Source organism: Girardinichthys multiradiatus, chromosome 22, assembly GCF_021462225.1.
Source record: "Girardinichthys multiradiatus isolate DD_20200921_A chromosome 22, DD_fGirMul_XY1, whole genome shotgun sequence".
Classification (NCBI taxonomy): domain Eukaryota; kingdom Metazoa; phylum Chordata; class Actinopteri; order Cyprinodontiformes; family Goodeidae; genus Girardinichthys; species Girardinichthys multiradiatus.
This window is the reverse complement of record NC_061814.1, coordinates 43909408-43981496: the sequence shown is the minus strand read 5'-3', so window position 1 is coordinate 43981496 and position 72089 is coordinate 43909408. Positions and strand designations below refer to the sequence as shown.

Here is a 72089-nt window from a genome sequence, read left to right as displayed (position 1 = left end):
ATGACAGTTGCCTGTTGGAGAGAGTTTGTTCTTTCTAAAAAGAAGATAGCAATACAACTTAGGTTTTTAAAGTTGTTTTTGAATGAACCCCTATGGAATGATGTCCTTTGGACAGATGAGAGCAAAGTGAAGATGTTTGACCTTAATAGACGGCTTCATGTTTGGAGGAAACCTTGTGATGTTCTCATGTCCAGCTCAAGAGCTTCGCTTCAGTCCAACAAGAAGTTGGTGTGTTAAAAACAACTCTGATTGGTTGCCCTGCGTGATGTCACCAGAGGGAGGTGTGTATGGAAATTTATTTTGGAGAGGGTAGATTTTGTTGTGATTAAAATCATTTTTTAACAAATAAAACTCCTGACCATGACATGTTGCTGTAGGTGAAGAACTTTCTCTAAGCTGACTTTAACAGCTTCTACAGAAACATCTACCCAAAAGGTCGTGGTAAATGTTAGCAGTGGAATAGTTTTTGATCATTGCTCTAGTTACTGAATAGGCTTCATCACATTTCAATGGTTTTAGTTGGATTTTTATTTAAAATGACGGCATTATGGGAGAAGAGGAAAAACCACCCAGAAATATTACCCATAATATTTGGATTGTAGATGTCTGAAAAGCTGGAGGTTCTCCTTGGAGAAAATCTTCTGTACATCCATGTTATTTTTATCCCTGGACGGGAAGAACATCTATGAAGAAAATGTGAAGCACAGATCCAAACATAGACGAATGAAAACTGTAAAAATCATTTTTCCTGGAAAGATGTTTGAGAAATCTGAGCTGTTGATGGTTAATAAGATGAATGAGCAGATAGTTAAACTATTCTTTTTATTATACAGTTAATCCCATAAAGATTCACACACGTGACTTAGATTTATTCATCATTATTATAAGTGTGTTTCTGATTGGAGGACAACGTTTTCTTTATATTTGAACAAAACTGCCATGTCTGAAATGATTCAGAAGCTTCTCATTAATTAGTGGAAGAATCTTTCCTGACATCACAGCCGTCAAACCGTTCTTCTAACATCTGAGCAGCTTTCTACATGTTTCCACAATCTTTAAATGATTTATCCTTGTTGATAAGGATAAATAGTCTTTAGTTGGAAGGTCTCATCACCATGACCCTAATCTTTAGCTCCCTCCACAGATTCTCCATCAAACTCGGGTCAGAACTCTGACTGGGCCGCTCCAGAATCCTAATATTACTTCCTGTCAGAAAAAACCTGTCAGTCAAATTAAAAGACAACTTAAAAATGTTGGCTTTACTGTGAAAGAGCTGGCTTAAAAAAATCTGCTTAGAGGGTCCTATTATATGTCAAACTGGCTTTCCATATAACATCTGATAAGATTAAGTATGATTTGCTACATGGTTCAGGACATCAGCGTCATATTGGGCCAACATTACCCGAGGACAAAGTCCTCAGGGGCCAGAATCTGTTTGCTTTTTGAAAATAATTTGATTGTGAATTAATTTCTTTTCACCTGCTCAGAGATGAATTAAACAAACAATAGTTTAATGAAGCAAATTAGAAAAGAACAAATCTGAAAAAGGTCTCAGGTGCTTTAACATTGTGGGTCGAATGTTTTCTATTTTGTTGGTCCAGAAAATGTTTTTATTTTATTCCCAGCAGCCAAAGTTAGGAAGTCTGTTTCTAAGTGTTTGTTTCCCGCCTAAAAACCTGGTTAATAACAGAAAATAATTGGTATTATACCAAACATTTTCCTTTTATGAAGAAATAAATCTGCATCGGCTCCATTGGCCCTGCAGAGCCAAAGTTATACCTGTCCTTAACAGAGGTCAGAGGCCACACAAAATGATTCCCACTGGTCTCCGGGCAGACTTTGGACACCCCTGGTTTAGGAGGACATCAATGCAGCAGAAACTTTAAAACACAAACCAGGAGAGACGGAAACAGATTTTATTTCATTTTGGTGAGAAAACAGGAAACTAAAGCAGATGATGCATGAACTACAAATATGGCTGAAGATTAAAACCAGCAGTTATGTGTAAACAGAAAGCAAACAAACGGAAATAAAAGAGTGAAACCATGTTTACAGGATAAAATACTTCCTAAATTTAACGAGCAAAGCTCAGACACCAGGACAGAGCTCCACCCTTTAACATCAGCATTAATATCCTTTTTATAAATAAATAAAATTACATTTGGAAATATGTTTGCATTTTTAGTGTCGGTCCATTTATTTCCTGGCAACACCAAGATGATAAAAAATATCTGTGAATATAAATTTAATCGCTCACCTTTTCTTATCTGGTGTCTGTGAAGCTTAACGCCTCTTTATATGCAGCACGACTATTCTACATCATAAATCTGTTTTATAGGTTTTAGGAATTAACCAGTTTACTCATCAGAAACAGTGAAGAACCAGAACCTTCTGCTCATTTGTTGTTAAATCTACAGAACTCGGTTAGAACCAGGGGAGGCATGTCCCTCAGTCCATTCGGTCCACAGACTTCCTGTCCTTTCTCTTGGTTTGGTGAAACTTGCAACAAGACTAATGTTCAGAGAACAGATCATCTAGACAGCAAGGTTCTCGCTGACCCTATCCAGACCGTTTTCTACAGAATCAGAACCAGCCCTGGTAAGGTAAAAACGAACAGAAAACCCACCCTGGTAAATTCAGCTGGCACTCAGGGATCGTTTCTACAAACTTCAACAATCACCAACAAAAACCTCAATTAAATGAAGCTGGAGCCGTCGTCACGGTAACCGAGGTTCTAATCACGATTTCAGAACAGTTCATTTTCCAGTTTAAATTCATTTTAATGCTGACTGCAGGATCTACCTGAGCAGGTAGCCTGACTAACTAACCAGCCAACATCCATGAAGAACAAATGTCTAAAGGGGAAAACTACTACTAGACACAAACTACTAAATTTAGCAGCTATTTGTTCTGTATGTTTAGATGAAATCTATGTGTCAAAATCAAAATAACAATGAATAAATGTTTTTGATAAGATTTTTATAACAGCTATAATTAATATGATTTCATGTTTAGCAGCAGCAGGAATAATTGTTACTTTTCTTTTTAAAAGAAATCCGATCATGTTATACATTTAGTGTAAAATCATCTTGTTAATACGACATCAAACCGTTTTCATTTCACTTCCACCCAAATATAACACCAGCTGATACATGTTTTTCTAAATAATGCTTGAATGTTGCGTGTTTTATTTTCATGTCATGAAAAATCAGATTTAACTGCTGCAGAAACATAAATAAACAGCTTCCAGGAATAAAGGAATATATTGTGTTAGTTATTAACCTCCAGGCGCTACCTGGAGCCCGTAGGCCCGTAACCTCAGGGTTTAGTTGCTGCACCATAAAAATGGCAAAAGTTTTATATTTTTTTAAAGATCATGTTGTTGGTGTGAATAAATACTGACTGTGTTCATTCACACCAACAACAGTTATCATCATCAGTTACTGTTGGGATTAAAATATTTATAATTCAATGTGACTTAATAGAAAACCTTTTATGTGTTTAGCAGATATAAAACCGTATTATTTACAAGCAGTTAATTATCTGTCAGGTTTCAGCTCAGGTCTAACTATGAAAGATCAGATGATATAAAGATGAGATAATATACATGTCTGTGATCACATCTGTGCCTCAGCTGAATGTTTCAACACGTTTCCAATCATGGTCCTAAAGTATAAGGACAGAAACATTAAGAAAAATGATTCCATCAGTCATCTGATGGTCCTTTAAAGGAGCTGAACTCGTGTTGTCGTCTGCTAAATTAATACAATATTCACGTTTATAAAATATCAGCTGTTGGTGTGAATATTGACCGAAGGCGATCGAATCGTACAACTTTAACCGTTAGGACCCAACAGAACCGAACACAGAAGCTCTTGTGAACCTTACTGGGTCGTTTCCAGTCTGAATATCCAGCTGTGACCTCTGGCCAGCTTCACTGCTGGAAACACCACTCTGTGCGACCCTGTTTCTTTAAAGTCCTGAAGCTATTCACCTTCCAGCATCCAGGGGGCGCAATGAGGCTGGGGGGAGTCGGGTTGATCCCTGCTTGGATTGGTTCACACTGACCCGGTCAGATTTATTCAGGATTGTAGACAAAGAAGCTTCGAACATCTTTAGACGACAAGATGTTTGGATCCGGAAGTTCATCTGGTTGGCAGCAGGTAGACGGAGGTTTTCTGCTCAGTTTGGAGGAACATCTGCAGCAAAAACCAAACTCCTACTGACAGTTTAGAAGAACTCGGTGTGCTGAAGCCTTTTATTGTGTGGCTGAAGCTCTCACTACGTACCAGAACCAGACTGACTGGCTGATGGGCCACATCTGAACTTAAAGCTGATTGACAAAATAGCAGAATTTAACCCTAAATTTAACATTTTCTCTCAATTTCAGTTTTTATGCATTTTTTTCTCAAATTATTGCTAATTTATTGGCAGCATTTCATTTTACAGGATGGTTTATATCATGTAACTAAATGCCTTGTACGTCTGTGTGCACCAAAGCTTCAGTCAGGTATAATTAATATAAAAATAGCTGCCTGTAATTCGTTTTCAGCTTAACATCGAAGATTTAAAATGGTTTCTTTAACTGGCAGCCATTCGTGAAATATCTGAGTCAGTTTCACATTTCAGAAAAGAAAACAGCGTCCTCCTATAAATATGATCAACAATTATTTGGTAGCATTGTTAGTAGTTATGAGTTATTAACCAGACTGATGATTTTAACTCAATTCATTTATTGTTGAATTTTATAATTTACACTTTTCTACAGATTTTTACTCAAAAAAAGTAGATTTAACTGCTTTCCCATAAACTGAAATCTATTAAAAAAAATCATAATTTTAAAATATGAAAGTTTAATTTTGGCCATGTTTTTCCTGTTCTTTAAACAAGCGTTCTAGTATTTTTCTGAATACGAAACAACTGAAATAAATTTAATAGATGAATTTTAAAAAATTCTGTTTCAGTATTTATATTTGCAATAATTATTTCACCGCAGTTTGAACCCCCATTTTAAAAACACACAAAAATCTGCTGTTTTCTCATTAAGATTTCCTTTTTCAAATAAAAATAATTCAATTTTTTTTCTCTGCGATCAGAATAATAAAAACCGGGTTTAGGAAGACGGTTGATCAGTCTGAGATCTAAAACATATTTTAGGAAACATGTTGATGCAGGATTTTTCTAAATATGTTATCATGAAACTGAACATGTTAATGCAGGTTCCTGTTAGAACCACACCAGAACCTCACTCAGATGAAACCATGGAAAGAACCAGAATAATACAAAATGAAAACCACCTGATTCTGCTCAAACCCGACCCGGAAAAGCAACGAATAAATGTAAAAAAATATCTAAAAACCACAAGAAGATTTCTTTCACCTACCTCCTGAAGGATCACCATGGCAACAGGCCAACTGCGGCCATTTTTAACCTTTTTTTTTTCCTCTTCGGGTCAGTAGAACTTTTAGGAGGTTGTGTCTCCACGGCCAACGTGCTCGGGTCGGAGAGCTGCCCTGGAACCACCCGTCCTCGGGCTGCGGTTCACCGCCCTAACCCCCCGGTTCTTTGTCTGTTTCTCCACGTCCACGCAGCCGCCAACCTCTTTGTTGATGCCACAGCAGCGGCCATCTTGTCTCATTAAACTAGAGGGAAGCTACACACACTGTGAGTGTGTGTGCGTTGGTGGAGTGGCGTGCAGAAACATAATCTATTGTTTGGGTCAACTCCTTTTCATTGACAGTCCGTTGGTGGTCAGCTCCTCCCAGGTCATTACGGGCCGAGACTCTGGCAGTGAGCCACCAGCTCCACATGAGTGTGTTCATGTGCAGATCAACCTGAAGCCATCACAGATTCAGTCTGAAGCTCCTACTCTTTCATTTCTGGCCTTAATCCTTTCAGAAGGAAAACAGCAACAAAATAAGAAGTTTAGTGGAAAAACTTTTGAATTCTGTCTTTTTAAAGACAAAACTTTTATCTCTCTGCATTAGATTTTTTAGTTTGCTTTTTATGAATGAAATGTTATGATGTACCCTTCAGGATGACTTAAGTATCTTTATAACCATGCAGCAGGTCAACAGAGGGCGCACTTGCAGCAACACATCATTTAATCTGCAGATTTGAATTAAATCTTGTGAAAAACTGCATGTTTTACAAACAAAAACCTACAAATCTATTTTTTAAGTGTATATTTATTCACCTGATGCAGGTGAGACATGCAGGTGAGCGAAACATGTCAGATTTTCCTGAAAAGCTGAGTCTTGAGACTATAGGAAAACATTAACAGGTGGGTTTGGTTCCCACTGAGCTCTGATCAGTTCATAGAAAACCTCAGAGGTTTCCTGCAGGTCCTGAACCGTGTGACCTTTGGTCAGAAGCTTCCATCCATTCATCTTACGCATGAATGTCATTATTTTCACTTCTTCGTGATTTGGTTGAACCATTCTTCCCCCGGATGGAACAGTTACACAAATTGCGACCTAAAAGAAGAGTTTTTATACTTGTGTGTTTCATTGTATGCATACATTTACCTAAATCTGTAAGTTAGTGGTACTGATGTTTTTAAAACGTCTTTTAACCGGACAAGAACAAGGTCTGTTAGCTTCTCACTAGTTATGATTGGCTGCAGCTGTTACTGACCAAGGACCTGGTGTCAAGCATGGCTTTAACAGCATCATGCAGTGGGCCTGTTTTGCTGCCAGTAGTACTGATGCATCACACAAAGGAAGTAGAACGACCTCCAAAGTCCTGCAGGTTCACCTCAGATCAACAGCTGGATGGTTTAAATTTGATCAGGGTTGGGAGATCCATCAGGATATTGATCCCAAACACAGATCCTACCTAGTTCTGGTCTGGATGAAGCTGGATTTAACTGCTGGAATGGCATGAACCTCAACCCTTTTGAATATCTGTGAACTCGGTGTTCCAGTTGGACCTCAGCATGCAACATGGTTGATCTAACCTCTGTTCAAGCGTGACATCACAGAAGATGGCTGACATAACCTGGAGCAGAAGCTCCTGTATTGAGAAAAATACTTCCTGAAGTTGTTGCAGTGGTGCAAAGTACCTGAAGAGTAGCGTGAACATGAGCAAATGCATGTCAGGTCCACATGCGGAAGCCTGTCCACTCCATGGAAGGTGCTACACAACAGTTTATTGAATTCATAGATAAAATAGCAGCCCTCTGCAGGATCTAATGCAGTTTTTGTGGAGTAGGGCACCCCTGGGCTCCCCTGGGCTCCGGCCCTGCAGTGAAACATTTAGTGAGCTTGGGAAACAAAAAACTGGTTGATCAATTTTAAGGTCCAGAGGCTCTGTTGCTTTTGCAGATTCATCAGATAATTATTTGAGAGCCTTTAGCAGATTAAATCTACATGTAATTTGTTTCTTTAATTAATCCGTTTCATCATTTGAAATGAACAAGCTGCCACATCGAGATCTCTGCCATATTATCTGTATTTGTGGTTATTCTGAGCTGTTTTGTTCAGTGTCTTTCCTCCCTTCTTCACCCCCTCAGGACGCGTCAGTCATTTCTCGGCTTGTATTTCTTTTGTTTAGATAAGACTTGCTGTGTGTCATCATGACCGCCCTTCTGTTTGTGTGTTATGTCATATCTGAGAGTGTGTTAAATCTGGTGCTTTTAGCTCGTCTGCTTCGCTGCATTTCATTTCTGCCGGGCTGTGTGACCAAATAAGAGTCTGTTTGAGCAGACATGTGAATGTTTATGAGCAACTGCCTTGGTCCTCTTCATTTCATCTTTCTTCACCACAAACGTGCAGAGGGGGAGCCCACAGCATCACTCTTTTTATCAGACAGGCAGACAGAAATACAGACACATATTTAGGCCTCTAACAAACGGTCATTGTGTGAAAAGTTGTTTGAATACATTATTGAAGTGGGAGTGTCAGTCCCTTTCAGGGGCCTCGTGTAAATGTGTCCACGGTGTTTAATATCAGAGCCATGAGAGGTTAAACAAAAACTTCAGTTTCATTTTTAGGAGAAAATTTTAGAACTAAAATAAAATGGGCTGGTTTTCTCACTTCTTTCATCAAACTAATATAACTGTTTAGAAAATTAGCCCAGAATAAAACAACAATCGTAAAAAGAAAAGAATACGAAGGAGCAATGCAACAAATAACAAGTGTCCTTCAATGTTTTTGCATTGAGAAGCTTTAAAATGAGGTCATTTACTCATCTGATGGATACTTTAATCCATCAGTTCACAATCCTCTGATTAGAAAGCATATTTTCTGTGGAAATAAACACTGTGGAACAAGATAACTGCAGAATTCTAGTTTAGTTGTATTAGTCAGTCTATGATGACGAAGTAACTCAGACAGCTCTGTCTGATTTTCATGGTTTTGTTGTATTTATAGCTGGTTGATGTGGTTTTTCTCAGCCAGTGATTATGTGCTGCATTAAACTGCTTTCCTTCTCTTTGTTATTTTACTATCTATAGACTAAGTAATCATGAGCTCTGATTGAAGAGCAGGAAACTACTTCACTGTTTCCATGATGTTTGTGCAGGTTTGCTGAACAGGAACTAATAGCTTTTTCACAAACAACGGGGATTCTTTTATTGTTGGTATCATGATTCAGCATAATAACCACTGAGGTCGTCCCATCTTCTTGATTGAGCTCTTCCTCCTCACTGATTGTCATGGTTTCCAGATGCCTGATTAGCATTTCTTCCTTTCATCCTCTTCATTGATTGGTCAGTTCCCAGACAACGTAGTCTCTTACGCAGACCATGAAAGACAACTGTTTATTACATTATATTACACACATTATTTGAAAACAGGAGGTTATCTTGGTGCATGTGAATCATACGTTGATTTATTCTGTCAGCATTAAAGCTTGCTGATGTAAAGCAGTTTCTTCTCATAATTTGAGGGCAAAGTTCTTGGCGTCAGGGAGGAATGTTGCCTGAAACCAGAGACAACCTGTCAGAGCAGGCTAGGTTTTTACTTCAGTAACAGTGACAACCTGAATGGAAATGAAATTCAACAGATTCGCTAACTTTTCTCATTATTTGAAACAGCCTGTTTTATTTAAGGTTTTCTGGGCTTTTTGTGCTCAAGCAAGGCTACTGCTAGCATAGCTAGCAGCTACTGGAATTAAGAAAAAGATGTAGTCCTTAATGGAAACTTTACACAACTATGAAAAAGTATTGTTTTTTACAATTAAATGGTCCAATATAAATACTGTTAGTCTTATCATTAGTAGTCTTAGAAGAAAGTACTACATTTAGGCTAGCATTAACACTGAGGCAGCGCTAGCTGAAACAGGAATCTGGAGTGTCACAGAAACTTTACACAAAACGGCAAATAATATTTTTTCATAACCAAATATATTACCTAAAGCATTGTAAGTAATATTGATAATAAAACCTTTACACACTCTAGTGTTATCACCATGACGCAGCTAGATGCTACAGGAAGCTAAGACAGGAATAGCAGCAAAAACGTATTTTCATTAGCAGATAGGTTAACAAAAATATTGTTAGCCGTGTTGTTGCGAAGTACTTCACACAAACTATCAATAGCACTGGTTTAAAAGTAGCTTCTCCAAAAATCTTAAAAGAATATGCTCATCAGACAAGCTGCGGCAACAGCTGCACTGTATTTTTAACAAGCAAATAGGCTAACAAAAATATTGTTAGTGATGTATTTTGCAGTGTTGTAATAAAATAATACAGACAAATTAGAATTAGCACTGCAGCCTAGCTATCTGCTACACAAAGTTATGAAAATAATAGGGTCGAAAGAAACTTTACACAAGCAGTGACAAACACAGCATTTTCATAAGCTAATATGCTAACAGATATAATATTAGTAGAATTGTTGGTAAATAATTTATACAATCTAGCATTAGCACTACAGCAAAGCCAACTGATACAGGATGTTTAGAAAAAAATGCAGCAATCAATAGGTAGTTTGTACAGAGAAACTGTAGCAGCATATTTTTTCTAAGGTGGAGTTAATAAAAATATTGTTAATATGAGTTTTATAGAGAATGACAATAATAATAGTAAAAAACTTAAAACACAATATCCATTTCTTTGTTTACAATCCACTCAGTATTCACTGTTAGACTGATAAATAATAAGTGTGTTCAAGGGCAGTTCTTCTGGAAAGGAAACTGCTGAATATGTTTAGTAACATGGAGCTTTTCAGGCATCAGAGGAGAAAACAGGAAAGGGAAATTATTTATTTATCCTCTGACTCTGCATTTTCCTTTGACTCAAAAGTAAATTTTTTAAAGAGGGGAAACATTTGCAGCAAGGCTCCCTGGAGTCTCACTTTTAAGTGGGAAATGTGGAGGTTTCTCAACAACCCTGACTTTAAAATCCAATATGGCCTCCGTGCATTTAAAGTAGGGCTGCTACTAACGATTATTTTAATAATCGACTAATCTGTTGATTATTTTTACGATTAATCGGTTTTAAAGCCTGCTCCTTCCACCATGGATAGTAGTCTCATGTCATTAACTAACATGCTTAGAACAGAGTTTGTAAGTGGAATACATTGCTGGGGGGTGAGCGTCTTGTTCCACATGTATTCGTTCATTGTTGCTTGTTTGTTTCTGCATAACAAACACAAAAAGACCGAAATAATTACACGTTACTGTCATTAACAAAGCAGCGCCCACATCGGCAACAATAAATTAACATTAATTAAATTAATTAACATTAGCGTGTTTAGTTTCTTACTAGGTATATGTTTTTTTTACCGCACTGGCTCTTCCTCTCTCGCTTCAACTCCGAGATGCTTTCGTCTCAGATGTTCATGTAGAGAAGTCATGCCAGACCGTTTTTGCATTTCTTGCCGGTCGCTCGTCTTTTTACTGCATCTAGGGTAAAGTTCTCCCATACTTTCGATGTCTTTGTTCGTGTTGTTTTCTCGTTTGTCCCCCTTTTCTGACGTAACCTTTCGTGCTCCACCATCTTGCTCAGTACAAACGTGTTTGTGGCGCGTATAGGACCCTGTCCCAATACTCGCACTTCCACCCTTGTGTGGAGGTCCCAAGATGGCGGAGTGAGAGGTGTTGTTTTTGCAGGCTCTCCGCATGCAGTTAATATTTAGCCTAGATTTAATCCAATTTGTGTGCTTTAGCCCTGTTTTAAAGCGTCTTAGGCTTTTTTTTTTCTTAGTTTAATAACTTTTTGAAACTTTTTCAGCCTTTTTGTTCTTTTTGCCGTCTCGGAGTTTATCTACGGAGGCTAGCATGTCAGACCACGATTACAATCGGCTGGCTCTTCAAGAGGCTTGCGACAAAGATATTATTGAAGAAATTGAGTTGGTTGGGGTCACGTCTGATCCTTCTTGTAAAGAACAGAAAGTGAACTGGGATCACACACCTATTAAGAACAAAAGCAAGAAGAAAATGAAGCTACAGGAGCCTGAATGTAAGGAGGACACAGCTAATACCATTCTTTGTGTGATAGGAGAATTTAACACAAAGATGGATAATCAGACTATAATTTTGAAAAGCATTGAAAAACGTATCGAAGCTAATTGAGGTTAATAAGATAGCCATTTCAGAGCTTCAAGCTTCAGTTAACCTTCTCAAAAGAGAAAACACAGTGCTGAGGATTTCCTGTGAAGACCATGCTCGTTACAAGAGACGTTGGAACCTGAGGGTGACCGGACTGCCTGAGAAAGATGATGAGAACCTACAGGAATCCATGATCGGGATCCTCACTAGGATTATTCCTGTCTCAGTGGATCAGCTGCGTGATACGGTCGACACCGTTCACAGAGCCGTGATCATTCAATTCAGGATGCGAACCATGCGGGATGAGGTCTGGTGGAAATCCAAAGATGCTAATGTTTGTAAAGAAATGCACATCAGCTTCAAGGAGGACTTTTCTAAGGAGGACAAGATCACCCGGGCTAAGCTGTGGCCCCTGGTTCAGGAAGCCAGGAGGCAAACGCGCATACCTGAAAGAAGGTTTCGCCCTGATCGATAATAGAAGAGTGGTCCCTGACTAATTACACCGCCAGGTTCTTTTTACTCCCACTGGTATAGTATATATTATGTTTGTATTTGTTTAAAGGGCTATCGCATTATTCCATATAGTTGTTCCTGGCTATGTTATCTCGTTCCTGCTCACCTGAGGTTAGTTTTTGCACAACTACTGTGTTTATTTCATGTTGTCATTACTTTCACTTAATACTAGGGGTTTAAAAAATATTGTTAAACGTAAGGCTATTTTTCTTTATTGCAAGGAGCAAAAGGTAAATTGTTGTTTTCTGCAAGAAACTTATTCATCAAGTGAAGAGGCTAAATTCTGGAGACTTCAATGGGGTGATCCAATTTATTTTAGTCATGGTACGACGCATTCAGCTGGGGTTATGATTATGTTTTATAAATTCACAGGTTCTTTGTTGGAGCATATCAGTGATACAAATAGCCACTGGGTAACTGTAGTAGTGGAGATTGATGGAAATTAGATAATTTTGATGTGTGTATATGGATATAATAATAAAGCAATGAATAGTATATTTTTTGCTGACCTCAGAGTGATGATAAAACAATGGAAAATAAAATATTCCTCTGATCAGGTTATTTTAGGAGATCGATTGATCGTCTTCCCTCTCATGGGCAGCACCATAATTATAACGGTATTTTTGTAAACTTAATTTCTAATACAAATGTGACAGACTGCTGGAGAATTAAAAATCCTAATACCAGACAATACTCCTGGTTCAGTTCTTCCGGAAATGGCCAATGTTCTAGGCTAGATTACTGGTTAATCCCTGATAATCTGGTAAATAATATTTCAAGTTGTGAAATCTCAGCGGCTCCTCTAACAGATTATTGTTCAGTTACTTTGTTTCTCTCTCTGAATAAATCTAGTCTTCAAACTTTGCTTGGACGTTTCATAGTAATCTGCTGAATAATAAAACTTTCTGTTCAGAAGTTCTGTTCCTCATTAAGGATATTTCAGTAATGGATTTGTCTCCCTTAAATAAGTGGGAGTGGTTTAAATTTAATGTAAGGATAACTGCAATAAAGACAGGCAAACTTGCTGAGGAGACAGAAACAATCCCAACTTACTGGCAATATTAATTTTCTATGTTCAAAATCATTTTTATCGTATGAAGAGCTGGATGTTTTCAAATCTCAACTAGACGATGTTCTTCTGGACAAAGCAAGGGGGGCTTTCATTCGCTCCAGAGCTCGCTGGATTGAGGACGGCGAAAATAACTCTTCATATTTTTTCAGTTTAGAGAGGCAGAGACAGTCCAAAAAGAAGATTGGGAAACTAATCATTAATGGAAGACCCGGTTTTAATACATACAACAATTTGACATTTTTATAGTGATCTTTATTGTTCTAAGTATTCGGAATCCAATTGCCAGTTTTTTTTAATGAAATTCAGGAAGCTGTTGAAAAAATTAATCTTGATTTTAGAAATCTTATGGAAGATGACTTAAGAATCAGAGAGCTTGACGTAGCAATACAGCAAATGGCAAAGAGTAAATCTCCAGGCCTAGATGGGTTAACCATTGAATTTTATATTTTCTTCTGGAAAGATTTACAAAAACTATTATTTGAGGCCCTGCTGGAATGCATTTCAAACAAACGCCTCTCTCCCACCATGAAACGAGATCTGATTACTCTGATCCCCAAAGCCAACAAATATCCTTTATTACTAGACAATTGGAGACCCATCACTCTTTTATGTACAGATTACAAAGTTTTTAGCTCTTGTTTATGCCAATCGTTTAAACAGTGGATTAGGAACGATTATTAATGAGTGCCAATCAGCATTTTTAAAGGGAAGAAATATCCATCATCATACTAGACTGATTTTTGATATGATTGATTATTGTAGCTTTATTGATAGTGACAGTTTTATTTTATTCTTGGATTTCTTTAAGGCTTTTGACTCACTGGAACACTGCTTTATAATAAAAACCTTAAAATATTTTGGCTTTGGGGAGAAATTTTGTAATATAATCAGATTATTTTATAATGACATAAGTAGCTCAGTTTCCCTGGGAACAAGTATGACCTCTAGTTTCTCTATGTCAAGAGGAATCAGGCAGGGTTGATTTCACCTAAATTATTTATATTAACAACTCAAATGCTTTCCTTAATAATTATGAAAAATTCGAACTTGCATGGTATTAAAATGTTTGATAAGAAATTCAAGATAAGTCAATTTGCGGACGATACAACAGTTTTTCTCAGAGATATAACTATGGTAGACATCGCGCTAAAATCCATTTGAATGTTTTCCGGAGCGTCTGGTCTGTCTCTTAATATTAATAAATGTGAACTTCTGCCGATCCATTCCAGCTCTGTCGAGTCTGTTGCCTCCATAACAGTTAAGTCCGAAGTTAAATATCTGGGAATATTGATTTCAAAAAATATTATTAGAAGAGAGGAGGAAAACACTGGAAGATGCTTGGATGATATGAAGAGATCCTTGAACCGTTGGTTAACTAGAGATCTGACTATTTTTGGACGAACCCTTCTATCCAAAGCTGAAGGAGTGTCCAAATTAATTTATCCATGCCATTCTACTTTCATCTCTGACAAAAATATTAAGAACGCCAATTCAATAATTTTTCTATTTATTTGGAGGAACAAAACTCACTATCTACGACGATCTCATCTTATTAAAGACTATGATAAGGGAGGAATTAGAGCCTTAGATTTTGAGGCTCTGATTGGATCATTTAGAATAAATTGGCTGAAGACTTATTTGTCTCATTCCAACTCAATATGGTTTCATATCCCTAAATCTATATTTAAAATCCTTGGTGGCTTGGATTTCCTGCTCAAATGTGATTTTGAATTAACAAAGATTCCTATTTCACTGTCTAATTTTCATAAACAAGTTTTACATTTTTGGAAAATGATATTTACCCACAATTTTACCCCACATGGATCCGTAGTGTGGAATAACAGATCAATACTAATAAATAGAAAATCTATTTTTAAAACTGACTGGTATGAAAAAGGCATTCTGTTTATAACTGACTTAATGGATAGTAATGGTGTCTTGTTAAATCATAGAGATTTTACCAAGACATTTAATCTGAACTGTACTTGCAATGAGTATCTAAATGTATGCAAAGCTTTTCCTGTAGCTCTGATCCATCTCATCCATGTGACTGCCTTGAAATCTGAATTATTTAATGATTACAATAATAATATCTTGGTAACAATAAATTTGTCTTTAATTGAGAAGGCGTTCTCCAAGTATGTGAAATGGCCGATATCACCTAAGGTTAAAGAGACTCATTTCAAAATCTCTCACAATATTTACCCAGTGGCAGAATTTTTGCCCAAAAGATTTAAATTTGATTCAACTTGTTGTGCCTTTTGTGAATATCCAGAAGAATCCGTTGATCATCTCTTTTTTTCCTGTCCTTTTTCTTTTAAACTATGGAGAGACATTAAAAACTGGTTGTCCCTTAAAATCGAAGACACCCCAGAGATAAACCATCAACCACATATTATACTATGTTGATGACCTTGATTGTCAAATATCTGACATGGTAAATATTGTTTTCTTGCTTGTTAAATATCATATACACTGCTGTAAATGGAAAGGTTCTACTCCTTGTTTTGATTTTTTTCTTAATCAATTTAAACTGTATTACACATCACTGAAATATTTGAAATCCGTTTATGCAAAAAAAAAAATAACTGCCAATATCTCTACCTTTCTTTAGTTTTAAATCTAGCTCTATTTCTATTCAGTTGCTTTACTGTTTATGTGTTTGTTTTTAGTCTTAGCCCCATGTTCTGTGTTTCTTTTTATTCCTATGTTGCAACGTTCTTTGTACCTCTACAAGTTTTTGTATACTGCTTGTTTAATAAAAAAAAAACAAAATGTTTTTAAACTAAAAAAAACTTCCACTCTTGTGTCCCTTGCGGGTTCCCGTTGATGGGTTCGAGTCCGTAGTGTTTCCCAATTCTCCAGAGTGGTCCTTAGCCCCGCCCCCTTTGTGCCCCACATCCGCCCTTCGGCGAAGCCCGCATCGAAGCCGACTACTGCTCTAACGGTAGATCGCAGCGTTCGGTCACTCATTACTGCCACATATTGGCCACAAATGTAACAGATTGTGTTAAAAACAATAGACCGCATGCGGCAAAACGTGATTACAAAGCAACTAATCGATGACGAAATTAGTTGACAACTATTTTAATAATCGATTTTAATTGATGAAATCGATTAGTTGTTTCAGCTCTAATTTAAAGCCTGTTGTAACATCAAACCTCATTAAACCACTAAAAGCAGCTTAAGTACCAACAGAAGTATTTTTTACGGTGATATTAAATAAGTTAGAGTATGCGTTCTGATGAGGCTTATCTGTCAGATTAAAAGGCCTTTTAAAAATAATAACCTTTAAGCAGATATTAAACATCATTCTCAGTAAGTCACCATTTCTGTATTAAAATGTCCTTTATTGGTTTGATGTTTTCATCAGCTGGAAGCAGAAAGTCATCATTATTAACAGTAATAAAGACTTGAAAACATCAGTCTGCGTGGAATCAAAAAATTAACTTTTCAATATTATCGTAATTTATTGAAAACGACTATTAATTGAGGTTAAAATGTTTGCCACAGTTCCTCAGCATCAATAAAGAACTGGCTGATTTTGTTATGCTTTTTCCTGCTGTAGTTCCTGGTGACTTTAGATGAATGTTCAGCGAACATGCAGGCAGGAGCATGAGGTTGGATCATGAAGCAAAGGGCTCGCTGTTTTTACGTGTTTGATCATGTTTATTAGAAACAGCTTGTAATGTCCTGATAGTAAATCCCTGTGACATAGATGGTGATATTAATGCTCCAGGCTGACCGCCGACTGAAGGCAGGCTGGAAAATAATGCCCTCATCCTGCCAACAAACAATAACACATACAACAGACCAACACCATTAAATACTGCCTAAAATTATTTAAACAAAACACAAAATCAAAATGATCTTACCAAAAATATAAACAGGCTGCACTGTTGTTAGCACTGTTGCCCTGCAGCAAGAAGGTCCTGGGTGGGAATCCCAGCCTAGAGTCTTTCTGCATGAAGTTCGGTGTTCTCCCGTTGCATGCGTGGGTTCTCTTTGTGGGAGGAAGCTGGAGTACCCAGTCCAAAAACACGACTGTTAGGTTAGTTGGTTTCTCTAAAAGGCCATTAGGTATGAGTGTTTGTACATGAATGTCTGTCTGTCTGTGATGGACTGGCGACCTGTCCAGGGTGTACCTCACTTCTTGCCTAATGACCTCTGGAGATAGACACCAGGCCCCCAAGAATAAGTGGGTATAGAGGATGGATGGTTGGCGACAGGACCACAGCAGAAACAGTCATTAAATGCCCAATTAATATAATAAAATGACATGAGTTCATGGACCATGAAACTCCAGTAAACTGAACAAAGAGCGCTTGGAAAGGTAGATGACTGCACCCTGGAAAAGGTCAAAGGTCAGGAGATGTGACAGCACTACGTTAACTGTTATTATTTCACTAATATTTGAGATTACAATAGAACATTTAATATTGCTGTCACATTATCAGCCGTCTGTTTGGAGGGTGTTGGACGACATGATGGCAAAGAAAATAACTCCCACATGACCTTCCTACCCTTTAAACGCTAGAAACACAATTTGATCACCATGTAAACCAGCCTGTCACAGATTAATTTTCATAACTTTCTCTACAAGCGCTGCGGCGCTCACAAGTCATGGATACCGCACATGTGCACCACTGCTACAAAAATAACTGAACTGTGACTGAAACATTGCAGCAGTGACCCAATAATAGCGTTACTTCATGTTACACTATTCTGTGCAGACGCTGTACTCACCTGCTGTCTGATTAAGCTGGTTAATAATTATTTAACCAGTTGAGCACACTAATACAGCATAGAAAACAGTTGATCTTTTTCATAAAAAATAAGCAAAATGAAATGATGACGTCACAGTAAGTAAGAGCCCTAGGCATAACCCAGCAGGACACTGGGAATTTTACCCAATTGTTCTCCATTATAAATGGAGTTTTCACAGCAGAAGCACTTTAAAAGCCATTCTCATAATATAAAGTCACCACAGATCTTGATGTTCCACCTAATCTTCTTCATTTCTTCATGTTTAGACCAATGTAACAGGTGTTTTTATATAATCCGAGCATAAATGGCTAAGCAGGAAACCATGTGACAGCAGCTTAAGAATTTGATATAGTATTATTGATATAGTAACAATATTGTAATGCTTCAGAAAAGTAACTTTAAAATGTTTATTAAAGCTTTACCTCTAAGTGTATCTTCAGGTCATGTCTGTGAATAACAAAATGCTAATTTGAATCTTTAGGAAATGAAGAAACTGCCAGATGTTAACCTTAGCCAGAGGTGGCGTTCACTTCTGTGGGCTTGGAGGCTTCTGGGATGGTCCATCATTCAGTGGGAATGTGGACTGTGTTCACACGGATCAGTATTCTAGATCTTTCTTGGAGGAAATGGACAAAGACGCAATATTTGCTGCCTTACAAACCACATCCTCCCCAGGTATGTTCATGCATCTTTCACCAAAAACACTTTCCATAGATATGGCTGAGGAAGAAGAGGGTATGGCTGCTGGATTGGATCTGCCTGCAGCCTAGACCTGTTGGGAGAATTTAATTACCAAAAATATGATGATGACTCTCTTCTGTTGGACACCTTAAAGTGTTTACACATAAAGCTCTTCATGGATTGGTTTCCCAATGCCATAATGGCTTTTAGGTCTGAGAAGAATCTGAACTATTTCAATTAAAAATGTACTGAAACAATTTATTATGAATGTGCAGCAGCCCGAACTGTTTCTCTTCATGTTGTCTGACATGAAATAATTTGATTTAAAGTTGCAACACTGCAGTATGTCTTAAGCAATGGTATAGTCGGCATTGCATTTGAATTTTAAAGCCCACAATCCAGATATGCCTTCCTGTGGGATTTGCACCCCTGGGCCAAGCGTAAATGTGTGTTTGGAGTCCATACATGGCACTGTGCGTTGTCTTTACATTCAACATTGTGAATTTATATTGTGCATCTCCAATATTTACGTTTTTCAAATGTATTGCAGATCAAACATGTGTCTCTTGAGCTCTGACCCTGCACATAATCACGTAATCCTTCATTTCTAACACCAGGATAACTTGAAGTTGCATATAGGAGGGCTGTGCATTAAGCTGTGGCTCTTGTGTGGATTACGGCCGAGGGAAACCGTTGCGAGACAGATCCGATGTCAGCTGTGGCAGTAGAACGTGCTGCGGTTCTGCAGGGTTAGCAGATTAGAGCTGTTTTCAATCACATGGAAACCAAAGAGACAACAGAGGATAAAGATGAGAGCAGACCAGTGCAGCCAGAATGTACAGTGTTCTCAGCTGGCTTCTAGGAAACTTTAAAACTGAAGGTGATAAAGCTTTTGCAACAGTAGCTCCCCGACTCTGGAACTCTATCTCCTTGTGTATAAAGACTGCGGATTCAGGGGTGTCTTTTAAAAAACAGCTAAAAACTCATCTTTTTACGCTTGCGTTTGGTTAGTTTATTTTTGATTTTATCTTATCGTCTATTTTACATTTATAAATATATTATTACAATTGTACTTTGTATTAGTGTTGTGAAGCACTTTGTGATCTGTGTCTTGAGAGGTGCTATATAAATAAAATTGTACTTACTTACTTACTAGGAAAATAACATAATTAATCTGCAAGTAAAACTGGGAGGACACCACAGTGAAGGAGTGTGTTCATGTTTGAGATCCTGCCTAGATGGACTCAGTACAATTTTACCGTGAAAACGTGTCAAACATCACGTTTCAGTTTTTTGATCTATTTGGACAGGGATTCAGGTTCTGGATATACAGGTGCATCACAGTACATTCTTATATCTATTAAAGGTTTATTTATACTCATAGATTCATTAAACACAGAGTGATAATAAACTTTAAGCATTTATATTAATTTGCATGTTTCTGGCTTACATCTAATGACCCAAAATTATTTTTAATGCCTGTAAATCCATGTACTGCACAGTATATGCTCTCAGTACCAGGTCTGGGCTCCTTTTGCATGACTTACTGCAGTAAGCAGTTTGGGGTGGAGTCAAACCTTTGATGTGCGCCCTGCTGGTAGACGATGAAAAGCACGCTCAAACATCGTTATTCTCTTGCTACATCAATTAAGTTTCTAAAATTGTGGAAGCTTTAAATAAATCATTTAATTTCTGGATAAGAAACAATCTCACAATGTTTTTCAAGAGATTTATATTAAGAAACGAACCCAAGGAGAGATTAAAAATGTGAGATAATATTAATATTTTTCTGTTAACAGTTTATCTGCTTATAGCAACATGGGGTAGAACTATCAGTTTGCTGAGGATTTGGACCTGACTGAAAATGATCACATATTTATTACAGCACCGCAGAATAGCAACAAAAAGAGGTCAACCTAAGTAGCATACACCATCAAATCAGCCCATCTAAGGTGCTTCTTATGATGCTGATATATATTTAATATTTGTTGTTAATTATGTTATTTATGTAATCTACCAATTTAAAAATGTTCCGCTGTTGTTTTTATATAATCAACAATAATTTTAGGGCTGCATGGTTGGTAGCACTGCAGCAAGAAGCTCATGGGTGCGAATCCCTGCCTGAATACATTTAGCATGTCCTCCTCCTGCAAGTGGGTTTTCTTCAGGTACTCCGGCACAAAACATGACCGTTAGGTTGGTCGGTCTTTCTAAATTGTCCTTAACAATGAGTGTGTGCATGGCGCCGCATCCCTCCCCAACCCCTTTGCAAGGATGAGTGGATAATAGATGATGGATGAACGGACGGACGGATTTATTTAGGCCTTTCAGTTTGGAGTATGGGTGTGTCAAGCAACTTCTGCCAGCAAAGGACACAAGGACTGGATCTGATACCATACATCAGACAGGTCGCTGCCAATGATCCAGTTAAGAGAACAAGAGCAGCAGAAACCATAAAAACATCTTCTGCTTCAACTAAGCTTCAGTCCCAATCAGTGTGTTTGGATTCAACAGAATACAATTCAGTGTGATACAAGAGATGAAATCACAACAAAAGACAAGAAAATGAAATGAGAACATTTTTTACCTGACCCAACAGAAACGAAAGAACTATTTTTCACAGGAACATGCTGTTTGTTTATTCCTGTATACGTTTAAAACACCCGGCTCTTAGTAAAGAAACAATGAACCACGATGTGAAAAATCTGCCTGGCAGCAGATCTTTTCAGCCTTTCAAGGAGCTCAACAGGAAGCAGCTCGTTGCATCAGTCACTATGGAGAAATACATGCATTTCAATCAGGAGTGGATGAAGCTGACCTCAAAACTGCATGTAGGAGTATGATATTTCAAATATAATGACTTAATAAGAAAGGCAGGAATATGGTAGCGATACATCATAGAGAATGTAATGTAGTTATAACAGAAAATGTGCAAAAAGCTGTGAAAAGGTTGCTCCACAAACTACAACGTGCTTCTGGTTAAACCCCAACCTTCTTTAGATCTCCACAGTTTAAACATCTCACAGGAATTGGACATATATATGAATGAATGATCATTTTGATCCCTTTTTACAGTTAAAAAACACATTTTAAGTTTACATTTTTTTCAGATTTCTTACTGTGTCAGGTCAGACTGTGATGGGTACCAGCAGTCATGGGGCGAGCAACGGGGTACACCCTGGACAGGTCACCAGTCAATCAATGGACAACACAGAGACAACACACTGGGCAAACAACCATCAAGACACGCACTCATACCTAAGGACAATAAACTAACCATCCTGAGAGAACCCTCGCATGCAAAGTCCATGCGGAAAGAGCCCAGGCAGGGATTCGTACCCAGAACCTTGTCATTACTTGTCTGGTGAAATGTTGTGCTGCTATCCAGGTTTTGGGAGGTAAAGTAAGCAGCATCCTTCAGGCTGTAGTTTGTTTTTAAACACCAGTTATGGAGACACATTTCTGAAATCTACCTTCAAATAGAAACGATGAAGATCATTATCGGCCTAATAGGTTTGACTAAAAGCGAAGGAAAACACTGGTAATATGAGTTGGACGGCACATTAAACATTCAACAGTCTCATTGTCTGTTTGTTCCAAACAGACCATCAACCCACATCCATAGGTGACATCACTTTATGGAAATGAGGAAGAGGAGATGGAGGAAGGATGGGGGTCAAACCACTACCAGACACATGGAAACTGTGTCTGGTAGTGGTGAGGTTTTGTTTCTAGTATCCACTCATCCTACTGCAGGAATGTCATATTAATTTTTTTTAACGATTTATTTGAACAGTTGATTTTCAAGGATAGAGGTACTGAAACATTTCACAGATTTTTTTAAAACAACAATCAGGATGTTGGAAGCAGTCAGGATGCTTATATTATTTATTATTAATTAAATAAACATTTAATCGGTCACATATTGTCCTGTGAAAACCAGCCCAATATGGCGGTGGTATTAGGACAATAGGTGAAAGAGTGACTCGAGCTCTAACATCACTGAACAGCAAAACTGCATACATGGAAAAAATTCACGCAATTTCTTAAAAAATAAGAATTTATCAACAAAGAAATTTCAACTCCAAGTTAAACATATTTCTGTAAAAAATATATTTACAATACTAGAACAATTACACTAAATCTACCAAGAATAATGAAGGAATATAAAAAAAACTAATGAACTGTGTACAAATGAACAAACAAGGGAATCAATAAAAATGGTTAAAAACCATGATCTGTAAATTTATGCAATATTACCATTCAGTGTTATTTGTTTGAGAACGAAGGTTATCTCGAGGAACCTGGAAATGAGGATAGATTAGTCTTAGAACTAAGAACAATAATTGGTATAACTACAAACCACCATTCACAATGCAACATCTGATAAAACATTATTTTAAGAAAATAATATTTTAAAGAATGATTTGCGTGTTCTTTACCGTTAGCGGTTGTAGCTAACAAAATAAACTTATAGCTGGTGACCAGAATCAAACACATACCTTTCAAATACCACTAATAAAAGGGTTGAAATGCATAAGCGTGGATATTATTTATTTAATACGTTATTTTATAAAATGAAGACTGATTTGCTGAAATAAAAAACAACATTCTGGATAATAATAATTAGCTTTCGCTGTCCTTATTTAGTAAAATAATATTTAAGGAAATATTTCAACAACCTTTCTGGTTAAATGATTCTTAATGATGTTTAATTAGCTATCACATTTGGTAATGGACTACAAAAATGGCGACGAGTTGTGTGTAAACATCTGACCTTGCAGGCGCTAGTATTAGCTGTTAGCTTTATTAGTTCTAGCTAACAAAGGAAAGCTTGTAGCTTGTTCACCAGTCAAACATGTCTTTTAAAACACCAGTAATACAAGGATTAAAATGCTTTTGAGCGCTGACGGAGCGTTATGGCCGATCTGTGTTTAAAATCACCCTTTAAATAATGTTTGTCTCAACTTTAAAACACAGAACTAATAACTAGCCTCACGGCTGAATGGCCTGTTCACATATTTAGTTAGATGTCTCTTAGTGAGCTGCACCCCCGTTAACAAGCTGGTAGATTTCATTTAAGCTGGCTGGTTTCCTGGAACAGAACCGAGTATTAATAATAGTCCGCAAATTTGCAACAAGGTTGAGGTCGGCCCAGTGGAACCATTACAGATGCTCTTTTTAGCCTGCTTTATCCAGTCCAAAACCAGTTCTAACGTGTGTTTGGGGTCATTATCCTGCTGGAAAACCCAATCATGTAGGTGGAAGTAGTATTCCTTTTTCATTTTTCCATCTTCTTTTTGCAACTCCTTAGTACAGCTGGCAGCAAAATAGTCCCACAGTATGATGCTGCCACCACCATACTTGACAGTTCGTACATTGGTCTTATTGAATGCCTCACCGTGACTCCATGAAAAATACTTGTTACTGTGTCCAGAAGACTCAATCTTTATCTCATCTGATTATAAATTGTTTCTCTAGAAGGTGTTTGGCTCGTCTTTTCATGGACCTGAACCTCCTTACCAGTTGGTTTTATCTGAGGGGTATAATTAGGGTCAGATGGTTAAAATGTGAACGAAGTTGGATGTTCCAACAGGACAATGATCCCAAACATGCATCTGAACTGGTTTCGATGGATAAAGCAGGCTAACACAGCTCTGAATTAAAGACATTCCTGTGGGGGATGTAATCATCTGACTTTGATCTGTTTCCTATCAAACATGGAGGTATTTTGTACGTGCTGACCTCCAGACCAGCAGGTCTAAGCTAGAGTGACTCTTAAATGTGTAACCCTCAGGGCTGGATGTCCAGCTGCTGCTGGAGAAATATACGAGTGACCCCACTGACAGAGCGGCAAATAAAAGGCAGCCGAGGTCCAACAAAGAATGACTTCCAAATCCCCAACAAGCCAATCACCAGACAAGGACGGCACGGCTTTACGCTCAACTCAGGGTTATTCCGAAACCTTTGAACCAGAACGGATCAGAGCCAGGACCTCCATGATAATATAGCCTTCAAATGTAAGCTCTAATTCAGTGCTTTATACCATAGAGTGATAATCCCTTGGCACTGTCTTTATTGTGATGCCGAAGTCTGACAGGTTGAGTCCAGAAACATGATTCAGGATGAAGGTAAGGATGTGTTGTTTTCAGTGAACATCAGGCATTCCTAATCCAGAAGGAGGTCACGTCTCTGTCTGTTCCGGCACCAGATGGACTAATTATGGATGGATTCATGATGAAAGAGAAGGGAAAGGAAGCTGTGAGAAAGGAAGAAGATCAGATTAGAGGTGAAGCCGTAAAGAAAACAGAAATGGTTTCCAGACTGACAAGTAGACAAGGAGATGAAAGCTGAATGGACTGAAGGAGAAGATGCCAAGGAGACCATTAGTGAAGTTTGTTTGGTTAATGTAGCGTAACAAGGATCTCCTTCTCTCATTTCACTTGTTTTACTGCCTGGAACGGTAACTCATTTCACACACTTAATGTTCAGGTCACGGATTAGGAAAATTTCAGATTTATGTTGGTGGAATACAGGCGTTTAAAAAGTCTGAAATGCTCCAGTAGATATGAACAATCATATACTGTAGAGCAGCACTTCCTCTCACTGCCCAGCCGTCTCCCTGAGAAAACTCCGTAAACTTCAGGACCGTCTGGAAAACTGTCAGAGATAACCAGGGAATCTGTAGTCTTCAACATTTGAGTTTGGTTGATCTTCATAAACACCAAAACCGTCACAGATGTTCATCAAATTACATCAAGGAACTTTGTCCCACTGTTACTACAGACAGTGAACTGAGCACAGGTGTTGATTTGATTGAGTTATTTATTTTGGTTCATTTACAACATTTGGGTGGCGGACGAAGGTGGAGACCTCAGCGGCCCGATCCCGGATGCTTAGGCTGGCTCTAGGGACGTGGAATGTCACCTCGCTGGGGAGAAAGGAGTCTGAGTTTGTGCGAGAGGTCGAGAGATATCGACTAGAAATAGTCGGGCTCACCTCCACTTTTCAGTTTTTTATTTATTAAACAAGTTTGACACATCCAATAATTTAGTACTTTCGCAAGGCACTGTATGCTTATACCTAAACATACATTCACAAATTTACTTAAACACACTACATACATGTACACGCATACAGGATTACACAATAAATATGTCTACAAAGCGGTATAATCTGTTTTTGAAAGCTCTGTTAAAGTTCACCAAAGAACATAAGTTGAAATCCTCATTTAATTCATTCCATAGTTTCTCATGATAACTGAAACACATATAGATTTAACTTGACTTTTCTCTTTAGCATGATCAAAAATTACCAGACCTCTTAAATTACATTTACTCTCTGAATTCCAGAAGGAAGACTTTCGTTCAGTGCTGTATACATTATTTCCAAATTTTTTCTATATACAATATCATTACCCCCCAGTGGGCCCACCACCTGCAGGGGGAACCGTGAGGCTGTCGGGGGTGCTGGATAGTGCCCCTCCCGGGGACTCCATTATTCTGCTGGGGGACTTCAACGCCCACGTGGGGAACGACGGTGACACCTGGAGAGGCGTGATCGGGAGGAATGGCCTCCCCGATCTGAATCCGAGTGGTGTTTTGTTATTGGACTTCTGTGCTAGTCACGGATTGTCCATAACGAACACCATGTTCAAACATAAGGGTGTCCATCAGTGGACTTGGCACCAGGACACCCTAGGTAGGAGATTGATGATCGACTTTGTTGTCGTATCATCAGACCTTCGGCCGCATGTTTTGGACACTCGGGTGAAGAGAGGGGCTGAGCTGTCCACTGATCATCACCTGGTGGTGAGTTGGATCCGCTGGAGGAGGAGAAAGCCGGACAGACTTGGCAGGCCCAAGCGCATAGTGAGGGTCTGCTGGGAACGCCTGGCGGAGCCCTCGGCCAGGGATGTATTTAACTCTCACCTCCGGGAGAGCTTTGACCAGATCCCGGGGGATGTTGGAGACATAGAGTCCAAGTAGACCATGTTCTCCGCATCTATTGTCGATGCTGCTGCCCATAGCTGCGGCCGTAAGGTCTGCGGTGCCTGTCGCGGCGGCAATCCCAGAACCCGGTGGTGGACACCGGCAGTAAGGGATGCTGTTAAGCTGAAGAAGGAGTCCTATCGGCTGTGGTTGGCTTGTGGGACTCCTGAGGCGGCTGACGGGTACCGTGAGGCCAAGCGTGCTGCGGCCCGGGCTGTGGCAGAGGCAAAAACTCGGGCCTGGGAGGAGTTCGGTGAGGCCATGGAGAAGGACTACCGGTTGGCCTCGAAGCGATTCTGGCAAACCGTCCGTCGCCTCAGGAGGGGGAAGCAGTGCTTCGCCAACACTGTTTATAGTGGGGGCGGGAGACTGCTGACCTCGACTGAGGACATTATCGGGCGGTGGAAGGAGTACTTCGAGGATCTCCTCAATCCTGCCATCACGCATTCCGTGGTGGAAACAGAGGCTGGGGACCCGGGGTTGGACTCTTTCATCACCCAGGCTGAAGTCACCGAGGTGGTTAAAAAGCTCCGCAGTGGCAAGGCTTCTGGGGTGGATGAGATCTGCCCTGAGTACCTGAAGTCTCTGGATGTTGTAGGGCTGTCATGGTTGACACATCTCTTCAACATTGCGTGGCGGTCGGGGACAGTGCTTCTGGACTGGCAGACTGGGGTGGTGGTCCCCCTACATAAGAAGGGGGACCGGAGGGTGTGTTCCAACTACAGGGGGATCACACACCTCAGCCTCCCTGGTAAGGCCTACGCCAGGGTATTGGAGAGGAGAGTCCGACCGATAGTCGAACCTCGGCTTCAGGAGGAACAGTGTGGTTTTTGTCCCGGCCGTGGAACACTGGACCAGCTCTATACCCTCTACAGGGTGCTCGAGGGTTCATGGGAGTTTGCCCAACCGGTTCACATGTGTTTTGTGGGCCTGGAGAAGGTATTCGACTGTGTCCCTCGTGATGCCCTGTGGGGGGTGCTCCAGGAGTATGGAATCGGGGGCCCTTTACTAGGGGCCATCCGGTCCCTGTATGAGCGGAGCAGGAGTTTGGTCCGCATTGCCGGCACTAAGTCGGACCTGTTCCCAGTGCATGTTGGACTCCGGCAGGGCTGCCCTTTGTCACCGGTCCTGTTCATAACTTTTATGGACAGGATTTCTAGACGCAGCCAAGGGCCGGAGGGGGTCGGGTTTGGGGACCAGTGGATTTCGTCTCTTCTTTTTGCAGATTACGTGGTCCTGCTGGCCCCCTCTAACCAAGACCTACAGCATGAGCTGTGGCGGTTCGCAGCCGAGTGTGAAGCGGCTGGGATGAGGATCAGCTCCTCAAAGTCCGAGGCCATGGTTCTCGACCGGAAAAGGGTAGCTTGTCCTCTTCAGGTTGGAGGGGAGTTCTTGCCTCAAGTGGAGGAGTTTAAGTATCTCAGGGTCTTGTTCACCGTACGTACAGACAGTGAACTCAGCACAGGTATTGAACCGTCCCACCGTACGTACAGACAGTGAACTCAGCACAGGTATTGAACCGTCCCACCGTACGTACAGACAGTGAACTCAGCACAGGTATTGAACCGTCCCACCGTACGTACAGACAGTGAACTCAGCACAGGTATTGAACCGTCCCACCGTACGTACAGACAGTGAACTCAGCACAGGTATTGAACCGTCCCAATGTACGTACAGACGGTGAACTCAGCACAGGTATTGAACCGTCCCACCGTACGTACAGACGGTGAACTCAGCACAGGTATTGAACCGTCCCACCGTACGTACAGACAGTGAACTCAGCACAGGTATTGAACCGTCCCACCGTACGTACAGACGGTGAACTCAGCACAGGTATTGAACCGTCCCACCGTACGTACAGACAGTGAACTCAGCACAGGTATTGAACCGTCCCACCGTACATACAGACAGTGAACTCAGCACAGGTATTGAACCGTCCCACCGTACGTACAGACAGTGAACTCAGCACAGGTATTGAACCGTCCCACCGTACGTACAGACAGTGAACTCAGCACAGGTATTGAACCGTCCCACCGTACGTACAGACAGTGAACTCAGCACAGGTATTGAACCGTCCCACCGTACGTACAGACAGTGAACTCAGCACAGGTATTGAACCGTCCCACCGTACGTACAGACAGTGAACTCAGCACAGGTATTGAACCGTCCCACCGTACGTACAGACAGTGAACTCAGCACAGGTATTGAACCGTCCCAATGTACGTACAGACAGTGAACTCAGCACAGGTATTGAACCGTCCCACCGTACGTACAGACGGTGAACTCAGCACAGGTATTGAACCGTCCCACCGTACGTACAGACGGTGAACTCAGCACAGGTATTGAACCGTCCCACCGTACGTACAGACGGTGAACTCAGCACAGGTATTGAACCGTCCCACCGTACGTACAGACGGTGAACTCAGCACAGGTATTGAACCGTCCCACCGTACATACAGACAGTGAACTCAGCACAGGTATTGAACCGTCCCACCGTACGTACAGACAGTGAACTCAGCACAGGTATTGAACCGTCCCACCGTACGTACAGACAGTGAACTCAGCACAGGTAATGAACCGTCCCACCGTACGTACAGACAGTGAACTCAGCACAGGTATTGAACCGTCCCACCGTACGTACAGACAGTGAACTCAGCACAGGTATTGAACCGTCCCACCGTACGTACAGACAGTGAACTCAGCACAGGTATTGAACCGTCCCACCGTACGTACAGACAGTGAACTCAGCACAGGTATTGAACCGTCCCACCGTACGTACAGACAGTGAACTCAGCACAGGTATTGAACCGTCCCACCGTACGTACAGACAGTGAACTCAGCACAGGTATTGAACCGTCCCACCGTACGCACAGACAGTGAACTCAGCACAGGTATTGAACCGTCCCACTGTACGTACAGACAGTGAACTCAGCACAGGTATTGAACCGTCCCACCGTACGCACAGACAGTGAACTCAATTTGCTGACTGAGGTAATTGTGTAATCTCATGGACTGTTAATTTGACCAATTGAATAAAACATTTTCCACAGTTATGTGTTTTCTGTCTCTGTGCAGCAGTTTGAGGCTGCACAGCAACCTTGGGGCAAAGCTGGAGTAAAACCTAATTTCTCAAAGTACTAAATATTTTTTGCTCAACCCTTGGAGCTTGTAACTGTTCTCTGAGCTGGATGGGATGCAGGGGCCCAACCAGACTCCCTCCCAGCTTCCTTACAACAACAATGGTGCTGTGAGAGTGTAGCTGAATAGCAGCTGGGATGCATGCTGACAGTCGGGCCTCCAATACGACATACTGCTCTGGATTATTGTCAAAGCTGCTGACCTGTTTGCTTAACCCCCTCACCAGAATCCTGGGGAGAGGTGAAGTTAGCTGAGCGACAGATCCTTCAACTGCTTCTTCTGCTTCCTCTCATTCGTTTTCTCTGCTCCTTTAGTCCTGTCGACCCCCGCCTTGTCCTCATTTTCCACACCGTGTCATTAACTCAATTACGACACGTCATTAAGCACATCAGGAAATCAGGCTGGTAGTTTTACCCCCTCTCAGATTTATAAACCCTCATTCAGACCACTTTAAACAGCCTGAGATCTCTCTTTCAGTAACATCAGGAATGTTATTGAAAACTACTCCCAGAGAATCTACTGTCCGAGTTTCAATACAGATAGTGAACTAAACCCAGATTACAAAACTGTTATCACAAACTGAGATCCCTGCAAAAACAAGCAAACCAGTTTAAACTGTCTGCACCAACAGTGGGACACACCGACACCTGTGCTTAGTTCACTGTCTGCACTAACAGTGGGACACACCGACACCTGTGCTTAGTTCACTGTCTGCACTAACAGTGGGACACACCGACACCTGTGCTTAGTTCACTGTCTGCACCAACAGTGGGACACACCGACACCTGTGCTTAGTTCACTGTCTGCACTAACAGTGGGACACACCGACACCTGTGCTTAGTTCACTGTCTGCACCAACAGTGGGACACACCGACACCTGTGCTTAGTTCACTGTCTGCACTAACAGTGGGACACACCGACACCTGTGCTTAGTTCACTGTCTGCACCAACAGTGGGACACACCGACACCTGTGCTTAGTTCACTGTCTGCACCAACAGTGGGACACACCGACACCTGTGCTTAGTTCACTGTCTGCACCAACAGTGGGACACACCGACACCTGTGCTTAGTTCACTGTCTGCACCAACAGTGGGACACACCGACACCTGTGCTTAGTTCACTGTCTGCACCAACAGTGGGACACACCGACACCTGTGCTTAGTTCACTGTCTGCACCAACAGTGGGACACACCGACACCTGTGCTTAGTTCACTGTCTGCACTAACAGTGGGACACACCGACACCTGTGCTTAGTTCACTGTCTGCACTAACTGGGACACACCGACACCTGTGCTTAGTTCACTGTCTGCACCAACAGTGGGACACACCGACACCTGTGCTTAGTTCACTGTCTGCACCAACAGTGGGACACACCGACACCTGTGCTTAGTTCACTGTCTGCACCAACAGTGGGACACACCGACACCTGTGCTTAGTTCACTGTCTGCACCAACAGTGGGACACACCGACACCTGTGCTTAGTTCACTGTCTGCACCAACAGTGGGACACACCGACACCTGTGCTTAGTTCACTGTCTGCACTAACAGTGGGACACACCGACACCTGTGCTTAGTTCACTGTCTGCACCAACAGTGGGACACACTGACACCTGTGCTTAGTTCACTGTTTTCAGTAACAGTTGGACCATCCTACGCTGATTGTTACAATGTGTACGTAGACGGTGCTTTAAGCCCAGGTATCAATCGGTCTCTCTTTACAACAGAGTGAACAACCCCAGATGCTAATTGTCCTACTCTTATTCTAAACAGTGAACTATACATAGATGTCAGTTATCCCACAGTCAGTACGGACAGTGAAGTAGTGACAGATGTTGGACTGTACCAAAAAGTGAAAAACATGTTTGGTTTGCAATCTTTTGCGATTTGATTAAAATCATCTAAACCTTTTAAAACAATAATCTTAACTGTGATGAACCGGCCTGTCTGTTGTTTCCTGGTTGAATGAATGTGACAGCAGTGTTGCTGTAAACCGCCATGTTTGTGATGCCAAACACAGGCCTTCATGTTGGCACACGGGATTATCCTGAACAGTAAAGCCTCCCGTTATCTGGCAGCATTATCCCTCAGGAGTGCCTAACATTAGTGACCTGTAAGCCGGTATGTTTGAACAGAGACGCTCTGCAGGTTAATGAGCATTACATAGACAATCCCATGTTCCGGTACTGCTGCGCCAACAGAGCTCCAATCACAGACTGGACATGATAGGATATTTTCTGTTTTTATTTTTTTGTTTCTGAGAAAAAAAAAGAAATCCCAGTTATTGAAAGAAACTGAAGGGAAATCATCGAAAGTCCAAAGAAAACCTCTGAGAAAACCTTCAGAAACTCTGGAGAACCTTTGTTTCGGCCCACTTTAAACAGGGTCCTGAATGTCAGGCTGTGGAAGAAAAACCGGAAGAAACAAGGATTGGTTCAGGAGTTCTGCTCAGGACCGGAAGCTGGAAAACTCAGGAGCTACAAGAGGCTTCAAAGTTCCACATATTTCCCACCAGTCCTCATCCGTTCTGCTCTATGATTTTAGAAAGGAGAAGCACCAGAGCCACCGACCCACTCTATATCCTCTGGTAATGTTATTACTGAGTCCTTATCCCTCATCAGTGCCTAACATTAGTGACCTGTAAGCCTTTGTATTGGCTGAGGTGTGTTGGACTCCTGAACAGCAGACATGGTAAACTGGGATTTATTGTCTGTAAATCCATCAGCTCACCTACTTTCACCTGCCATATTCGGTTTAATCATCTCAGACATTCAAGGTTTATACATAAACAATAAGAACAGAGTGAGAACAACCTCACTTTAATGATTTTATTAGTTTCTGCTGAAACAGGAACATTCTTCCCATCAGCCCTGCTGTTTCCAGTCCTCTTCCTCCTGAGGATGACTAGGAGCTGGAAATTCCCTCCATTCATAAACCTCACCAGCTAATCACACTCCTTTAATGATTCTATGCTTTAAAACACAGAAACTAAAACAAATTCAACCAGGAAGACAGGAGGAGCCTTCTGAGACGGCAGCAGACAGGAGAGTTTCTGTGATGGGATCATGGAAACTGAACAAATATCTCTGGAAACCTCGTGGGAAGTTAAGTTCATCCTGATTGCCCTTCCAAGGTCATCAAGCTTAATCTGTATGGCAGAAGGTGAACCGTGGACCCTCCACCTGGGGCCTTTCTGACATCAGCAAACCTCCTGAAGCTTCTAATGGGAGATGCCCATCCTCTGCTCTCCCAAGCCATCTGGAATAATATAATCCCTCCAACTAGTCCCAGGATGACCCCGGAGGCCTCGGCCCAGCTGGCTGTGCCTGATAAACCTCTAATGAGAGGTGTCCTCATCAGGTGTCCATCTCAGGTCACTTCAGAGTGGACAACAGGCAGCTTCAGGGAACCGGAATGAAGATTACTGGTGCATCTGAATAAATTAGATTAAAAAGTTCATTTATTTTTTTGAAACACACATGAATTCATTGCACTCATGGAGTTGTAGCTCAGATGATTCTGGCTTGAAGTTCATTAAAACCCACATTCTTCTTCTCAGAAAATTACAATATTATTACAAAAAAAACAAAAAAAGGAATTTTACTACAGAAATGTGGACCTACTGAACAGTGGGTCCATGTTCTGTAGAATGTCTGCACTCAGTACTTGGTCTGGTCTCCTTTTGCATGGAACACTGCATCAATGCAGTGTTGCATTGTGGAGGATAGACCCACGTTGCTTTAGTAGTGGCCTTCAGCTCGTCTGCCTTGGTGGTTCTGGTGTCTCTCATCAGCCCATAGATTCCTTGTATGGTTTAGGTCAGACCAGTTTGCTGGCATTACCCTGGTGATTAAAGCTCCTTTTGGTACCTTTGGCCTTTGACCTTTGGTACCTTTCTCCTGCTGGAGAATGAAATCAGCATCTCCATGAAGTTTGTCAACAGAGGGAAGAATGAAGTCCTGGTAGATGGCTGTGTTGACTGTGGACTTCAGAAAACCCAGTGGACCAGAACCAGCAGATGATATGGAAACCCGAATCATGTCTGACTGTGGAAACTTTATACTGGACTTCAAGTGGATTCTGGGCCTCTCCATTCTTCCTCCAGACTCTGGAACCTTGATCTCCAAATGAAACACATCTTTACTTTCATCTGATGGAGAACTTTTAGACCACTGAGCAACAGTCTGGTTCTGGTTCTCCTCAGCCCAGGTAAGATGGTTCTGACGTCTCTGGTTCATCTGACCAGAATCTAATCCGGAGACTAACATGCTGAGAATGGTGCACAACAATTTAGCATTTATTTAAAGCACTGAATGGATCTGTACAGTCTGCAGGAGAACCGCTCAGAGATCTCTCTTTGGGAATCCCCTGCAGGCATTTTGCTCAGGTGAAAGGTGAAACTTGTAAGCCACACCCCTTTGGGTCCATGCTGTTTAATCACATATGACCTTTGATCTCTAGGCACTGCTGACTCCATGCCTCGTCAAGGCTGTGGTTATCCCTGTTGCTTCTGAAGTTTTTTCTAAGACACTTTTTCCTTTCACTCAACTTTATATTAATATGAGGGATTCAACACTGGGGCAACAGCTGACCTCTCCCTCGTGTTTTCATTCGCTGTAAACAATAATCATCAACATGAACAGAAATAAAGGCTTGAAATATGTCTGTCTGCATAATAAATGTATCTAAAATGAGTTTCACTGGGTGTAACATCTAATCATCTCATTCTTCAGAGATAGCACATTATTATATTAACAATATGATTACCAGAAAAGCTTGTTAAACTGAGCAGCTGCTGGATTATTTCTCCCTGGTTTTAACGACCGATCGTGTTTTTCCTCCATCAATTCAATCCATGAGCTCTGAGTTTTTATTTAAAGAGCCAGTGGTGGTGTCCACAGCAGACCTCTGGCCACCAATGTCTGCCTTCTCCTTCTCTGCTTCTTATATTTAAGCAGCACTCCATCTTCCTTTGAGTCGTTCCAGCTATTCGGATCAGCTCCAAATTATTACTGCCCACCGTCAGATGGATGGAAACAAATCCCTGCAGCAGACTCAACATCTGGTGGACCGCATGAAGCTGAGGAGCTCATGGTGGACGCCCAAACAGCAGATTAAGGCTTCTACTTCTGGCTCCATGAATATGTTCATGGAAACCGGCTTCTGGCATTAAGATGGATGGATGATGTTCACCATGTCAGCAGGGCAGAGTAACTTCAAACTTGTCTGATGGCTTCAGGCAGGAACAGTCTCGTGTTTGCACACATTGATTCCACTGAAGCAGAAGCAGTTTTTCATGAAGCTGCCGACAGATTGTGATAAATGTTGCCAAGTGATGTTTTTTAGGTAAAAGATGTTTCATTATCCAAAGCAGATCCTTGTCTCAGGTTCAAAACTGCTGCATTACATCGCCTGACATTCCTAAAACTCAGAACGTCTCTACCTTTGGGATAGACGTCTGTTGAACAGTTCGGCTGTTGTTTGCTGTGATGACTGAAATATCAACCTTTGACCTCAATGAACCTCTGGGAAGTTCTTTCAAGACTCTTTGGAATACCATTTCAGGCGACCACCTCATGAAGCTCAGCGAGAGAACGCCAAGAGAGCGAAGCAGTAATCAGAGCAAAGGGAGGCTATTTGGAAGAATCTAAAATATAAAAATGTTTAGGGTTATTTCACACTTTTTAACTATATAACTCCATGTGTGTTCTTTCATAGTTTTTTTGCCTATGGTGAGAATCTACGATGTAAATAGTCATGAAAATACTTATAAGCAAAGACCCATTAAGTGAGAAGGTGTATCTAAAACTTTTTTGTACACATTTTCAGTTCAGCTTTAAAAAGTTAAAAGTATTTCATTTTAAATTAATCGCTGTCCAGCATCATTCGTTGTCCTGGATGGTCGCCTTAGAAACCTATAAATATTATTTATGGAAACTGGGTTTTCTGAATAAAAGTTTACATAAATAAATGCTCCTTACCTGTTTTTATGTATTAAATTATTTATTATAGGTCATTTGGCGATCATTGAGACAAACAATATCTGCAAACCAAAATAAGTCAGAACAACCAATAAGAAACAAATCTTAAACTGACTTGAATTTCCTTGTAAAAAACCTACCAAACCACTTAGTTTGATTTCATCTTAGCCATAACAACTAGACTGCATTTAATAGCTATATATTTATTATAATATATATAATTAAAACTGTTACATATAATCTAGGAAGTGGCCATGCTTGTTAAAGGCAACCGGAGAATCAATCGTCACTAATCAGTCTAGGTCTTCTTTCAAGGCTTAATTGTATTCAGTGTTTTTAATATAAATGTTTCACTATGAAGTCTTGGACAGCTATTATTGTGTTTCCTGATGCCACTCACAATATGGTGTCGACTTTAACGTACCACCCGATAATCATCCTCCTCCATGTCAGTGGTAATAAATTCAATTCAATTCAGGTTTATTTATGTAGCGCCAATTCACAACACATGTCGTCTCAAGGCTCTTCACAAAGGGTTTGAATGGTGCGGGTTGTTGGCGAGGTTAGATTAAACTACTGAGTGTTAGAGTTTGGACATTTTAGAATGGGCTATGTGTAGGGTACTAAGTAAATAATACACTGATAAAGTTTGTCCATCTAGAGCCCACTGATGGTCATTGTTATACTAAAAACCACAAGGATTGGGATACCTCCCTCTGTCAGACTGATTATAACCACTGGAAAAGAGAAGGGGTCATACAGGTAGCAGAAATGGAGGGTGTGTTTGCACCTCAACCATAACTGAGCCGGTTTAGGCTAAACAATAAACGTATGAGGGAAGTTAACCAGCTGACAAGACATATCTATGTTTTTTATCTTGAGTACTCATGTTATTCTAGAGCAATAACGATAAATATCAGGTATCAGATTGTAAAGTTAGGTGCTTGGTTATTTGTCCACCAAGTACAGCCTTGTTTACTGCGTTGTTCTCACAGACTGGAGAACATACTGGAGGTTAAATAAAGTATGGTGGGTTCTCTAAAGTCAAACACATCTTAAGTTGGAATTCTCTGAACACGAGCATAAATGTCCCAAACTGGAATTTTCCTCCGAACTCGAATGTGCAGGTTGGCTGTGGCCGAAGCACAAGCCAGATATGAGACCGTGGTTTAGTTTTGTCTCAGTATGTTCTCCGTATGTTGCTTTCAGATCCTCTCACACCTTTTCCTCCAGAGTCTGAGCTGGCTATGTTTTCCGGCACTATTGTCGATGCTGCCGCTCGTAGCTGTGGCCGTAAGGTCTGTGGTGCCTGTTGCGGCGGCAATCCCCGAACCCAGTAGTGGACACCGGCAGCAAGGAGTTCTATCGACTGTGGTTGGCTTGTGGAACTCCTGAGGCGGCCAATGGGTACTGTGAGGCCAAGTGTGCTGCTGTGGCAGAGGCAAACATTTGGGCCTGGGAGGAATTCGGCGAGGCCATGGGGAAAGAACTAATGGTTGGCCTCAAAGCAATTCTGGCAAACCATCCGGCGCCTCAGGAGAGGGAAGCAGTGCTTCGTCAACACTGTTTACAGTGGGGGTGGGGAGCTGCTGACCTTGACTGGGGACATTATCAGGATGTGGAAGGAGTACTTCGAGTATCTCTTCAATCCTGCCGTCATGCCTTCCCTGGTGGAAACAGAGACCAGGAATTCTGAGTCGGACTCGTTCACCACCCAGGCTGAAGTCATGGAGGTGTTTAAAAAGCTCCACGGTGGCAAGGCTTCGTGGGGTGGATGTGGGTCATGACTGAAAGAACGCGATCCCAGACACCGGCTGAAATGAGCTTCCTCCGTAGGGTGGCGGGGCTGTCCCTTAGAGATAGGGTGAGGAGGTCGGCCATGCAGGAGGAGCTTGGAGTAGAGCCGCTGCTCCTCCACATGGAGAGGAGTCAGTTGAGGTGGCTCAGCCATCTATATCGGATGCCTCCTGGACGCCTTCGTCGGGAGATGTTCCATGCACGTCCTACCGGGAGGAGGCCCAGGGGACGGCCCAGGACACGCTGATAAAGTGGGAGAAGACAAGTATGAGTGTGTGTGTTTGATTTATTTATATATATATAAAAAACGCGAAGGTTTTATTTGGCTTCTCATGTATTTATATTTAAAAGGTCTTCATTGGGAGCAAGATGGGACCAAAGTCAAATTCCTTGCTTGTGTCACTTGGGAAATTAGTGTGATTCTGATTATTTTCCAGAATTATTGATTTCCTAGATGTTTCAGTAAATTTTTAAATAAATTATGGATATTTGAGAACATAACGTTACCCTAAGTTTATTGTCTGTTGATTATTTTTCCACATATGAAGAAACATCATAGAGGTAACGCCGAGGGGTGAAGGGCTATTTCACTGTTTTTTGACATCTAGACAAATTTAGAATCAAAACATTTAATACTGTGACTAAATCAGGACTGGAATATTCATCTGAATTAGAGATACCTTAGTTATACCTTTATTTCACACAATTTAAAAAAAACATGGTATTTAAATGTTTAGTTTTGTCTTCTAAACCTAACCCAGTTTAAGACGTTTGAGTCCAATCTAACCTTGGGTCTAGAGTCAACCAGTAGTGGAACCGAGTTCAAAACGATCAGAAAGTAAAAGTCATGTTAATATAAATCAACAAAAGTCCTTTTCAGACATTCAGGGTCTTTATGTAGTATAAATAGTTTTTTTTTTTTTACTCAGTTTTCATTATTATTGTCACAAAGTGGAACCATTGATTGAATGCCGTCCAGAAGTTGTGGTTCCATGTTTCTTTGTAGGGGTTGTAGTAACATCTCCCTCTCATGGTGGGGATGTTTGTCTAGATTTGCTCCTGAGGGTTTGGTGTTGCTGCTGGTTTCATCTCTGTTGTTGACGTTGGTCTCCAGAGATTATTGTGTCGTCTGAATCCTGTGAACTGGTAAAACTGGCCTTTAATCCATAAGTGATGGTGGAAATCACATACTGCAGAACACTGTAAGAGTTAAAGGTTTACTGAAGCGAGTGGCTGTACAGCATCAGACCATCTTCACATCCTGGAGAAAAGGTGACGATTCCCTAACTTTCTAGGGAATAAATGTTCTGCAGATCTATCTGGGCCTGTTCTGGAGCCTCAGTTTCTGCTGGTTTGTTTCCACCAAAGCCACAGTTTCTCTCAGAAACATTTCCAACAGACATCCTGTTGAAATCTGGAAGTTCTGCTTCCAGACTGGTCTGCCTCAGTCAGACACACAAACCGTGTGGTCGTCATCATGTGGATTTTGTTTCTCTACTAAACAACCTGAAACCCAAGAAACCGTAGAGGAAATGAGGTCAGATGATTCCTTTATTTTTGTGAAAATGTTTAATACTCAAACGTTTCTTCATCGGCAGATTATTATGTAATAAATCGTATGACTCATGCATAACGAGTTACTTTGAGTCTGTAAGTATTAAACCTGCTAACTAACAGAAAACACAAACTCTGGATTTTTTGACTCTACGGTCGCAGTAGATAATCATTTTATTAAAATCCGCTTCTGAGCACTGGCTTTGACCCTTGACCTTGGAGACGGCGGCTCTCGTCACGTTTTAGAGACTATGCTCCTTCAGCCTCTTCACCGCCACTCCTGCATTATTCAGAACGGGCCTCGCTGAGCGGGTCAGCTGATCTCACATGTCCTGCGGCAACGGATGGCGGCTGAGGCGCTTCGCTCGCCGAGGTGATTACTGGTCACGCAACGGGCCTGGAACACTGGGAGCTGAGGGAGGGGTGGCATGCTGAGTCCTCATTGGTGGATTCAGAGGGTTTTTACTGGCTGGCTAAAAGTTCCCATAAGCGTCTGGGTTGGGATGGAGGTGGGAGTGATGGGAGAGGAAGGAGGGTCAAACTAGCTTCACCTCCTTCTCTGGTTTTAAACTCCTCCTGCGTCCTCTGATTGTCGCTGTTTCATCTCGCTTGTCCCGTCCTGCCTGTCTCACATCTCTGAGGAGTTAATCTGTCCTCGGCGTTCAAGGCCTGAGGAAACTAAAGCTTTCATGCATCAACCGCTCTGCAGCAACCAGAGAACGACTCAAAATCCTTAAAAACTACAAAGACTGACAGAAACGACACGATGATTAATCCATCACACCTTCTCTAATGGGGACGGGTCAGGACTGCAGGCAGGTTGCCTCATCACCTTCATCCTCTTCTTCCTCAGCCTTGGCTTTAGAGGCTGTGCAGAAAATGGTGTCATGTTTCTGAAAATGATTCAGTCTTGAAGGCCGCATCTGTTGATCTCTGAAATGGAAATGGGCTTTGCCAGGACCATTGGTATTACCCCATACCATGACACTACCTCCTACCATCACAGAGCCTGGCTGCAGGAACTGGCAGCTGGATGCTCCATTTGGGCCAAACATCTGGAAGATTGATCACTTCCTCTACTAAACGATCCTCTGGATCTCTAGAATGTAATTTTAGGCTGAATTGTGGCATAAAACAAAGGAAAAATGATGATGCCAAAAAATATAGTTCAAACTGATCTAATTAAAATGTAACTAAATGTCAATATTCTATTATTATGATTGCCATGATTATTGCATTTCTGCTAATTAATCACCTTTAATTTTAAAAAGTGGAACTTTAAAACATAGGCTTGTGTGAGTTTAATGTGTCAGCGTATCATATAAACCAAAGCAGATCTCTGCCGGCTTTCTTTTTCAGATTTAGTACCAAAGGTTCGGAGTGTGTTACTCTGACTGAGCAGCAAGTTTTGATGCGTTTTTCTTTTCCAAAACACAGTGGGAGGAGTAGCGAACCGAAACCTATGAAGAACAGGAAGAAATGCACCAATAGAGTGATTTAAACCAAGCTTCGCGTTTTAACCCAGAACTGATTCTGGAGAAACAAACTATGGAGCTTTCTGGAGCATCCACATGAAGACGAGGACAAACCAGTGATTAAAGCACACTCACAACGTCTCTTTCACATGAATGAAAAGAACGGAAATGGAACATTTAGTGTAATCTCCAGAAGGGAACCATTCATACAAGAACAAAGGTAGAGAGATTAAAAACACCCGATACAGACAGAAATGATCCCATAAAGGACATAAATATCTACATCTGACACAATTAAAGCAGATAAAAAGTTCATGGAGACGAGATAAAAATGTTGAAGCAATGTTTGGTCTTCATGGCTTAGCTGCGGTAAACAGTCCCCATTTCTGCTCCTCTCAGGTTTTCATGCTGTTGGTTGATGGCCATTGAAACTAAACTCTGTTATCTTCCAGATCCAAATGTTTCTCAGCAGAAAACCATCTGCTCAGTTAATTCAACACATTTGCTGTAAATCAGTTTCAGAAGTTCAGACCAAAAGCTGGAGTTTAAATTTAGCTTCGTTTACATTCTGGGTCGGTTTTGTACTGATTCTGCTGATCCCACCCAACCACTGACCTCATTTCACATCATCCACTTACTTTTCCTCACAACTCTTCTTTTTCAGTCTCTTTTCCTCTTTCATTTCTAATAAAGCTCTCCTGTTCCTCCCCACCTCCAGCCTCCGTCCTCCTCCTCTGCCTCACTCTCTACTATCCTCCACATCTTCCTCACACATCCTGCCGCCTCCTCCTCCACTGTTTTGCATCTCCTCTGCTGTCACACCACCTTTCTGCTGCTCCTCTGTCACGCCACTTTCTACAATGGATGAAGGCATATCTGTCTGTAAAACTGCTGAAGTTTGTTTTTATTATTCTTACTGAACTTGGCTGTTAATAGTTGTAAAAAAGAAAACTACCACGATGCTGTACTGATAATGTCTTGAACCATTTGAGGAAAAACTATAAAATCTTTTAAGTTCAGGCTTTTTAAATAGTCTGGCAAGCTAAAAACAGGTGAATCTCTGCTTGTTTATACAGAAACATATCAGCTCCACATGATGCAAATGTAGCTGCTTCTCCTCAGAGGTTAAAATCCCAGCAAGCAAAGTTGGGTTTTTCTTCCAAAACTTACTGGTTTTCCTGCTTGCTGCTGGAACGTTGCTAATTGGACACAACCCCTTTCCCAGATCTAAATTTCTTTTTCTGAGAAAAAATAAAGGTACTATAAGACAAATGAAGGAACCAAAAGCAATGGCTTCCTACGCATTTGACACTTTTAGATACGTAATTTAATCATTTAACTCTGGCAGCAGCTCTCGGCTTTCCATGTTTCAAACTAAAACTTTGATCTTTCACGGGAATGTGACAAACGTTTTAAAATAACCAACATCGTTCTGCTGTCAGGGTTTCGTGTGACGGTGTGTTGAAGGGATCTGATGACCGACTGGTAAAGAACGTTCATGCAGAAAGGACGTGTTACACCTGCAGGATAGATGCAGAAAAGCTCCTGACAACAATATCAGACGTGTTGCAGACACAGTCCTGCAGAAACATTTGCAACAAATGTCCAACCAGAAAAATGCACAAGGTGCACCCTGACAGACCCCTAAATGCACTTTGAGAGGGTCCTAACATGTTTGTCGAACTCTGTGGCAGTTCTGCTGTCTTCTCCTTCCAGTCTGCTCAGCTCACACACCTGTCTGTCTTTCTGTCCCTGTGACTGACTGACCGACTGTCTGCCTTGATGTTTTCCTCTCGTTTCTGTCTCTTTCCTCTTCCCTCCCCGTCTGTCCGATCTCTGCCGACCTGTCCGGCCCGTCTGTCAGCCTGTCAGAGAACGGTTTAAATCCGGTCTTACCTTCCCCTGTGAACTCTGTCTGCCTCTTTGGAGATGAAACTCAGAAACTTTAACTATTATTTACTCTTTAAGGTGTCCACTGAACTGCTGGCAGCTAAACTGCTCTAAAATACGAAGGGATTTATTAGTGCGTTAAAGTCAAACTCTTGTGCACCTATTGTCAAGTTGTGTCTCCGACCTCTGACCTTGTGTTTATAAAGCCTTTTTGTGCCTTTTTGCTCCTTTCAGAGGAAAGTGTCAGGGATGGAAACGGATTAAACCCGAACAAAAAGACCAGACTGAAGTGATTTAGAGACAGAGGAGGTTTTATTCTCCTCGTTACCAAAAGAAACTGACTGGCGAACCGATGATGTGAAGTTGTAATCTGATGAGGAAGCGGCATTAATCGGAGCTGTTTTGGGGCAACACCGGCCACGTTTTCTTGTCCCATCAGGCGGAGAAAGTGGGTTTGAAATAGCCGAAGTCTGAGGGAAAACGTTGAGCGGTTTCCGTGAAAAGCCCGACAGAACAGATGGTTGTGGGATGAAATGAAAGCATGCATAGGCAACAGAGCGTGAAGCCACGAGGTGAGGATGAAGAGTGGGTCGGGATGTCCCCCTTGTTTAGGAGAAAAACAGGGAAGACGGAGCCTAGAGTGAGGAGAGGTTAGGAGGTGGGGCTAGGGGGCGGAGCCAGCATTATGACTAGCAGCTAAACTAGCCACTTGGGCGGCGCCATTTCGTAGCTGATGAAAAAAAACCACACGAGATCCTGGCGAAGATTGAGATAATTCTAATTAGAAGTGACTCTGCGTGCCAGTGATCCATGCAGACCATTAGTGTTGTCACGAAACACTGTGGCTCCTACTGGGCATGCTCGGTGAGTCGCTGAGCTGTTTGGCGAAGGGAAAGGGAAGGTCACGCCGCCTGGGTGTGTAGCAGCGCCGAGCGCTCCCTCAGCTCGCTCGCCGTTGCCTGGATTCTGCACGCGATCTTCAGCGGGAGGCGGGGTGGGAGCGAGCGCTGCCGCTAGCCGGGTCAGGGCGGCAGTGTTTGTTTGAAAATAGTGCAGCACAGTTTTTGCTGCGTCCTGGCCACAGCTAAAGCCGATGCCCTTTAAAGAGGCCATGGAGGGTTCAAGGCCGTCAGAAACTGCCAAAATACATTGTCCCCACCACTCATCCACAACTCGACTGACTTCAGGAGGAAAAATCAGGAGGATAAAAGCTGGAGGGTCACTGCTCAGAGTCCTAAAACTCAACTGATGTGTCAAAACTGCTCCGCTGCGATGCAAACACACGTTTAACCTTTCTGCTTTGGCAGACACAGGATTTACATTAAAAAGACAAGAAACTATAAAGTGTGTCAAAACAACAGAGCGCCGGCCCAAGAGACAAAAGAGGGGTTCAGAACGTCCAAGATTCAAATGAGCTGCATGAACGGTTCCACCAGCAGAACATCTCTTATCTGTTGCCATTAAACACAGAGGTTCTAGAAAACCTGAGTTGTTATCCAGCTGTTTGCAAATATGGAAAATTATTATGACAGCATTTTAAAAAACCTCAAATTATTGTGGCACTCTACAACACATCCACTGATGTGGAATAATTACAATATTAAATAATTAAAATAACGTGTTTCTTTGTGTTTCCCTCAATGAGCCAGTTGTTAAAACGCAGAAACGAGCAGCAGGAAGTTACTCAAAGTTGGGTGAGGGGGCTGGGGGTCTACAATCCTCCTGAAGTCTGGCTTCGCTGCGACTCGGTCAGCTCCGTCAGGGTTTTATTCTGTTTCTAAGGAAAGTCCAGCTCCGAACCCTGTTCTCAATTCAACATATAGTTTTTTTCAGGTTTCTTATAAAGCTTATTTTTAGAACATATTTTAACCTAAAAAATTCAATTCACATATTTATATGCATACATATTTTCCCACAATGAAGGCATTTTTATTATTAGGTCTTTTTAGATACATTACTTTAAATATTTCAGAAGAAAATTTAAAACGTTAAAACATTTTTTATAATATTAACTATCAATATACGCAACAAATCACATGTTCACACACAATTTATTTAAATATATATAAATATATATTAGTGTTAATTAATTTTAGTGTTTGTTTAATTAATTTTAGTGTTTGTTTAATTAATTTTAGTGTTTGTTTAATTAATTTTAGTGTTTGTTTAATTAATTTTAGTGTTTGTTTAATTTTAGTGTTTGTTTAATTTTAGTGTTTGTTTAATTAATTTTAGTGTTTGTTTAATTTTAGTGTTTGTTTAATTTTAGTGTTTGTTTAATTTTAGTGTTTGTTTAATTAATTTTAGTGTTATAATTTATGTTCACATATATATGTAAACATGTATATATATATTTTTTGTTTTGTTTTAACAGAACTTATCTGAACTTGTTCTCCATTCGTGTTTTGCTGCAAAAATAGTTTTAAAAACTATAATTTCATCCCTAATATGAAAACAAGTGTTTTTCTTTTTTTTTCATGAACCCAAAAAACAAGAGAAAAATATGCAAATGTATACTATGGAATAAATAAATAAGGTTAAACTAAGAAATGTGAAACAATGTTAAATTTAGGGGTTTTGTGTATTTTATATTTATCATCCAAAAAACTACTTATTTCTGCCCTAAAAGGTTCTAATTTGCCTTCAAACGGTAAAATATAAAATCTGGCAACATAAAACAAAAAATTAAGTTTTCTTATATTCTATAGAAAAATATCTAATAAATACAAATAATAAAGTATTTGCAGAAATGAGCAGTTTGACCTTTTGTCTGCTAATAACTGAGATTAAACAACATCTTAATAAAGTTTCATAAACCAGCTAGAAACAGCAAACCTGTGAGGCCTTCGCTGACTCCCACCATCATGGGAAATTACCACTTTGCAGACTAGTCTTTACATTTTCCATAAACATCCCTGCTCATATATTCTACAGTGTAAAAATATCTAAAAACCATTTAAAAATGAGCGTTTTTCCTCAGTTTTGGCAGCGGACCTGTTTCAGATTTCCTGAAGCTTCTTTTTTCCCGAGCAGAACATCACAATCAGACACAAAAATAACAATATTAACAAAAAAATCTGAACATCTGGTTTCAGATCGAAAATTATTCAACACCATAAATAATCAAATAAATAATAAAATTTGTTCTTTTCTGAAAGGTTTGGTTTGTTTTCAGGTTTCCAGTTTTTAATCAACAGAAACCTTAAAACATTCAAACTGAGCTGAAAGCTAAAGTTTGTGGTTCTGCAGAGAACAGACGGGTTCTCTTACCAGCAGCCTTCCTGCGCTCCTTCTCGGACCCTTCGGGGGGGATTCTGGTGTTTAAGCGGCTGACAGCCCGTCCTGGTGTTTACATCATAAACAAATACTCGGAGATTACATGATGTGACACGAGCTGTTGGTCTCTTTCAGGGGGAGTGTTAATGATGATGAACCTGAAGTGGTCGGTGTTCTGCTCATGGTCATTTACTCACATTTCACAGGAAAAAGTCTGATCTCATTCACAATAAAGTTCAAACTATTAGAAAAACATTCAGAAAAGCATCTAAATAACATCTGAGGTCCTCATGGTGGGACTGAGGAGCTGAACGCTGAGTCAGGGGAACTTCATGGTGACCTAATTTCAGCTTCAGGGCAGATTTCAGCCCAACACTATAAAACATTCATGGTTGGAGATAAATGTGCAGAGTTTTTAAAGGAGGAATATTATAAGTTTTTCCTTTAGGACTGATGGTTTTGTAGGTTTCCTTGTGGATGAAGCTGCAGCTCTTAATATATATGAGGAACAACTAAAGTTGTTGGAGGAACCTCCACCAGGATCTGCAGGCCTTCAAAAACCACATGAAAAACATTTAAATGACTAATTCTACATAAAACCTCTGTTACACACAAAAAGTACAGATCTGCCCTTATTTACATTATTTATACTTAGATTCCTCTGACTCCAAGTTAAACATGAAAATTAATTAAATAAAGTTAAGAATAAATCTAATTTAAATTATTTTTTATTGAGATGAAACAAATAAAGATGCCTCCAAAAATCAGTCCAGCAGCAAGAAAATAATCCAGGAAATAAAATCAGTGGAAAATCTAAATAAATCAATGTTATTTACATGTGAAAGAAAACTATTAAATACATTAAAAGTGAAATATATTTCCTAAATTATGCAGATTTTGTTTTGCATTAAATTAACATTATTGTTCATTATGGAAAAGTTAAACATTTAACCTGAAATTAGATTAAATGTTGATTATTTTCCTATAAACTCTATTATTAAAGATTTTATTTCCAGTAAAACACTTTGATCAAATCTCTGTTATCCTTAATGATGTTTTTCTGTTTCAATAATAGTTCATTTTATAATAAAAATATTAATTTTCAGATTCATGAGCACAGTGTAAAATGTTCACTAATTAAATATTAAACCCAAACATGTAAACAGTATCAGAAGTTCTGTAAATTAAATAATTATTAAAAATGTCGTTGTTCCAGAACCTGAGGAGAACTTTGGTCATTTATGATAAAACCCAACATGTTTAGTCGGGTTCTTTTCGTTTCAACCAGGAAATGAAACCAGAATTAAAGGCAGAGACATTTTTTTTATTTAATTTTCACTTCACTGAAAAAATGTTTTTTTTAGTGTTTATTATTAAACATTTTATTCAATTTAACGCAGCTGAACCATCCTGTGTTTTCCCGTTTTTTACCCGGCTGCAGGAACAAACCCAGGTTCCTTTCTACTTCTGGACCTAAATCCGAGACGTAACTTTAGCTAGTTGGTTTCCATGGCAGCAGATGAACCCCTGAGCTGCTTATTGTGGTTCTCCACTGGACCACACCAGCGGTACTGGTCCGTTTTTATGCTACATTTACCAGATTTCTCTAAGAAAATCCCAAGATGCTGCAGGGTCAGCTGTTAGAACCTCAGGACTTTCGGATCAGGAATCAGTCCTGCAGCAGATTATCTGCTTTTTATTGTTCCTTCGGCACCGAGAGCAAAAACTGCAGCTAGACTCCAACAAACTATTATTAATTTAATCATTTAAAAATCCCTAAAGTTCAAGTTTGTTAGAACTTTTAATGAAGCTGGACCATAGTTATTATTATTAATAATATTATTATTATTATGTGTAATTAGTGATTTAAAAGTAGCTTTAATAGTCTTTACTATTAAAATGTACTTGAAGTTTGTGCTGCATTTCTAGATTTTTTTAAATGTTCTAAATTGTTAAATGAATTGAATGTTTATGTTTTTATTGGTGGAGCTGGTTTTTCCCACTGGTCCAAATGCACCAGGACTTTATTTTTGGTTTTTAACTATATTTTACTTTTTATTTTTAGTTCTCATTGAATAAATCACATTTTCAGCAGCAGAAACTACTTTTCATAGAGAGTTTCCAGTAAGGCAGAAGTTTTGGTTTTTGTTTCTCTCTGAACTGGGCTGAACTGGGCTGAACCGGGCTGTATCGTACACACTGGGAGAACTGGATTACTTGGATTATTATTATTGATTTTTTTTTTGCTTAAATGACTGGTTCACAACAGACAATCCAAACACACTAGCTTCAAATGGACCATCAGAACCGGCTCCTCAGAGAAGCTTCAGTAGAACGCTGGTTTCTGCAGCGACACACGGACACTATCAGGATTATCCGTCTGTGGTCTCTACAGAATAAGTGAAGAACACAGAATAATGCATTAATTATTCTTATTATTATTATTATGACAGCATCCATGAAGGTGGCAGCAGTGAAGTGTTAGAACCTCCCCCACACAGGAAGGTTGTAACCCACTGAGACATCTGGTATAAAATTAAACTGAGTCTAAATGTAATTATTTTAATAAAAATCTACTCATTGAGGGTTTAATATAAAACTGTCTTTTTAACTATATTTTATATCAATACACAGATGGGTTTTAACAACACGTATTTATAGATGCTTGTTATTTCTAATCAGAGTGTAATCACATCTATAATAAAAATTTGAAACCAAAACACTGAATCTCTGAACATTTTCCTCCATATGTTGTTATTTTTCAGGCATTTTAATTTATATTCATTCATTTTGATTGATATTCGGGATTTGTTTCTTTAACAAATCTGTGCTGTTGGCCGTTCATGCAGTGAAACTGTTCTTATGTTATACACACAATAATTGTCTAACCCTGTAGACCAGGGGTGTCCAAAGTGTGGCCCCTGGGGGCCTTTTTGGAATAATATAGTGTGGCCCCCGACCTCATTTAAAGTGTGGCCCTCCAGCAAATGGATCTGATGCAGATGGACACTTTTCATTTTTATTTTCTTTTATTTTTCTATCTTCTCAGAAGGAAAATGTTCTGTATAACTTGGACTATTTTACTTATATTTTAATATCGTATTTATTAGAACCACTAACATCCAGAGACTTTTTCTCCCAGAAAGCCCCCTTTCATGAAACCCGAAAATGTTGCAGAAAGTTCTGGTTTCGGTTTCTGGGAATCGACTGAAAACATTTTCTAAACCGACAAAATAGAAATCATTCGACCCAAAGGAACCGGTACCACCTTCCTTCATTAAGGCAAACAACTGAGTGTTTTCTTCTGCCTTGTTTCGGTTAAAAAGAAAAATAATGAACAGTAAAATTATTTGACGCTTTTAATTGAAAAATCCTGGTGGTTTTGGCCCCCGGTGCTAAAAGTTTGTACACCTCTGCTTTAGAGACTAACTTATGACTGCGTTACAGCTAACTCTGGTTTTAGTTTAGCTTAAATACAAAACGACAGATCTTTGTGCATTATGGTGGCAACTGACTGCAGATCAGTTCATGTTCTTCAAACATTATCTCAGAATGATGAAGCTCTGCTTCAAACAGAGACATGAAGTTAAACGCTGGTTCAGGAGCTTCTCTGCGTGGGACCAGACCCAAAACGCTCGAGTGGATCACAGGAGTTTTCATCAGATGTTCTCAGAGAACGTTTCCTCTCCTCCGTTCACCTCTAATCAATACAACTCAGACCTATTCATCTGTTTTTAGCTTTTCTTTGTATTCAGTCTGACCAGGAACCAGTTCCCAGTGAGAGCAGTCACCGTACGCACCGATATCTCCAGAAACCTTTTCTCTAATCATTCATTGTCTGAATTGTGTTGTAGTAAAAATAAATCCTGAAATTGTTCAAACTGCTGCAGAAGTTCCTCCTATAACCGTTCAGCTCTGATTACACGTTGTTTTTAGTTTATTTTGTTTTATGTTTGAGGTTTTTTTTCTTATTTAGTTTTTTTGTCTAAATTGGCTCATTTAATAACAGAAAATCACCTAACATCAGTAGGGTTAAGCTACCATTGAAACAGAGCAGCAGGTAGAACCCAGCGAACCTCCCAGTTTGGACCAGAGTTTCTTTTATCATGAACTCAGCAGTACTGATGTTTCCCACTGAAGCGGGCTGCACCAGGACTGCAGGAATGCTTTTTAAAAAGGTTCCCTTCAGTAGCGGAACCTTTTTGTTTTCCTCTGCACCGGGACACCAGGATTACCTAAGTGGACCTTGGTTTTAATGACCTTTGAAGGACTTTGTTTGGCTGTGACCCGAAAGTACGCCCTGTTTAAACGCCAGATTAGACGCCGTTGAGCACAGAGGTTCAAAGGCCACTGACCAGAATAATCCTGGACACGGACACACCGACGGGCCAGAACGCCGTGTCCCGCTGCTCCACGGCTTCACACACAAAACATCCACTGTTCCTGCTGGTCTGGACCTGTTTGTCGACCCAAATCTGCAGATCCAGAACATAGCTTCCTCCCGTTCCCATTTCAGAGAGAAAAATAATAAAATAAACATTTAAAATGGTTCATTTTAATGTTGGATAAATGTCTGAAACAAAATGAAGTTAAATAAAAGTTTTTTAATAAATTTTAGTCCAGTTTGTATTATTTCAAATTCCAGGAAATTAACTAAATGTTTGAAATAAACTCAATATTCATACTAACAGATCATTTTAGCTCTCTAATATAAATGTTATTTCAAGCTGTCTCAGCATTAATAATACTTAATAAGGAGCTAAAATGAAGTTGACTAAATTGACTTAAAGTTGGTTAGTTTATTGTTTTTTTCAGGGTCGTTTTATTAGAAACAGGAAGCTAATTTTTTTTCGATTAATATTTTCTGGATTAATTTTCTTTATTTTAATTTAACCAGAGTTAGTTGCAGTCTAAAGGACTGAACAGGATTTTCTTTTATCACAATAACTTCATTTAAGTTGATTCATTTTCAGAGAAAACTAGAAAAATAACGAGTTAAAATGATTGGATCTTTAGGAACTTCTGCTGTTTGTAGGAAAATGTTCCTCAGGCTAATTTCCATCATGGCTCCTCTCATGGATTCGGTGTCGGTCGTCTCATTTACGTCCCCCTGCTGCTCCATAAAAGCCCAGAATGTGAGGTCATTAGAGTGGACCTTACTCCACATCGGACCAATATCTGGATTTACTGCTGTCAGTTGTTCTGAGGCGGAATCTGGACTCAACAGAACCGTTCTGAGGACCAGATGCACCTCTGGTTTCTTTATGCTTGCAAGCAGTTGGACCGTGTTGTTATTGTTTAAATGTGGTTCTGATCCAGGGTTCTCCAGGTGTTTTAGGTCTGGTTTGGAGTCTAAAACTCAGTGAAGGCAGAACAGAACAACTCGGTTCTTTGTGTCTGGAAAATAATCCTCCCGTTTGCAGAACAGCTGGGATTTTTGAAAAGCCCAAATAAACCAGAACTGCTTCGTTAAGACTCAGAACTTTCATTTGGTGCTATGTTTTCATCGCTTCTGGTTGGTTCAGTGTTTATTTTCCCCGTCTGCCTGCACCGAACACAGACCCGCCTCTGAGGAGGACCGACACCAGACACGCCCATGCTGACACATCCCAAACCCCATGTCAGCAGACGGACCAGAACCAGCACCAGAACCAACCTCCCGTACAGATAATCAGCAGCTGGCTATATGATGCCTGCTGCCATTTAAAATGCAAAGTGCAGGCCTGTGACCCGGTTCCGGTTTAATGCCATCAATCAGAGAGTCCGGCGTGAAGGACTTGATTTGACAGCTACAGAATCCCGGAGGGGTCATCTCATCTCCCGGGTCGGCTGAGGAAACACGATTGTTCAGAAATAACAGGAATGAAAGTTTGGTTTTTAGTCAACTGGTTTTTATTTTAAAGATCCAACCAAACCTGTGATTCAGACGGATCCAGTTAAAAAAGCTCATTAAAAACAAACAACCCGTTTCTCTGCAGTAAACCGATGCAAACAGATTAGGTTCGTTCATTTTTTTATTGTGACAATTTATATTCTACCAAACTGTAAACAGACATTACATTTTGCTGTTTATCTGACAAATCTTCACGTAATATTTTTAATATTTGGTTACTTATTAAATCTCTTAGAGCCATGATGTCATAATTAAAAATATTAAATTGTTTTATTCCTAATTCCAAAAATTTGGTAAAAATATATAACAAAGTTCCTGAAATGTCCTAATATTTCAAGCCATATCAATATGTATTTTATAGATACTATATATAGTGAAGTTTTATGAATTGACTCAGACCCTCAGAGAGAAACTCGGACCATAAACCCTTCAGGCGTCACATATGATTTAAATTTCAGCTTTAAATTTAAATCCTGATCCAGATCCCTGCTGTTTGTCTCTCAGTCCAGAGCAGAGTTTAGGCTTCAGTCGTATTGTTGTAACGCTCATCCACCTGGTCCTTCTGAAAGAACCTCAGATCCTTCAGACGAGCTCACATCTTTCAAACATCTGCCCTGGATGCATTTTAAGATTTACTTTTTAAAACATTAAACGGTTATAGTTCATCCTGACGGTGGCAAGGTTCGGAAAAACAAATTCAATACGTAATTATTTAGCTAGGCTTTTTGTTTAGCTTTAAGGTATTTCATATTTTTATAGTTTCTATTTAGTTTCTATTCTGAATTTCAGTCTATTGCATTTTCTCAGCTCCTCATAGTTATATTTGTTCAGTTTATTTCTAGTTTTTACTCTCTTTGTTTGATCATTTCTGGTGTTCTTATGCCTGTTTGTATTTTTTAACCTCTAAACTTGTATGACAAGTGCAATAAACTCTGATTGATCAGTTGATTGACTAATAAATTAAATTAAAGATGAGATCATGGTTGTTGCCAAAAAAAAGGAAAATTCAAAACATTTACAAAACCAGAATAGTTTAAAACAGTTTCAACCAATGTGTTTGGTAATAATACAACGTGATGCGTTTCAGTAAATCCCGTATATAACATTTAGCCAAATCATCTAATGCTGAACTGTATAATAAAATGGATCCCACCTCTGCATTTATAACCAAATTAACTTTATTTGAATGTAAATCTGTTTTTGTTTGCACCTTCCTGTCTTCAGGATGAAAACTCAGCCTTGCTGAGCGTAGTGCTCATTTCTTCCATCCGTGTCCGACTCCTGGAGCCTCCTCCGTGGACGGGTGGTGTTGCGATGAAGGCTTCTGTCCAGAAGGCTTTCAGGCTCGTTCAGGCATGAACGCTGCTCAGATTACAGACAGAAATACCCAACATGACGACGAACAAAAGAGAACAAGTTTTAAGAGAGCTGGGAGTCAACCCTGAACATGTTCAGTCAACGGTTCTGCTGGGGCTTTTATTGTGTGGATCCAACTGGACCAAGCAAGGCACCAAAACATCTATTATTATGACTACTGTGGGGATTACAGTCAGAACCCAGCTGTGAAGAAGTGTTTTTTGTTTCCATCCTGATCAGAACTTGACATCATTCGGAATGAATGTTTAGGAAAAAATTGTTTCGTCTCTTTGGCTTAAAAACGACTGTTTGCAGTTTTCTGTTGTAGAGAAATATGGTTTCTGGGTCCAGATCCTTGTTTAGGTCAACTTACTGCATTGGTACCTGGAATGGACCGGTCCGAGACGCTCACAAAATGATTTCATGAGTTAAAAAAGGGCAACGTTTTACACTTTTATACAAAATATCAAACTAAAACATAGAACAACCAGATAAGCAGTAATTGTTCTTATTGGTGTTAAAATAAAATATTTGTTATGTTTTATTATTTTAATTCTGATTGAAATAAAAATCTAGAACAAAAACCAAATGAATTTACTTGTAGTTTTCATTCAGTTAATGCTCATTGTTGTTATCTTGTGTTTTATACAGTAAGCTAACAGTATAACGAGCTGATGCTAGCGGGGTTATTAGTTGGGCTATCTGTTGAGGTAGCCAGTCTGCAGTCTGTTCCTCACTGCGCCTCGAGCTGCCAACTCTCATTTTAAAACTGTTAAACCTTGATAAGTGAGATAGGTGGCGCTCCTTTAGTTTCCACATCAGGACTGTTTGTGCCCTTAATGACCAGAAATACACTGTATAGACCAAAGTATCGGGTCCCAGCACCAGATCAGTGAATCCTGGTGGTCCGATCACTTCCATGGCTGCAGGTGTGGACGAACCTTGACTGGCCTGCAGAGTCCTGACCCCAACCTGGTTCTGATTTAAATATGAAGACACTCCTAAACCTTGGAAGATGTTTACAGAATAGTTAAAGTTGCTGTTGCTTCTCTTAGCCTGCTGACCAGCAGTGAGCAGCAGGATTCTGGCTAACAAGCTTGTTTGTCGGAGTAAAAGTTTAAATGTTTCTTAGCGAGAATGAAACGTATTTCACATTAAGCCCATATTTCTATATTAAAATGTTGTTTATTGGTCTGATGTAATATTTTTATCTTAAACGTGTTTTCTTCCGCTGAGCGCAGAAAATCATATTAACGGTGTTTTCACCGTCAGGCGCTCCAGCAACTGCCTGTAAACTGTCAGCTGCTGATGGCACCAGTTAGGTCCGCTGGTACACAGACCGGGTCATTTATTCTTTGTGCTCCGCTTTGTTTTCACCAGGTTTTATTTTGACGCTAAAAGCAGGTTCATTCAGCACCATCACATATAAACCAGAACCGTCACCTTCTTCTGCTGCTTTATCAGCTGATGAGTTCATGCAGACCCGATAATCTGACCCAGTATTAGAAACCCACCACACCGGTGCTGTTAGGTTTCATCAGTAAACTGATCACTTCATTGAATTATGTGTTCAGCCCATTAATCCCTTGCACGCCATTTGGCACGGTCCAGTTCGGCTCTCAGTAACAGCGAAGCTCATCGTCATGTTTTTCTGCAGCTGAAACAAACGACACCTGTCTCCTTCATCAGTTCCTGCTCCTCATCATCAGCAGGTCAGCAGGACTGTGACTCGGCGCTGATTTGCTCCCGGCCGATTACTCTGGTCCTGACTGAGTTAAGAGGACTGGTTCTGTATTTATAGATTAATGTTGGGGGATCACCTGCAGGGCTGACCACTCCAATCAGAGCTGTTTTTGGACTGCAGCTTCAGGCTAATTTACCCGGCTTAGTTAATCAGGCCCACTTCACGGTACCGGCTAACCAGAACACCAACACCTAGACTGCCTTAAAACCCCAGCAGCTGCTCATTTAATGGTGGACCATACCCACCCTCCCCTTCTATAAAAACAACCTTTGTAGTTTTTCCACTTGGTTTCTATCAGCAGGTTTGTAAAATAATAAAGTGACCTCTGATTGCTCAGATTAGTTCGTTTTTTATTCTCCTCTCATCGTCTTCGCTGCATCTTTTAGGTTTAATTTGTCAGAAAAACAGTTTTCATGGATATCATATCTTTAAGGCACCAAACACACCAAACGTTTTATAAATTGAAACTGTGTGAAAGAAAAGAAACCAGCGGTCATCACTGAATAATCTGACTCATTAGCACTAAATCAACACTAAGCAGTCGTGACTTTGATCAAACTTTCAGTTGTTATTGTGGAGACAAACTGAAAGGAGAGGATTTAAAGCTTTTCCAACTCTGACTGGACTTTAATTCCCGTTAAGCTTCCTGTTCGGTTCAGAGGGAGGTCAGGAGGCTGTGACCTTTTGACCCCAGCTTCCTTTACCTTTTCATTGACTGCAGGTGGTTTCCTATCAATTAATGCGCATCAGCCTCTCAGACCAAACAGCAGCTAATCGCCATCATTAGACACCACCTGATGGGTTCTGTGCCGTTTCAGTTCAGGACTTTTGGACTCTTATTGGTGACATAATTTATTTTTTAAATTTGCATCAACCAAATACACATTTTCTTGTTTTAGCCATGGTGATTATTTGTTTTAAAGTTGTTTGTTGGGTTAGAAACCAACTTTTTAATGAGTGCAGAGCTGAAGTTTCACCAAACATTTACAGAAACACGCCAGGAACATCCAGTCGTGTTTTTAAAGTGTAACATGATCTAAGTTTAAAAACATTGTTTTTAAGCCCCTTTTTGGAACTGGTTGAACTGGTTTAGTGTTGTAGAGACAGGAGAACTGTAATATTTTCAATAACAATGCTCTGATGTAATCAGATGGCATAAATTAAAAGATTATTTGAATCTACTAATCGTTTTTTATTACCGTTAAAAGAATAACCTGTTATTGTGCAAGTATTCATGCATCAACTAACTACAGTTATATTCAGTAAATTAGAGGTTCTGATGAGGCCCGTTTGTCAGATTAAAAGTACATTAAGACAATAACAACCTTTTAGAAGGTATTAAACATACTTTTAATTAATCTACATATTTCCACATTAAATATGTTTTTTATAGGTCTGACGTATTATTCTGATCTGAAATGGTTTCATTGGCTGGAAGCAGAAAATCATCATAACTAACAGAAATAAACGCTTGAAAACATCTGCCTGTGTTTAATTAATCTATATATTTCACTGAGTTACTGAACTGAATTAACTTTTAAATATTTACATTTTTTGAATAAGACTGCACTGCAGATCGATCCCTGGGAATAACGCTTTATGTTATTTTTATTGTACATTTCTATATGTTTTTACTCTTGTTTATTATTACATCTTTATTCTGCTCCAGTTGGACATTTCAAAACTGTTTTATTTAAGCTGAAACTCAAATAGTTGATTTGTCTAAAGAGCAGTTAGTTGTTTCATTGACCTGGTAACGTATAACAGTGAGCGCATCTTTCTAAAAAGCCTTCGTTTTTGTAATAAAACCAGAACCAGACCCATACCTGTGAAGAATGCAGCCATGCGGGCTAGAAATGCCTTCCTGAAGCTGTAATCCGCCTGCATGAGGGCCGAATAAATTCCTGCTTGGCTCCGTTAACGGCGCCGCCTTCATGACAGTCAGCTTAAAAAACCTTTTATAAGATGATTTGTTTCTGTTTATGGGATTCGATTTTCTGGTCCTTAAATCGTATTTTTGAAGAATTAAAAATAGTTTTCACTTTTTCAAGATATTTTTAATATTTAAACTATCGCATATAAACAGCTGGCTCATTTAAATTAGATTAATCTCTTAGTTTGTTTTCTAATATGATCTTTTTTATTATTGTTTTTAATAACTCAGCTAGACTTGCATGTTTTGTTCAGAGTTTCTACATTATATAAAGTAAAAATATTGCTTTGGATTTTGTCCTAAAATTATTTGTGTTTTGAGACTTTTATTCCCTCATAAGTTATCTAAAGGAAGCAAAAATCATTTCTTTAACCTGCTTAAAGAAGAACATTTGTTTATTTTCTAATGGTTTTAGTTGATTTTTTAAAACTTAAACAAGTTTAGAAGAATTATAAACTATCCTAACCATCAATAATCCTAAAACCAGAAACATATTGCAAAAACAATAAAAAAATGGAAACTAATTTTGGCCGTTTTAACCTAACAGACGTCAGTTTTTGTCTTGGTGCTGTTCTCAGAAACAGCGACGGGTAGAAATGTTGTTTCTAGTCGAAGACCGAGAAAACATCGACAGTGGCTGAAATATTTACAGGTCATCACTTCGTGACAGAGACGGTTTTTATGATTCTGAACTGAGCAGAAAACGGTTTATCCTAATTAATTTCTACTTTTGGTTCCAAATTTGCTAAACAGGATTTAATAAAGATTCCAGTCTTGACTCCAAAGCCTAAAGTTGACCAGAGGAACCATCTGTCCTTGTCCATCAATTACCAGCTAATTTCACCTAATCAGATCAATGCACCAGAGCCAGGTGGTGAATCAAAACTAATGCTGGAGATCAAATGTACTTTAACAGGCGGGTGGTGAAATTTGTTTCTTGAACTCTTAAAGACCTTTTACCTCCTAATTAAACAGCTTTAAGTCTGAACCTGAACCAGTTGGTGGCTGCGTGTTCCCTGACTTGAAGGCATCTTCGGTTCCTCGGTTTAGTAAACTGTGGTGCAGAAATGTAACTTTAATGAACTGACTGGAAGTTCATTCCCTGAAACCAGTTAAACCACCTGGTTCGTTTGTTTGGTTCTTGGCTCAGTTTGATGAACCATGTTTAGAACATTAATTTGCTCCCTCAGGTTGAACAACTGACTGTTTGGTTTATTAAATCATTCATCAGATTATAAATCATCTTTCAGTTGGTTCCCTGAGTTCTTCTAACACCTCATTAGAGATTTGTTCCCTCAGTTCACTAAACTGGTTATTTGGGGATTTATACCAGTTGCCTAAACTGGTTATTTGGGGATTTATACCAGTTGACTAAACTGGTTATTTGGGGATTTATACCAGTTGCCTAAACTGGTTATTTGGGGATTTATACCAGTTGACTAAACTGGTTATTTGGGGATTTATACCAGTTGACTAAACTGGTTATTTGGGGATTTATACCAGTTGACTAAACTGGTTATTTGGGGATTTATACCAGTTCACTAAACTGGTTATTTGGGGATTTATACCAGTTGACTAAACTGGTTATTTGAGGATTTATACCAGTTGACTAAACTGGTTATTTGAGGATTTATACCAGTTCACTAAACTGGTTATTTGGGGATTTATACCAGTTGACTAAACTGGTTATTTGAGGATTTATACCAGTTGACTAAACTGGTTATTTGAGGATTTATACCAGTTGACTAAACTGGTTATTTGGGGATTTATACCAGTTGACTAAACTGGTTATTTGGGGATTTATACCAGTTCACTAAACTGGTTATTTGGGGATTTATACCAGTTGACTAAACTGGTTATTTGGGGATTTATACCAGTTCACTAAACTGGTTATTTGGGGATTTATACCAGTTGACTAAACTGGTTATTTGAGGATTTATACCAGTTGACTAAACTGGTTATTTGGGGATTTATACCAGTTGACTAAACTGGTTATTTGAGGATTTATACCAGTTCACTAAACTGGTTATTTGGGGATTTATACCAGTTGACTAAACTGGTTATTTGGGGATTTATACCAGTTCACTAAACTGGTTATTTGGGGATTTATACCAGTTGACTAAACTGGTTATTTGGGGATTTATACCAGTTGACTAAACTGGTTATTTGGGGATTTATACCAGTTGACTAAACTGGTTATTTGGGGATTTATACCAGTTGACTAAACTGGTTATTTGGGGATTTATACCAGTTGACTAAACTGGTTATTTGAGGATTTATACCAGTTCACTAAACTGGTTATTTGGGGATTTATACCAGTTGACCAAACTGGTTATTTGAGGATTTATACCAGTTGACTAAACTGGTTATTTGAGGATTTATACCAGTTGACTAAACTGGTTATTTGGGGATTTATACCAGTTGACTAAACTGGTTATTTGAGGATTTATACCAGTTGACTAAACTGGTTATTTGAGGATTTATACCAGTTCACTAAACTGGTTATTTGAGGATTTATACCAGTTCACTAAACTGGTTATTTGAGGATTTATACCAGTTCACTAAACTGGTTATTTGAGGATTTATACCAGTTCACTAAACTGGTTATTTGAGGATTTATACCAGTTCACTAAACTGGTTATTTGGGGATTTATACCAGTTGACTAAACTGGTTATTTGGGGATTTATACCAGTTGACTAAACTGGTTATTTGGGGATTTATACCAGTTGACTAAACTGGTTATTTGGGGATTTATACCAGTTGACTAAACTGGTTATTTGGGGATTTATACCAGTTGACTAAACTGGTTATTTGGGGATTTATACCAGTTGACTAAACTGGTTATTTGGGGATTTATACCAGTTGACTAAACTGGTTATTTGGGGATTTATACCAGTTGACTAAACTGGTTATTTGAGGATTTATACCAGTTGCCTAAACTGGTTATTTGAGGATTTATACCAGTTGACTAAACTGGTTATTTGAGGATTTATACCAGTTGACTAAACTGGTTATTTGAGGATTTATACCAGTTGACTAAACTGGTTATTTGAGGATTTATACCAGTTGACTAAACTGGTTATTTGGGGATTTATACCAGTTGACTAAACTGGTTATTTGAGGATTTATACCAGTTGACTAAACTGGTTATTTGGGGATTTATACCAGTTGACTAAACTGGTTATTTGAGGATTTATACCAGTTGCCTAAACTGGTTATTTGAGGATTTATACCAGTTGACTAAACTGGTTATTTGGGGATTTATACCAGTTGACTAAACTGGTTATTTGGGGATTTATACCAGTTGACTAAACTGGTTATTTGAGGATTTATACCAGTTGCCTAAACTGGTTATTTGAGGATTTATACCAGTTGACTAAACTGGTTATTTGAGGATTTATACCAGTTGACTAAACTGGTTATTTGAGGATTTATACCAGTTGACTAAACTGGTTATTTGAGGATTTATACCAGTTGACTAAACTGGTTATTTGAGGATTTATACCAGTTGACTAAACTGGTTATTTGAGGATTTATACCAGTTGACTAAACTGGTTATTTGAGGATTTATACCAGTTGACTAAACTGGTTATTTGAGGATTTATACCAGTTTTCAGCGAAGACTTCCATGTGACGGTCTCTCTGCTCCTTCAGTTTAGTAAACTGGGCTGGGACTGGTCTTTACTTCTTGCACAGATTTGCTGTTAATTAGTCAAATTTAATCACAGGCTGGTAATTTGTTCCCTTTTTAGTAAAACTATATTTACTGGTTTCTCTGTTTAGTAGCACCCTGCACACAGTCTTGTAAAGAGACACAAACTGATTGTGAGGTTTTTCCACCAAAGTGGTTCAAGTTCTTAACCAGGGCTGGTGCTGGTGCCGGTTCTGAGCAGGTTCTGTTAAAGAACCGGTTTGCTTTTCATTTCATTTGAAATGATTAAAAAACCAAACCTTGTATTAAACACGATGCTTTGATTGGCTGCTGTTCCCTGTGAGCCCGCTTCTATCTCCTGATGAAATCTGTGCTTTCCTCTGGGCCAGAACCAACTGGTGCTACGTTGGCTTCCTTTTGCCTGGGCCAGAACCAGAGTTTGCCATGGTGAAGACACAAAAAACCAATGCTAGGTAAGGACCGGTCAGGTTTGGTGGAGAACAAGAAGCAGTCGTTATTGTTTGAGCTCAGTGAAGATACCTTCTAAACCATCATCAGGTGAGAAGCAGCCAATATGCTACAAGCTTATTGTAATCAAAACGGGTCATGCAGAATTAAACTTCATTATAATCGTGTTCTGTCCTAATTTACCTTATCTGGTCCTGCTTAGACCAGGGGTCCCAACTCATGATGTCAACGTTCCTTCAACTGTTAGATGTGTCTCTGCTTCAACACGCCTGATTCAATGACCTAATTAGCAGAACTTGACTGTATGAAGATGATCAGGTGTTGGAACAGGGACACATCTGAAGCTTGCAGGACGCCAGCCCCTGAGGATGCAGTCAGAGACCGCTGGTTTAAACACTTTCTGTTCAGATATACCGTCTGCACGTGAGAAAACTCTCGATCCAGTACCAGCAGCACATGGACCTGGAGCACATGGACCTGCAGCACATGGACCTGGAGCACATGGACCTGGAGCACATGGACCTGCAGCACATGGACCTGCAGCACATGGACCTGGAGCACATGGACACCAGTTATTACAGATATATTTGTACAGTTTAATTTAGAGGAAACAGTTTGCAGATCTGTTCGTACAGTTTTTCTAAACTGAAAGGAAAGATTTTTCATGACCACTGTTAATTTACCTCCTGCTTCGGCAGATTATTTTATCAAAAGGTCCGGACAGCGAGGATTCCTCGGTACCAATACGGCTTCCTCAAACTCGGCTGACTGATACAAAAAATGTATAAACTTCTGCTGAATTTGTCTAAAAATTTTAAATCTACCCCAACTACTTCCTAAAAAATAAATCCACCATAAACAGATTTACTATTGGAATGCAGTGCTGAAAAAATATGTTTTTTTTCCAGCACTTAAACACAACACCACGATGCTTCGCCTATGCTCAGATCTCTCTAAACAAACTTCCCTTTAGGTTCGGACTGGGGCGCTGGTGGTGCAGAAATGTGCTGCGGTTCCTGGATCAGAGGCAGGACTGCCCTGCAGTAAGCAGGTCCCAGGCCAGTCTGCATGTTTTATTCATCATTTCAGCCCAGTTTTCCTCCTGACAGCTCAGTGTTGTCAGTGTTGGAAGGAGGTGAGTGTTTACGAGTCACCCTGAAAGAAAGAAACATCACATGATATGAGTTCATGAATGAGTCTGAATCAGCTGCTGCATCCGAGACCATTCTGTAAAAAAAATATTCTCTTAAAGATGGAAAAATAAACCTTTGCCACCAAATGCAGGAGAAAGCTGTGATTTCAGTGAAGTCAGATGGGCTAATATTTTTTTAACAAACATAACCATAATGATTTAATTTCAAAGATAATAGTATATTTACATTTGTATTTTCCAGATACTCACATGTAAAAGAAAATTCTGCACTGAGCTTTCTGGTAAAAACACGTTTTTCCACGGTTAACCTCAGAGGAATTGTTTTGGGATTTCCTGCTAAGCGTTGGATAAGAGACGGATTAACACTCGCCTCATGTCTGTACAGTAAATATGAGGCTACGACTGGCAGCCGGTTGGCTTAGCATGAAGACTGGACCCAGGACTGGGCGAGTGGAGGAGGGGGCCAGCAGCTTGTGCTCTGAAGGCTGGGAGCGATGATGTCTCACAGTCTCTGCTGGAGATACAGTTTGGCATTTTAATTAGTGAGCTTCAGCCCAGCAGCGTATTTATGATTCTGCCAACAACTTGTCTATTTTCTCCTGTGTAGCAGAACTTCGTGGTTTGATGGCAGAAATGTAACATTTATGAATGTTGGCATCCAAGAGGAAAATAAGGTCAGAGGGTCAGATACTGCATCACTAAACACTTCCTGTACAATCATAGAAAGAAATGATGAAATGTTTAAAAATGGCTATGTCAAACAAGGTTTGGTCTGGGTCCAGAGGGAAACCCAGACGTTCCTTCTCCCAGAACCGTCTCCAGCTCCTCCTGGGGAATCCCAGGGCATTCCCAGGCCTGAAGGAATGCAGTTTGAGTGGGAGGTTTATATCCGTTCATCGTCTGCATCAAAATGTCAAATTCATTTTAGGCTTAGTATGATGATCTAGTCGCTTTTGTCCCCAAGAGGGAACCGTACAACAAACACAATAAAACATCATTTTTAAAGTGACAATCAGGTGCACATGTTTGACATTACTGTGGATCATCTCTGATCCACTCAGGGTCACCATTATGCATACTGGCAAATAGACCTCCTCTAATATTCAGTCAACTATCTCCTGGCTTTTTGTAGCCATTAACAAGCTTCAGGTATAATTCTGCCTGGATGTTTGACCACTCCAGTTCGTTGAACTTCTTACTCAGACCTGACTTTCAAACATAGTCTAAAAAGATTCAGCTGGGTTGAGTTGGGGCTTGAGGAAGCCCAATCCAGAAGCTTAACATGAATCTGCTGTGTCTGTTCCAGAACCAGTTTGGAAGGATGTTTGGAATCGTCCTGTCTTCTGAGGTAGTGGAGGTGGAGAAGGAGGGGATGGTCTCACCTTTGACTCTAGAATACTTCGGTATTTAAAGGAGTTCATGGTCCACTCAATCACTGCAAAGTGGCCAGGCTGCACAACAGGCCCAAACCATCAACCTTCCACCACCGTGCTTCACAGTTGGTATGAGGTGTGTGCTGCATTATGGAGAAACATCTGTAGCTCGGTCTCATCTGTCCTAAGGACATTACTCCAGGAGTTCTCCCAGATTCATGCCATATTCAGAGAGAAGAGGTTTTCTTCTCAACCCTTCCAAACACGCATATTTGTTCAGTCTTTTCCTAATTTTCCTGTCATGGACTTTAACCTTTAACCTGCTAACTGAGGCCTGTAGAGTCTGAGATGGACCTCTTGAGGTTTTGGTCATTTCTCTGAGCGTCACGCTCTGACGTTGAGCTGAACCTGCTGGGATGTCCTTTTTACCCTTCCCTGATTGACGGGCACCAACAGTTGCTTAGATCATTGCTGTTGTCTTTCCGTCGTGGCGTTGTGTTAACATACGCCTATACTCCAGAGCAGCAAGCGGCTAGAACTCCTGGTTCTATGCCGCTGTTCAAACTGGCGATGAACCAGTTAGTCAGTGGATCTGATGAAAAACACCTGACTGTTACTTCACCCCTTACATCCTGTAAAAGCAGAGAGGGTGACAGTTATCTGCTGTCTGCTTCAGGTTGGATTCTAATAACCTCCAGGAATCCACACTAGGCTGCATGATCTCAGACTGTCTGCATGTTTATTTACATACTTGCTGTCAACACTGAGACATTCAGAGACTTCAGGGCTGAAACGCTCTGAAACTGTAGTTTAACCAGCAACAAACAGGAAGTCCTTCTCTAGAACCAATGACTGGTAATGCCGTAGACAAGTAGATGTTTTCACAGGATCCCTCTGAAGACCATGATTTAAAACAGGACCCCACTCCAGAATAATTGTTGGATGAATTTGCACATTAAATCTGATTTCTCCTGTCAATGAAGTTGCTCACTGTTAACATCAGCAGATGCTGCTTTTATAACCATGTATGTATAGCTGATCGCTCCGCTCACATCAGGAAAACTTTAATTCTGCTTTCCTGAAACTCACTTGGTGGAAACCTGATCTACCTGGCTGGCATGGTTGATTGGCAGAGTCCCAATCAGTCTGCCAGCTCATTTTAAATTGCCTCTGTTGCTATAGGAACAGTGATTGTTTACACATAATTGACAGTTTCCCAGCATTCCCTGGTGGTACCCTAACATATAAGCAGAGTGTGATGATTTGTAGATCCTTGTTTTTGTCCTTTGGGTTTGTTTACAGCATTTCTATGTTATTATTTTTTGGGTCTTGGTTCTGATTGTTTGTTCATGATGAATATTTAAGAAGCCTCTGACTGAAGGTCCTCTGTTGTAGGACAGTCTCATGAAGAGGATGCTCAGGGTTCTCCATGATGATCTTCATTTTATGAAGAATCCGTCTTTCCACAATGATCTCCAGAGGTTCCAGAGGAGTCCCCAGAACAGAGCCAGCGTTCTTTGCCACCTTGTTGAGCTTTTTTAAGTCCCTGGTTCTGATGCTGCTTCCCCAGCAGATGATGGAGAAGAGATCACGCTCTCCACAACAGACTTATAGAAGATATGCAGCATCTTGCTGCAAACACCAAAGGACCTAAGCTTCCTCAAGAAGTACAGTCTGCTCTGTCCCTTCTTGTAGATGGCTTCACAGTTGCATCTCCACTCTAGTCTGTTGTCCAGGTGAACACCGAGGTATTTATACTCCTCCACCACCTCCACTTCTTCTCCCATGATAGAAATAGTTTTTGACTTATTCCTGTTTCTCTTAAAATCTACAATCATCTCCTTTGTTTTAGTCACATTCAAAATGAGATCATTGTTTCCACACCATGCCACAAAGCGGTCCACCACCTTCCTGTACTCAGCTTCTTGTCCATCTCTGATCCACCCCATGACTGCAGAATCATCTGAGTATCTCTGCAGATGACAGGAGTCTGTCTTGTACTGGAGGTCTGAGGTGTACAGAGTGAAAAGGAATGGTGAGAGTACCGTCCCCTGTGGTGCTCCTGTGCTGCTGACTACCTGGTTAGACTCACAACCCTTCAGTCTCACAAACTGTGGTCTGTTTGTCAGGTAGTCTTTGATCCAGGAGATTGTTGAGGTCTCCACCTGAGTCTTCTGGAGTTTCTGACAAAGCAAATCAGGTTGGATTGTGTTAAATGCACTGGAGAAATCAAAGAACATGATCCTCACAGCCCTGCAAGGTTGTTTTGAGGCTACAGACTGTTCCAGCCACATGGAGAGGACATCAATGCCATGACTGAGTGTGTAACCGACTATATAAACGTCTGTGTGGATAACATCATCCCCACCAGAACCGTGAGATGCTTCCCCAATAACAAACCTTGGATCACCAGTGACCTGAAGGACCTGCTTAACAAGAACAAAAGAGCCTTCAGAGAGGGAGACAGAGAATTATTGAGGAGTTTACAGAAGCAACTTAAAGTCAAGATAAGAGACAGCAAGGAGGTGTATAAGAAGAAGCTGGAGAGCAAGCTCCAGCAAACCAATACCAGAGATGTGTGGACAGGGATGAAGAAGATCACAGGCTTCAAGCAGAAGGAAGATCAGACCGATGAAGGTCTGGACAGAGCCAATGAACTGAACGTATTCTTCAATAGGTTCAGTTCAGAAACAAGCTTCACATCCTCCTCTCCTGCTCACAGCCAAACAGACATCTCACACTCCTTTGACCCACAGGACCCACAGCTGTCCAGTAACACCTCACATTTTTTATCTTCCACCTCAGCCCTAGACCCTTCTGCTTCTACATGTTTGCCTTCAACCATATCAGAAGATGCTGATGCTCCCTTTGCTTCCTTCCACCTGTGTGTCTCAAGAAGTCAAGTGAAGATGCAACTGGAGAGACTGAATCGAAATAAGGCTGCAGGTCCAGATCATGTCAGCCCTGGAGTCCTGAAGGTCTGTGCAGAGCAGCTCTGTGGGATTCTGCAGCACCTCTTCAACCTTTGCCTGGCCCAGAAGAAGGTTCCAGTGTTGTGGAAGACCTCCTGTCTTGTTCCAGTACCAAAGAAAACTCACCTATCAGTCCTCAATGACTATAGACCTGTTGCCCTGACATCTCACATCATGAAGGTCCTAGAGAGACTCCTGTTGGACCACCTGAGTAAGCAAACAGTAAACCATCAGGACCCCCTTCAGTTTGCTTATTGTTGTGGAGTTGGAGTTGAAGATGCCATCAAACACCTGCTTCAACAAACCCACTGTCATCTGGACAAAGCCAGTAGCACTGTGAGGATCATGTTCTTTGATTTCTCCAGAACATTTAATACAATCCAACCTGATTTGCTTTGTCAGAAACTCCAGAAGACTCAGGTGGAGGCCTCAACAATCTCCTGGATCAAAGACTACCTGACAAACAGACCACAGTTTGTGAGACTGAAGGGTTGTGAGTCTAACCAGGTAGTCAGCAGCACGGGAGCACCACAGGGGACTGTACTCTAACCATTCCTTTTCACTCTGTACACCTCAGACCTCCAGTACAAGACAGACTCCTGTCATCTGCAGAAATACTCAGATGATTCTGCAGTTGTGGTGTGGATCAGAGATGGACAAGAAACTGAGTACAGGAAGGGGGTGGACCACTTTGTGGCATGGTGTGGAAACAATCATCTCATTTTGAACGTGACTAAAACAAAGGAGATGATTGTAGATTTTAAGAGAAACAGGAATAAGTCAAAAACTATTTCTATCATGGGAGAAGAAGTGGAGGTGGTGGAGGAGTATAAATACCTCGGTGTTCACCTGGACAACAGACTAGAGTGGAGATGCAACTGTGAAGCCATCTACAAGAAGGGACAGAGCAGACTGTACTTCTTGAGGAAGCTTAGGTCCTTTGGTGTTTGCAGCAAGATGCTGCATATCTTCTATAAGTCTGTTGTGGAAAGTGTGATCTCTTCTACCATCATCTGCTGGGGAAGCAGCATCAGAACCAGGGACTTAAAAAAGCTCAACAAGCTGATAAAGAAGGCTGGTTCTGTTCTGGGGACTCCTCTGGAACCTCTGGAGATCAATATGGAAAGACGGATTCTCCATAAAATGAAGAACATTATGGAGAACCCTGAGCATCCTCTTCATCAGACTGTCCTACAACAACAGAGTGTCTTCAGTCAGAGGATTCTTCAGATCTGCTGTAAGACGGAGCGCTACAGGAGATCCTTCCTGCCCACAGACATCGGCATCTACAACGGCTCTTTGAGGAAACCTTCATAATATGAGCTACAACAACATTTAATTTCCCTTTGGGATTAATAAAGTATTTTTGAATTGAATTGAATTGAATTGAACAGCTGAAGGTGGAACGTAAACTGTTGCCAAAATAACACTGGTGAACTCTGGGTAAATAATATGGACGAAAACTTACTGCCAACAGTTCAATATCTGGACTGCAGAGATGACACTTCACAGTAACATGTCCTGGATTACACAATCTGTTGTTCACAAGTACTGCCAGTCCACCTCCTTTACATTTGCCGCTCCTCTTTAAGTCTCTGTCTGCTCGTATGGTTAAAAAGCCCGGCAGAGAGACGCTGGAGTCGGGGATATGATCCTGCAGCCATGTCTCAGTAAAACACATAATACTGCATGCTCGGTACTCTGGCTGGGTCCTTTGTAGGGCTTGGAGTTCATCCAACTTGTTTCCCAATGATCTCACATTGCCCATCAAAATAGACGGAAGAGATGGTTTGAACTTCCTCCTTCTCTCTCTTCTCTTAGCTCCTGCTCTGCATCCACGGCGTCTCCTTTTCAACTCATCAGGGATTTGGGGTTGTAGTTGAAGTATTATTTGAGCTTTTGAGATATTAATCAGCTGCTGCCGGTTGTAAAAAAACAACCCCGTTACCATGGCAATGCATCATAACAAATGTCCAAAAGTAGAAAAGTATTTGGGAAAATCCTCCAAGCTGCACAGCATCCGACACCGGAGAGGACAGTCATACAAAAAAAATCAATTGTATCCACTACAAGAGGAATAGTTCCCAAAAAAGAATAAATCAGAATCAAAAGTAACCAACCTGCTGCCACCTTGAGCGGCGCAATTCTAGAATTTTTTTAGATTACATAGTTTTTTTAGGTTAGATTATTTACTTGTATTTCTGTTTGGTTCCAGTCCTGTTTTGGTTCTCCTCTGCCATTAAACCACCATAATCTGCTTCATTCAGTCCACCTGCGTCATGCCAATCAGTCTCCCTGTTTCACCTGCGTGTGGCACTATTTATACTCTTTGGTTCTGTTTACTCCTGCTGCTGAAAACTGTTATGCTCCTGCCGGGTCAGTCCAGGTCCATGCCTGTTTCCTGGCATGCTGAACTTCCAGTCAAGTTCTGACTGCTTTGCTTTTCATTTTCTTCAGCTCTCTGTGCTGCTCCTGCCTGCTTTACCTGCTGAGAACCTCACCTTGATGAACATTAGAGGGATCATAAACAGCTTTACACTCAAACATTTGTAACAGTTTGGGTTTTTAATCCCTTGTTGCGTCGTGGCGCTGGGACGGGACCGGATCATGGCCGATAAAACTGGTTTGCATTGGTGCAGCCCGCCTGCCTGTTTCCTCCTCGCCATCATGAATTTAGTCAGTTCTGATTCAGCTTCCCTCTCCTGTTCTTCATCGGGCCTGTCGTTCTGGATCTCATCATCATCAGACCACTACATGGCAGAGAACCGTGATGTGTTGCAGCTTCTCTTATTGCTCCATTAAAATGCTGCTGTTGTGATCATGAATCTGAGAATATTATTTAATAATTAATATTAATATTCTAATATTTTATCAAATAATATTTGGGTCTGTTAAGGTTTGTCCTGTGAATACCAGCCCAGTAAGACGATGGTATTAGGACAGAATAGAAAGGTGTGAGACGAGCTCTGACATTATTGAACAGCATAAACTCTGCACACATATGGAATGAATTCACACAATTTCTTAAAATACAAGAATTTATTAAGAAAAATAAGTCAACTCAAAGTCCAACATATTTCAATCAACAAACTCTTTACTTTGCTAAAACAATACAACTAAACTACCAATCAGAATTAAAGAATAATGAAGACTAATGGACTATGTACAATATAAACAAGTTGATTAAAGATGATTGATAATTATGACCAAAAGAGTGATGCAACATTACCATGAAATGTTTATGTTTGAGAACCAAGGATTATCTTGAAGAATCTGGAAATGAAGTTAAGTTAGTCTTGGAACCAACTTAGGAAATAATCAGCAACATCTAGACAACCATTCACAATGTAAGATCAGATAAAATATTATTTTCGTAAAATAATGTTTTAAATAATGATCTGCTGAATAAAACCAACCTCCTGGATGACTAATTCTCAATGGTGTCTCATTAGCTGCCTTTATTTATTAAAATAATATTTAAAGAAATATTATTAAGGGAATATTTTGGAAAATAACCAAATCTTTCTGGAGAAATGGGGCTTAATGGTGTTTACTTAGTTATCAAATCTAGTAAATGATGTTTACAGACTATTATTCACTAGCTTGAAACTAACAACCTTTCTGTTAAATACTCTTTAGTAGCTAGCACGTGTTCTTACCAGTTAGCAGTTGAGCTAACAAAGAAGCGGATAGCTTAGCACCAGAATCAAACACATACCTTTAAAATACCAGGTTAATAAAAGGGTTAAAATGAATAAGCGCGGACGGCGCGTTATGATCAATGTTCTGTTTAAAAATCACCCTTTAAATAAAGTTTGTCTTAACTCTAAAAACATACAAAAAAAACACAAACCGGCACGTGTGCTGCAGATAGCCTGCTAGCACTAAGGTAGCCGAGTTTCACAAAAACAAAACTAAACTTCATAAATGAAAACGTTCAAATTATTTCATCCTAACTGTTAATCTGCCCAAACCTAACCTCTGACCATGGTGAGGAAATGTTGTCCAAGGGGCGATGAAGTTTGAAGAAGGTATCCACAGTGAACAAAGGGTTAGCTTCCCGCTAACCTCCTCAGCTTCTCACGATCAGAAGGTGCGTTCGTTCTGTGAACAAAAGGGTTAGCTCCGGTAGCTGTAGCTGGGCGGCTCGTTCTATCCGCTGCGGTCTCTGCTGTCTTCCTTCCAGACTGGGAGACCGCGTCTTTGCAGGGGCTTCTCTCGAACAACGTTTGTGTCTTCGGGGCCTCGGAGAGACAGTCAAGCAATGCTTGTATCTTACTTACCCCCGTTCATGAATGAAAATACTGGATACACAGACAGTATTTCATCCGTACCTATCTTTGCATATGATCAATGATCGTATGGCTTCCTTGGATCCAGTTGAAGAGTTTATGTCTTTTTGCCAGCAAAAGAGACATCAGCGCGCTGTTCGACTCCTATCCTGATGATCACCGGTGTGGAAGAGGGCGGATGTAGCAACAGCTGTGCTTCTATTTGGGTAGTGATCAGAGGACCTTTCAGCAAACTGTTTCGAACAAGAAACCTCTGAATTCACCAGAGAAATGATGTTAGAGGTCAGATATCTGACATGAGGAGGATGTTGAAGCAGAGTCTATAGCCATGCTGTTCAGAGCATCTGATGGGAAAAGATCGCCAAAGAAAAGGTTGTTGCTGGTTGCAAAAGCACAAGTAATATAGTTAAAAAATGACACCAGGTGGTGTCTTCAGATCTTGAATCATCCGTTGTGTCTGTTGCTACTCCATGCTGCTCAGCTTCTTCTTCGGTTGTTTCACTCAGTGCCGTATTTACTGTAACCCTGGATTTACACTTTATCTGCTCCAGTCCGGACCGGTCTGCTGCGAAGCCCGGAGGAGGAACATCATCATTTAACCTGTCACTGTGTAAAAGTGTAAATTCAATTCAAATTCAAAAATACTTTATTAATCCGAAAGGGAAATTAAATTAAAACTTAAAAAATTAAAACAGATCAAATGATAATTCAGTCAGATAAAGTCTGACTTTCTGGGACCCGTTTCTGCTGTAAGGTCTGGCTGAGCCGTGGAGCTCCAAACAGGCCTGAGTTTTCTCATGTTCTGGTCTGTGAGGACATGTTCTTCAGATTATTTTGGTTAAAGGTCAGACCTTCTCCAGAGTCCAGTTTATTTAATGATGGCTGTAGAGAGACTGACTGTTCGTTCATTCGGTGAATCTGAAGGATTAACTATTTACCAACACAGAAACCAGAAAACACGGAGATATAAACCGGTTTTAGAGATGCTCTGCAGGAAGGTGGGTCAGGGGCTTAACCCGAAGTGGACCCCCATCAAACTTTGGAACGGGCCTTGAAAAAGTTATGAGCAGCTCTGCTCAGAAACCAGGCTAGCCTCTGAGGTGCCAGGAGGTGTGAGAATGCAAGCTGTTACCTGCTACTAAATGGATGCTGCTGGGTGTTTAAGTTTTAATTGTTTTACTATCGAACCAACGAAAAGCCTCTGTATGAATAAATGATGCATTAAAAACATGCTTCAATCAGTATTATTATGGATCCCTGATGCTGCAGCTTATCAGCTTCTCTGTTTCAATCAGGTTTTCATGTCCATCGCTGCCTCTTGGTTAATTAAAGCTCCTCCAACACCTAATTCCTCTTCAGGGTTAAGGAATTACTTTAATTGAACTGCAAATGTATTTTTGTTATATATGCTTTCGTTTTGTTTTTGTAATAAACGTGTAAATAATTTGCCAGAATGATTGTTTTTGTGCATTTGTACTGAGAGAGAGAGAAGATTGTTCTTGTATAATTAGTGTTTTCTGAGATCCAGACTGGAGGAAATCGTGGCCTGGAGCCACTGAAGTAAACAGTTAGAAGAATGTTGTTTTTATCAACAGAAAATTATTACAATTTCTGTCAAAAACAGCT

At 40.3% G+C, this 72089-nt stretch overlaps 1 long non-coding RNA gene across 1 annotated transcript; it reads left to right on the top strand.

Annotated features, from left to right (window-relative positions):
* The first annotated feature begins 15957 nt into the window (after positions 1-15957).
* Positions 15958-60999, top strand: LOC124858926. Its single transcript, XR_007035974.1, has 4 exons — positions 15958-16025; positions 18327-18520; positions 60595-60763; positions 60876-60999. It is a non-coding gene; the product is annotated as an uncharacterized LOC124858926 (long non-coding RNA).
* Positions 61000-72089: the final 11090 nt, after the last annotated feature.